Genomic DNA, 71154 nt, shown 5'->3' on the forward strand with positions numbered 1-71154 from the left:
ACGGCCCTTATCGATAAAATGGGCTTAGTTTTCAGAAAAAAAATCCCGTTAAACAAACAAGAACTTGATATCTTATATTGTTGTGGTGATATTATGGGGCATATTTTTTCAGAGGACGCTTGGGTCAACAACGTGCCAAGACTGAACAGCCTCTAAATTTAGATCTCACGCCCACAAAGGTGTGAAATGAAGGAGGGTCTTGCCCTTTTATTGCGGAACTTCTTGAAAAAGATAATTAACTTCCAATTTTACTGTTATCGAGTGAGCTTGGATATGTTAGACAAGAAACTCTATCAACTGAGAAATATTAAAAAAAAAACTAATCTCATTTTGTTGGAGGTTTTTTCAAAGAATCAGTTTTCATTATTTGCTGAAAATGTGATTGTGATGATGCATAGATAGGGTATATATGAAATAAAGAATACATAGAAATAAAAGCCCTGTCTGCGCAGACTACTGAAGCAGTTGCCAATTAAGCCTCGAAAACCTATATATCCATGCCTCAACGAAATCATAATTTTCACTTTAATCTGACCTGTCCATACAAACGTTCTCTTATATTCCTCCATTTTTATTTCTGTGCATAAATTTTATTTAACGTCAAGTTTGTCTTAAAAGTTTTCGTACCAAGTACTTCGTATGAAAAATTCAACGGAATCTTCTCAATTCATTACTCCAAATTTTCTTTTTGGATATCAAGAGCACTTGCTAAGTTCTTCTTTTCCCGCTTATTTTTAAACAGCGCAAAAATATCCCTGTATTAGTAGGCACCACCCATAGGAAACCCGAGTAATCCAAGATGCGCAGAGCGTATGCGCAGTAACAATCGTAGGCAACGTCCTAGTTAGTAACTGTCATTTTCCTTGGGCATCTGAAGGAAATCATTTGGTGACCATACTGGTTTTGCAGATATTTTACTCAACTGTGGTAAATCGAGTTTCAAGGCTGGGTTTTCGAACAGAGACTGAATAACATTTAGTAGTTACATATAGCAGTTGGTAGAAACTTTGACTTTTCCTTAATACAAAGTAAAGTTGCCCACTGCAAAACAGAGGAGGAACTTTAAACGGTTAATAGTGTTTACGCGGAAACCGAAAGGCATTGTTTGATGCAATGATACGAAGCACACAAACGTCATTGCCGCTAGCGAGCCGGACATTATGCTGCTTGTATAGAGAGCTAAACGCTGGTATACAGGGCAATTAAGACTCGCCTCAGCTCTGCTCACAGGAAGTGATTTCCTCCACTTTGTTTCTCTTGATTCTACATGGAAAGTACGCAGGTCAATCATCTAAAATTGGACCTTGCGTTATTTTATGCTCATGAAAAGTTCGGCGTCTGAACTGGGCCTAACGCTACCGAATTTTTGATCCAAAGATTTTTCTACTGCGAATGAAAAATGCTTCCTTTTAAAAATGTCGCTTCATTTTTTCCTAATAAGAAAAACTATTTGTACCCGTGACAGTCTGTCACGCCATCTTTTTTGCGCTTCGATCGCCAAATCTCAAGAAAATGCTGATAAATCTGAAGCCTAGCGGGTCATTTATTTTCATTTACCCAGAGCTTTGTTTTTGTAATAACAGACGCTTTCGATAAACATTTAAGAATAAAAATCAACGATAAAAGTTTTGAATGACGTTTCGATGACTCGCTCATCATTTTCAAATTCTAAAAAGTCAGATTGTTAAAAGTTCTTTATATATTAAGAATGCGTGTGAAGTCTCGTTGCACGTGATTAAAAACTACAATGTGGAATGTAGCGATTGTTTTTATATTATGATAAATGGTTATACAGTGAAGCCATAGAAAATCATTATAGGGAAATCTAAGTTATCGCCCATGGGTAAAATTGGCAATGTTTTAGTGCTAAAATGTGGTTGTTGAAAATTTGCCTTTATAGCATGTTCTTCTAAACCTATTTCGGACGTAAAAGTAACTTAGGTTTTAAATTTTTTTCCCGTGAAACAGAAGAGGAAGACCTAATAAAGCAATAAATGTCATTTGAAGGTTAGTAACAGTCTGCGGATTGATACGCGAGCCGTCGAAAGTTAAGGAAAATTCCATCCCGTCGAAAGCGGACTTTGAGCTCAACTGAGACAAAATCGTTTTTCGCATATTTACTCGAAAGGAAGCGGTATTTTGAAAAACTAACTACAGCTCAGTTTGTTTCTCACTAGGGACTACCTATGAGCAAAATATGAACGAAATCGATTTTTTTGACTTGTGCCACCACTTGGTCGATATTTGTGGAAAGCCGCTCTTAATAGCTCTCGAAGAAATCTAAAATGCTAAAAAAAGGATCAAAAGACAAATAGCAATGATCAGAGACACAACATCTTGCCAGAAAAACAAACGGCCGGGCCCGGCAATGCAAAAACTGTAAGATAAAGATGTAATTACACAGTTCAAATCCTAACAAAGATAACGACAATAGCGGTCGCTTTCGGAGGTTAAAGATTATCACACGGTTCAAATCCTAACTAGAAGCTGTACTGTCACCGGACCGCGAACTGAAACGAGCCAAACTAAACCTAAATACTAGTAAAATGAAATGGCATAAAAAGGACAGTCGTTAAACAGAAACAAAAAGAGGTGAAATATTAACAGGTGCTAAACGCAGACCTCAAAACCCAGAAATGTCCTTTGAGATCAAAATACAAAACATGCTACAGTTAAGCAAATAGCTTTGTTCTGAATTATTATCATACAAATCCTTCAAATCGTCATGAAAACCCGCTATAAACATACAAGAAGCTAAATTGAGCAAAAGACTTAGATAGAAGCGCTAAACATGCGAATAGGAGTTGTGTAGGAGCGTAGGCCTTCCATTCCTATCAGTTTTACGTGCTTGGTCGTCGCGTCAATCACGTCTACAGCCGGGGTTGTAGTTAAATACTGAATAGTCTAAATTATAGCTTTGCTCGGATTCGGAGTGAGTCATTCGGCTTTTGTGCTAAAATATCGGCCAGAAATCCAAACAGCTCGCGAAGAATTCACCCCGTCTCACTGTTGTGTTGTTGTGTGCTTGTTATCGAGATCGATACCGGGCTGACGTCACAACTCATTAGTGCCAGTCCTCTAATGGCGCGGTTTTAACTTCAGAAGTTGTGATTTCGATCGCGTTTAAAAAAATCGAGACAAACTTCAAATATCATTAATTTGCTTGCTTGGGCTTACTTTCTACGTCTACTTTTGAGTATAAAAGGAATTGGGTAAGGTTGAAAGGCACTTTAATAATCCATATGCATTAATTTTATTAACCAATATTTTCGCGCTAATGAAAATTTATTTCCTGATAACGAAGGGCAAAAGGTGTATTACTCAAAAGCAATAGCTAAAGCGTTAACAAAACATTTATAATCATCAAAGTTTTATAAGCTAGGACAGAGCTAAACAGATAAACTTTGCAAATCATAAGATCAAAAGAAATTTACCTTTTACGGCTGATTGTGGAGCAAAAGTGTTGTAATCGTCACAGATAACCTGTACTTATCGTTGAAAAGACAAACACAAACTTTTGTTTACCACGGTAAAGATCTTTGAACCCTTCTGATCACACCATACAGTCACGCCACTGACTCGCTTACGTCATCCGTGCGCGGAATGCTAATTGCTGCCCACACAAGGCAGGTTCCGCTTCCTTATTCTATTCTGAAGCTCGACCTTGAGGTCGAAACCTTCTGGCATGCATTGTTTGTATTACGTCTTCTGTGTTAGAGTCATGTGTCAAGATAACAACAAGCTTAAACAACAATTACGATAGAATTCAACTTCAAACTTGCTTATTTGTATATCATTAATTTACTCTCTTTTTCCAACGATCTCGAACACCATGTATTATCTTCATGTTTCACTCACACTCCGGACACAAGCATCCCAAATGAATATATCATTTACTGTACCAAGCTCTTCATCTTTCTTCGTGGGGCAGAACTTCACTTCCAATATGGAACCCCTAATACATACATAGTGTAAATACTTAAACTGAAACAAATTGCTCACTAATACACATTGACCGTTTTTATACAGGACGAACTATCTTCCGTTTTGCGACTTGAACGATGTACAACGGAAGATTGTTCCTCTAGACGAATAATGCGTCTTGTGTCCGTCTTTATAATTATACTAGTAATAGTTATCACTACAGCTGCTTCCGTGATGTAAAGAGCGTGATTATTTTCATTTGCCAGTGGTTATAGTTGAAACCACATGTGTTGAGTGCTGTTATGTTGTAGTGTTATTTCAATGGAGATGTAGAAAAGGGAAAAAAGGTAATGGGCTTAAGAAGAAAGGGTAGCTAAAAGCGGGTCAACTGTAGTTTTGTACAAACAGGGAAAGCGTAAAGTCGCAGTCAATGATTTGTAAGAGGACCTGCCATTTGTTCATTTTTTGTGCGGAATCAGAATGTTTGTAGAAGTCAATATATCCAAGGAAGCAAACTACAGTTTGTCGTCTTTGTTTCAGCTTCATGGCTTGTGTTTAGAATGGGTACAATTTGGAATGAGCAGAGTATAGTAAATTGATGAAGTTACAAATTGTTTCTAAAAATCCTTTGAAATCACGAGTATGATTTCAGACCAAACTGCACTCCACAAAGTTCAATTACGACTTTATTACACCTATTTTGAAATCACAGAGTATCATTGTCAATATTAGTATTCTATGTTTGTTACTTCATTTCCATTTTGATGGACTACAGAAAGGATGCGATTTAGAGCAAAAAATGGTGCAATCTGGGAATAAATCGCACTGTTGAGAGCCAATCAAATTGCAGGGATCACCAGTGATTACAAAATGGGTGTAATAAAACTGAAAAATCCTTTAAAATATTCAGTACAACCAACAGAACGGGGCTACTATTTAATTGAATGTACAGCAAAAGATTTCGTTAGAAGAGGTATAAGCGCAGCTTATAAGAAATTAGTATAAATACTGTCTTGCGGAGACATTACTCAAAGTCTTGGAAACCAGTTCGATGTTTGAATTTCACGATCTTTACAAGGAAAAATTAATCATGCAGATAAAGTTTAGAGAATGTGATAGTTCTCGCGTTGGAAAACATCGAAAAAACCTTGTTGAAAACATTGTGATCGCATGCGTTTCTCGAGCGCAGCAAAATTTCCTTCGAATGTCATGTTTTCCTTGTGTATACCGTCAGGAGAAAGCAATAGAAAACATGGCACAAACACCGCGTTTACCCTCTTAGGAAAACATCTGAAAACATTTTGGAAAATAAAATGTTCACAGGAGTTTTTCCAGCGCAGCAAAATTGCCGGCGAACGTCATGTCTTCCTTGTGTTAACCGTCAGTATAAATACAAAGAAAACGTGACACAAACCGACCGTGCTTACCCTCTTGGGAAAACATCTGAACACATTTTGGAAAAAAAAGTGTTCACAGAAGTTTTTCGATCGCAACAAAATTGACGGTAAATGTCATGTTTACCTTGTGTTAGCCGCAAACCAGATACAGCTAGAAAGCCTGCGATAAACGCCGCGTTCACTCAGGCGGGAAAATGTAAAGAAAACGGTCCTGAATACAGCGCGTTTATTGACTGGCGGTTTTCCGCGTGATTGAAAACATATCATAAACTTTACATTTTGCCCGCGTTCACAAAAGAAAAACGACTTATTCACAGAACGTTTTCCAAAATCGGAATACTAAATTTTCCTAGGATTCTCCGTTTGGTAAAATCACTGGTGATTGACTCATACTGATCAATATCTGAATTTTCATTCTAATCATCATCTACAACATAAAGGAGCTGTAGTTAACACTCTACTACTTCGAGCTCTGACCTTGGTGCCTGAAGAAGTTCGGTAGATCCAAACGAAATATCCCACTTTTAAGTTTTATTTTCGCTCTGAGTACAGAATTTTTATATTTTAAAACTGGTGAATGAGGGTTTTCTTGCCGTGTTAAGGTACTACCTGCTACATGAGAAAACAACACTCGATCACACATCAAACTTCCTACATTTTTACTAAAAAGAATAAATCTGCTGATAAGCCCAAATGACTGTACCAACTACTACGTTTGATGTTCACTTGTTTGTTTAGCAAAACTTTCTTGTTTGTAGATTAAGTTTTTCAATCCTCCAAAGTGCCGATTTGTGTCTGACAAAACGCTTCCAGTCACGCGTGACTGACAAGTTCTTCGAGTTATTCGCTTACCAAGCGTCTCTCGATCCTAAATTTCGGATAAACATGAACCTTATGCTTTCGTAGTCAGATTAATAATAGTGCTTTCTCCAAGAACTACACCGAAACGATGCGATCAATAGTTCAGTTTTTCTTACCTTAAGATCAGCTTCTCCCCAGAATGACAACTGCAAAAACACACGACGTGACGCGACTCACACAAACATAAAACCATGCGCTTCTTTTCATAATACTCTGCACCCCCAAATAAGGATTCTTGATTAACTGCTACCCCTGTTTTTTGTGATGTCACAATACACAAACTCCCTTTGGGAACTAATTAATTTTCTGTTTTACGTCATCCTAACAATCTCTTACTTGCGGGCAGTTTGAACAATAAAACGTCATCATTACCCAACGATTCCTCGCCACCCCTGTTCCAACCTTTTCTATGATTATGTGAACGAATGAAACACAAAGACTTCTAATGGCTCAAAATTGTACAAAAACGCGTTTTAACTCAGTGTAACGATAGACAATTAATAGCACGATTTAATGTTTCCAACCCTTTCAATGGTATATATCTTATTCGATGGTTTTACATATAAAACGCCCGGATATTTTGCGAGTTGCGTAGTATTTGCCTAGTTTATTGCGTAGTAAATGTTATATTTACCTTAAAAAGTAACTTGACTTCCATTTCTTCCTCAAATTGCAAGGTTTAGAAATACCATACAAACTCTTAAGTAATTTATATGGAAATTCAGCAAATATTATGCTTGGGTGACAAAGTGGAAAGTCTTGAAACCGATTTATGTATTCTATTCGAAAAAGGCCTTCCAGTACGCGATCAGATTTCTGTTAAAATTCAATCGACGATGAACTGACACTTCACTGTCAAGCTAAGCTTCCTTCTTTTTTAAAGGGCCAATGCGACCGATTTGTAGTGCGCCTTTGAATAGCGAAAATACATAGTACTATCGATGGAAATGTTAAAATAATGGTTTTATACTGTTAACAATTACCCTAGGAGTATTTGTTATAAGCTAGTATTTGTTATCTTTTGCTGTGGATGGCTTGGATGGAAATGGATTACAGCTTGAAAAAATTGGCCAAAACTGAGCACTGAGATTGGTCTATAATTTATAAGTTGATCTTTATCACTCCCCTTATATTCAGGGGTGACAAGAGCTACTTTAAATTCTTCAGGTTTTTCTCCTGTAGTAATAGACAGATTGAATATGAATGTAATAGGTTTCACAATAAAATTCACAACATTTAACTATCTTTGGGGAGATATCATCATAACCACTTGACTTATTTGCATTTAATTGTTCAATTTCCTGGCTTACCAAATCCTCTGTAACTGGATCTAAACAGATGGAGTTAACATTTCTCTTCCTCAAGTACGACTTGTATCGATTTTGGTTGTTCGTTATGTTTGCAACTAGGTTTGGTCCTACATTTACAAAGTACTCCTTAAACTTTGATGCTATGCCATAAGGATCTGTAATTGTTTGATCATCAACTTTAAATTTATATACGTGACATACACTCATTAGACTTGCATCTATTAATAACGTCTTTTATTAATTTCCATGTGCGCTTTGGATTAGTTTGAGATTCATTAAATATTCTATCGCAATAATCTCTTTTTCCGCTCTTTTTTAATTTGTTAAATCTATTTCTGTAACGCTTGTAGGTGGTTTCATTTATTTTATTAGGTTGTCTTTGAAATTTTTTATAAAGCTTGTGTTTCACTTTTCTTGAGATAAGAATTCCTTTGGTAATCCATGTTTTTGAAGACTTACAACATGGGTACTTTTTCTATTTACTAAAGGTATGCATTTATCATAGGCTTTCATTAAATTCATGTGGAAGAGGTTATGTGCATCTTGAACATTTGTGCAAGTATAAATATCGCTAACATCTGTTTCATCTAGTTTTTGGCAAAGGCTGCTTATTGCTTGGTCAGTAACTCTACGTATTTTCTTATTGTTCCTAGATTCATTTTCAATTTGATGTTTAATATTTGTCACTTGAAAAATGGGAAGATGATCGGAAAAGTTTGTAAACAATGGCCCCGTCCTGAATCTGGTATCACAACTGTTGTCAAATATGTTACCTATTAGAGTTGCTGTTGATTTGGTTATACGTGTTGGCTTTGATGTAATAGGATAAAAAGATGATTAGAACATCAGGTCCATAAAATTGTTGGTATTATCATTTTTTTCTTTTTACTTCAGCAAGTCAATATTGAAGTCTCCCATTTAGTAGCATCTCTCATTCTCTCTATTTATGGATTGCAGAATTTCTAATAATTTATCTTCGAATATATCATAGTTTTCATTTGGAGGTCTATATATGTAGCGAATGCTGTTTATTGTTGTGATTGCGTGACCGTCAATACCTCTTTGTTTTATGTGACATATCGATTAGTTTTCGGCATTAGCTTTCCTTCGGACACGTGGAGTTATAAGCGCATGTAAGAAGCAGATTGATGGAAGGATCGTCCAATATACAATTGTAATAGAACGGGGAAAGAGGTATGTTACGTCGTTTATCCTTTTGTCTAGACACCGAAATGTATAACACTTAATTGATAGCAGATTCGTTACGCTTAAGATTACTTGTGTTGTTTAGATTTATGTATGTGCACTCGAGTTGGGGGCGTTTCGATTAGTGTAGATTTATAGTAATAGCTTTATCCTGCTCGTTGTATTTCAGTTTTTACGAGCTTTCAAGTTTAATAAATCAGTTGTGAAAGATAGATGCTTGGAAGTTCCGTTATTATAAAGCATTTCTCCGATGCGGCGCTGTTAAGAAATTCAAGGACTGGAAGGATCGATTGATATCAGCGTCCGCCCCGTTACAATATATGATTCCCATGAATATTTTTGAGGGTTGTAAATTCAGCTCTATAAATTCAGCTTCTATTGCATTCTCTAAATTAATTAATAGATCTGGTCTTTCAATGAACTGGTATGATTGATATATATACAGCCCAGCTTCACCGCCTTGTTTGTTATTCCTTGTTTGTCCAATGAATTTATACCTGGGAATCGGGAAGTCGTTGAGATTATCCTTCACTCAGGGTAGCCAAATCCATAATTTAGGGATGCTAAGAAGCTCACAAAGTCATCAAATTTGTTCATAATGCTTCTTACATTCTGATGGATAACCGAAAAATTCATCTGAGAAAAATTTACTGTTGTAGACGAATTTTTCAAATCTTGGACTGGGATGCTCCACCATAAAAATCACAATCCTCAACCTTCTGTATCATTTGTCAAAAATAAAAATCATCAAGATCAAAAGTAATGTATTCTTTTTCTCTACTAGAGGATGAGAAAGGGTTAAAAGTCTACTCGTTAATCGTTCGAGTTACTCTTTGTTTCAAAGAGGTGTAATTATCCGGACTAAATTGCAAATCGTTCGATTGTCCAATCACTCAAATGAAATCATCTTCTTGTTAACGATTAAAATGAAAGAATTCACCTATTGTATTAGACATTAACATCAGTCATCTATGCTTTACTTACAGTAAACGGTACCATTCCATCTAATGTTCATTTGGACTCCGGAGATCTTTCACACTGTCATCGCCATAGTGCTTGTAACGCAGTTTCCCGTTTACAAGCCAGGCCGCTTCTACATTATAATCATCTTTAAGCTCCTTAAGTTCTTGCTTTATGGCTGTTATTTTGACATCAATTTTCGTCTCTAATTAATCTACCTCAGTTCTTGCTAACTATTCATTCAAATCTCGGTGCCATTTCTTCAAATTTCTTATCCATCATCTGTTGCATTCGTAGCAAGATCTCCAGAACAGCTTCTTCAGCCTCACTATTAATAACTCCATCTTTTCCCTGTTTCGGTTTCTTTCTTTGGGGACTACTTTTGTTGCGTCCAGGTGTACTAATAACATTACTTTAGCTCCTTTTACCTTGGAGCTTTACATGACTTAGCCTGCGTTGCAGACAGTCTGTTATATATCGAGTTCTCTATGGGTCTTGAGTGACAAGTCCCGCTGCAACGTAGGCTACACATGACTATGCCACCCGCCATCTTTGCCGCCATTTTTAAGATCCACAGTGACATGATAAAGCTAGTTTTTTTCTTTCTCAATTCCACGTGTATAAATTTGGGAGTAGGCTTTTTAAGAACAATGGATCATTCTTTTTTAAAAACCTTCAGTACTTTTGAATTTGTCTGTGAAGAACGAGGTTAAGAGTCAATCGAACATGTCGGTCGATTGACATGTTCGAAATACTGCATCAAAAGGTCGGCTTTTCTTACCTGGAAATCGAAATATTTTGAAAAATAACACACGCAACCGCTTTCCAGAAGTTGTGCGGTTTTTCCTCTCTTACTACCAGACCAATTTCAGCTAATAAACAATTTTAAATAATAAAAATATCAACTGAACAAGCTTATATTTACGCCACGAAAATACAATCTTAAGAGCTGTTTCCTCATCGGTCCGCATGCTGTCTCGAAGTAAAATTTTTGATGTGGTGGTTTCGTTGACAAAAGTTAAGCCTCCATTTCATAGAAAAATCTTGCTTATTTACACTTTCCTCAACCCCAAATAAATATTCTTTAATTAACACCGAAATGTTTCAAATATAGCAAGCTCCCGCAACGCAAACCTAAGAGCGGAGCGAGGCAAGGCGATGAAAAAACGAAGCCGTATTAACTAAACAGGCTTAAGCCTTCAATTTCACGCTTTGAATAGCTCTCGAAGAAATCTACAATGCTAAAGAAAGGATCAACTCAAAACCCAGAAATGTCCTTTAAGATCAAAATACAAAACATGCTACAGTTAAGCACATGGCTTTGTTCAATGATTATCATACAAATACTTCAAATCGTCATGCCAACCCGCAGTAAACTGATATAGAAGCGTTAAACATGCGAGTAGGAGTTGTGTAGGCCTTCCATTCCTATTTTACGTGCTTGATCGTCACGTCACGTAGTCACGTAGCCGGGGTTGTAGTTAAATTCTGAATCATCTGAGTTTTAGCTTTGCTCGGATTCGGAGTCAGTGTGCGGCTTTTGGGATAAAAAGTCGGCCAGAAACCCAAACAGCTCGCGTATAATTCAGTTCGACTCACTGCTGTTTTGTTCTGTGCTTGTTGTCGAGATACCGGGCTGACGTCACAACTCACTAGCGCCAGTCCTCTAATGGCGCGGTTTAAACTTCGGAAATTGTAATTTCGATCACGTTTTGAAAAGTCGAGAAAAACTTCAAATCTCATTATTTTGTTTGATTTGGCTTACTTTCTACGTCTACTTTTGAGTATGAAAGGAATTGGGTAAGTTTGAAAGGCACTTTAATCATCCATATGCATTAATTTTATTGACCAATATTTTCGCGCTAATGAAAATTTATTTCCTGATAACGAAGGGTAAAAGCTGTATTACTTAAAAGCACTAGCTAAAGCGTTAACATAACATTTATAGTCATCAAAGTTTTACAAGCTAGGACAGAGCTAAACAGATAAACTTTGCAAATCATAAGATCAAAAGAAATTTACCTTTTACGGCTGATTGGGGAGCAAAAGTGTTGTAATCGCCACAGATAACCTGTAATTATCGTTGGAAAGTCAAACACAAACTTTTGTTTACCACGGCAAGGATCTTTGAACCCTTCTGATCACACCATACAGTCACGCCACTGACTCGCTTACGTCATCCGTGCGCGGAATGCTAATTGCTGCCCACACAAGGCAGCTTCCGCTTCCGTATTCTATTCTGAAGCTCGACCTTGAGGTCGAAACCTTCTGGCATGCATTGTTTGCATTACGTCTTCTTTGTTTGCGTTGATTAGAAACTAATGCCTTAAAAGAATAAGCAAGTTCGAAGTTACAAAAAGTCATGTGTCAAGATAACAACAAGCTTAAATAACAAATACAATAGAATTCAACTTCAAACTTGCTTGCTACATCATTAATTAATTAATTTACTCTCTTTTTCCAACGATCTCGAACACCGTGTATTATCTTCATGTTTCACTCGCACCCCGGACACAAGCAGCCCAAATGAATATATTATTTACTGTCTTTCTACGTGGGGGAGCAGTTCACTTCCGATTTGGAACTTCAAGTACGTACATAGTGTGAATGCTTAAACTGAAACAAATTGCTCCTGAACTTACACATTGGCCGTTTTATACAAGACGGACTATCTTTCGGTTTCCGTCTTGAGCGGCGTACAACGGAAGATTGCTCCTCTGGACGAATAATACCTCTTGTGCCCGCCCTTATACTAGAGACGCATAACCAGACGAACTACAAATGTTTGCCCAAGTTCGTCCATTCGGATAATGCGTCCTCTAGTATAAAAACGGCCATTGATTGATCGATTATTCATTATTCTTGCATCTCAGTTTAAGTCGAATTCTCTCCAACCTTTTCTATGAATATGTAAACGTATGAAAAACAGACTTCTAATGGCTCAAAAATACACGAAACGCGTTTTAACCCAGTGTAACGATAAACAGCGACATGATTTAATGTTTGCCAACCCTTTCAATGAATATGTAAGCGTATGAAACACAAAGAGTTTGAATGGTTCAAAACTGCACAAAAACGCGTGTTAACCCAATTTAAAGCCGCCGTTACACGTTGAACTTGTGTGCAACAGCGAACGAGACCAGTTTCACGAAGTGGTGTTGCACGGTGAAACTCTTGTTTTTTTTCATCACTGCGACCGTTGCGAGCCGTTGCAGAAGTAGAAAGCTGTTCTACTTTTCGTGAAACCTGTCTCGCAACGGAAGTTCGAAAAAGTTTCAGGAAACCGACCATGTTACACGGTGCAACGCCTGCTGAAACTTGTTTCGCAACACCGTTGCACACACGTTTCAGCTAAAAGTTTCAACGTGTAACGGCGGACAACAGCATAATGTAATGTTTTATTCTTCCACTATTACGTCATGATCATTTCGCCAAATAAGGTCAAGAAAACCTGCAAAATACAAGACCGTTATACACTGTAGTGTCCCGGTTTGACAGGTTTACAACAGAGCGAATACGGACAAAGACATTTCAATGGCTTTCTGTGTTGTTTACGTCATTCGCACGCGCCATATAGTGATGGACACATAATGCCGGGTGTAATTCAATACTCTCACCAGAAAGAGAAGCCAAAAAAACAATATTTCGTTGTAGAAAAATGAATCTCTTATCAAATGGTTTTACATATAATACGTAAAGCCATCGAATAAGATTTATATACATTTACTTTAAAAAGTAACTTGACTTTCATTTCTTCCTCAAATTGCAAGTTTTAGAAATACCATACAAACTCTTAAGTAATTTATATGCAAATTCAGCAAATATTATGCTTGGGTGACAAAGTGGAAAGTCTTGAAACTGATTTATGTATTATATTTAAAAAGGCCTTCCATTACCTATACCTACGAGATCAGATTTCTGTTAAAATTCAATCGACGATGAATACACTTCACTGTCAAGCTTCATTCCTTTTTGGTTAATAGGGCGGTACCACCGATTTGTGAAGCGCCTTTGAATAGCGAAAATACATAGTCGTATCGATGGAAATGTCAATATATTGGCTCGGTATCTTAACGATTACCCTACGAGTATGCATAAGCTGGTATTTGTTATCTTTTGCTGAGGACGGCTTGGATGGAAATGACTTACAACTTGAAAAAAATGGCCAATTTTTTCAAGTTCTTCCTATGTATTTTGGCCAAATTGCTAAAACTTTATTTATAAATTGTTTTTCATTGGACAGATCACTTAATATTGTCCCCCCAGTTCTGTACGAATAATTTCCTGTCAAACAAATTATTCTACGTTAAATATTTGTGTAGCTTTGATTAAACAGCAAACTCTCCGCGACAGAGGCTCTTTAAATTCATAATTCCCTAAATGAGTAAGGTTGGCCCGGAATCTTACACCTTTATATTGCATTTTTATTCATTCGGATTTCGTTATTCATTTATCATTTAGGTCAAACAATTATTGGATAATTATTAAACTTCTACATGCTCTTTAGAGCGTAATTCACGACCCCTGATTGCTCACGCCGAATATGTTGAAAGAGCGGTCATTAACTTCATGTATGCCAAATTTTTATCTCCATAGTGACGAGATGCACTGGCATTCGAGTGTATACGACAGATTCTTTTATTTGCTTGATCAAATGTTTATGTTGTTCTTGTATAAAAATCAAAAACAAAATTCCCTACCAATTTTTCTTCCACGCGTTTAAGACGTATAAAAGCGTCAAATTTCGCTTCCGGTTCGGTACCGCGAAAAACGGGAGACTGGGAATAGTAGGATTGTGACGTCAATACAGGAACGCTCAGCCTCCTCGCGGGTTTTTCCATTCCTCAGTTGTTTCATTCTAAGTATTCAACAATCTCATTCATATTTTCATCAACACAGTTTTTTCCTCTTCACACAAAAAACAACTGAGGAATAGAGAAATCGCAAGACTAGCATTCAAGTACTGACGTCACAGCCCTACTATCCCCAGTCTCCTGTCTGTTCCCGACTTGGAAGTGAAATTTGTAAAATAATAACACCGGCCTTTCAAGAAACCAAGGAAACCCGATACAAACTCCTACATTCTCTTATTCTGTATAAGTGTAAATTATATATTTTGCCTTGATTATTGCTAAATGTTTACAATAACGACGTTCCCAGGGTATCTCCTCTTCACGGTCAGGGAACTAGGTTAAATTTTTATTTCAATTACCGTCTGTTGTAAACACCCTTTTGAGAACACTTTTTTCATTTCAAATAATTTAACGTAACAAAGATCCCGTATCCCCAACAATCGAAAACGCAAAGGTTTTCCTAAAATTAAATCGTATGGTTTTAAACGCTTTTAAAACGCCTTGTCGCAACTAATGAATACAAACCCTGGGTAAATAAATGCCGGCAGTTTGGCGATTACATTAAAGGCTTTGAAATGTATAATTCATTAAAAAATTTAACCTTATCAGAATACACGAAAGAGTGAATGAAACGTCTTATATACTTCAATATCTACACAGAGAGTCATTTCAATTAACACTTTCAGATTATAGAGCCACGTTTCCTTAAAGGCATCACACGAAGCAAAAATTAACCGTCGCACGGATTCCAACCAATCAAGCTAGCCGCTTACTAAAAAATAACATTGTAAGATTTTTTCATTAGTTCAGTTTGCTTTATTAATAGCTACATACCTCTTATAGATGGTGTTTATTTTAAATGCTTTTTTTATACTCTCTTTTTTAAAACTATTTTTTCGACCCTTTATCGTGTCAGTACTCTAAATTAATGGCTCTTTTCTGTTCTCATTTTTAGTTCCAAATGCTCTCGGTGAGCGGGTCATTCAAAGAAAAAGTTCGCAAAAAATGTTCATTGAATTGAATGTTGTTTAGGTATGTACTATTTAAGAAAAAGTTAATTCGTTGCTACAATGTTAATTGCATTTAACAACTGTTTAAACACGCTCGATTTAGCGTCACCTCAGTTGCCAGTTTTTTAATTCGCAAGTGCCCTTTTTTAATTGAAAAAACCATTGCTACTTGATGGGATTCAAAATGAACTGCCGCGTAGTTTTACTCAGAAAATTTCTATTTATTGAGCTGTCGAACCTACTAATTATAAGCTGCATTTTTGAACTGCTTCTCGTTGAGATTTCGTTCCCACTAACTGGTTACACTGCATCATGTTCCTCGCATCTTTGATTTTGATTTCAGCAGCTTTTGCTCCATTTTCTCAAGGAGGTGAGTCCAAAAGAAGTTCTGATTCCGTAACAAGTAATCCTTTCAAAGGAAAAATTGCAACTTTAAAAGCGTAAAGGGTGTTGTCTTGTAAATAACTTTAAAAGTCTAAATGATTATCCTGAATTTAATTTGTGAAATGGCCTTTCTACGTTTCCACCTACATTTCTTCATTTAGCTCAAATTTGGAAACGTCAAATGTAATTCTATAAAACTTCAAATGAACGTTATGGAGCGCTATTTTCCTAAGTGCTAATATAAAGTTTTTACCGCAGTTTTGAGTACCAGGGTAACAATCTTCATGTGTTTCTAATCCTTGTGAGCTTTTGAACCGCAATACTTTCCTGCGTACTTTTTTTTATTAACTTGTGCAAGGTATTTCAAATTTTTGAATCTGAGAGGATGAAATTCCAAAAGTGTGACCGATGAAGTACTTTCCTGGCATAGCATTTTAATGTCAATGTTATAGAAGTGTGGCTACTCAATTGAAAGTTCGCGAGCTTAAGTTTCCTGCTGTTTAATGTGGTGTTCGATTGTGCACTCTCGTATGCCATGGTTTCACAGTTCAGCTTAGGGAAGAAGATTTAATAGTTTTCGTCTTTGTTATTGTAAACTATTTAACCACGTTTTTAATTAAATTCTTTACTTAGAATTGTTAGAGGATGACTTAAAGTTGCTGAAGGAATTTAACCCAAGGATAAAGCGAGAAGGTTGGTAAAAAATTACACATTTTTTCAAGATTGACAATAAAGCGCTTAAAAATTGTGCAAAACTCAAACTGCCATTAGTCACCCTCATTAACAAGGTGTTCTGCAAGCTGCTTCCTTCACAAACCTTTAAAAACTTCTAATTTAAATCAGTTGTCAACTTTACGCTGGATCAAAGTTGACGCACTTTAAATTTCATTGTTTCAATGTAAGTGTAGGTTTTAATTTCTGTGCCATAGAAATTCTTGGCTGAGTAGCAAGTTTTTAAAACCTTAAATTCAATTGATTTTCTCATATATTCTGACAGCAAAATGCTGTTCCATCTTGCAATCTTCAAATAATGTTTTTCCAAGGCATTTAAGTAACTTGCTTTTGCAATATGACCTGATATTTGCTAATTTTGTTTTTGCGTCGCAGTATATCATGTGACGTACTTTGACCAAACGCAGAGAAGCAGAAATATTTGATGGATTGTAAATACTTTCAGTCTGTATAAACAGAGAAGGAACAAATTTGGACACTTTTTTTTATCAGAATTCAAAGGTTCAGGGAACAATATATTTGGAAGTAATGTAGCCTTTTTTTTCTTTTTTCCCCATTTAGCTTGTGAGGATAAAGTCGAGTACTGTGATATATACAAGAGTTACTGCGAGGATGACGATTATAAAGATTACCTTAAGGAAAATTGCCAGCAGACTTGTGGATTCTGCGGTAAGGCCTTGCCCTTCTTAAGCGAATGCATGCTTTAAAATCAACTTGGGTGCTCTCTTTCGCCCCCAGATAGGGTAAATGCGTTATGCGTTACAATCTTGGACAAAAGTAGTTGAGAAAAGGTGAATTTGTGCGCGTAGATTTCAATCTGTCTTAAAGAAAGGAACGCTAGGAGAGTAGTAAACCTTGACTCCCCCTTCCCCCTCTCCCTCACTCAGATCTAGTGTTGCTTTGAGGGTAAGTCGATTACTCAGAATAGTAGAGGGGAGGCTGAATTGTTGATGTATCAATGTAGCTGTGAATTGAAAGGCCTACATAAAGTTTCTCAGAAGTTTTGTCAAAGATTGTAGCACGGTAAGTAGCACTTTTTCAGGGAAACGAAAATATGCAAACGGCAACTTTGCAGTCCACATAAAAAATGACCCAGTCGTGAGAAAACCGATTAACCAAGCTATCATGTCAAACTTCAATGATGTACACCTCTCATGACCAAAACGAACACAGTCACTTAGAAATACGTAACTTCTCTTTTTGTAAGAAATCTAAGAGAAAATAACCTGTGTAACGTTGAATAGTAGCCAGGTTCTAGAGTCAACTTTACAACTGATATTATTATTTTTATTTTTGCGATCCAGTTGAAGAATGTTGGGACAGCTTGGGAAACTGCGGCCAATACATGGCTTACTGTGACGACCCAAACTACGAAGCTTCAATGAGATATCACTGTTCGGAAACTTGCGGCTTCTGTAAAGGTAATATGGGTAGCAGTATAGCCTTAAACATTACCCAACAGCACTGCTCACCACACCCTTCTGGTCACTTGCTCCCCACTCCTCGTGCTCACCCCCAGGTGATTCCTCGTTGTAATTAACTTTAGCCTAAAAATTAGCAATCCCTTTCTGGAATGAATGAATTTTGGTTGGAGTGGAAGAGCTATATACAAGCACGATATGAATGCAACAAAACTGGGGGGCGACCTGCACCGTTTGCAACATCTTACATGGTTGGTCAAGCGGACAAAAGAACGAACAACAGAACAATGCTCCCAACCCTAAAAAACCATTTAGTTGTAGGTTATCAGAGTCCAGTGCTGAAAGAGCTTTTGAAAGCGGTTCAGGTCTACTGCAAGACTGGAGCAAGCAAGCGAAAAATAAAACCGGAAACGACTCCCCGCTAGCTCTTTGGCTGCTCGTTCGCAGCAGGCGTTGGTTCCTTCACTCTCCTACTTGAAAATACATCCTCTATTGACCTAGATTTATACTTGGTTCTCACTGCAAATTCAATTTTTGCTCATTCTATGGGCCTTGCCTAAAGCATACGGTCAATATTTTCCCAGAAGTTATTGCACACTAGAACATTAAGAGATAAGCCATCCTTGACATCTTTAGTCTTTCTATTTACCAAATTTATTCCTTTCCATTTGCAATTGTTCCAAGAAATGAATAACATGCCGTGTAAGTTTCATACGATAGTCACGTTTGTTTTTATATCTTTAGTCTCACTTTATTCTCATACCTTTTCGCACGTTAACATAGTTGACAATACTAGTTTTCCGTCAGCAGTTTATTATTACGTTTGAATTATTTTTAGTTCCCACGCCTCCCCAGCCTCCAATGATGATTCCTCGAACCGAGCAACCAATTGATCAAGGTGAGTGTAACATTCCGTGAGTTTAACATGACGTGAGTTTGACGCAGATATTGGAAATTAAAACGATACGCAATGCAAAATGACACACACAGTGTCACAGTTCTTTTTGTCTTCACGTCAATTACATACACTTTTGTTTTCTGATTTGTTAATTATTTCAATTTAAACAATTGTTCAAGTTAATCACAGATTTCTTGCTTTTAATGAAGGTTAAGCACAGAGGACCCACAAAAGTTGAGAAATAAAATTAAATTATCAGCTTACGCTTTTTGCTTCTTGTGGTTTTCTTTTCTGTGCATTTGCATCCAATAATAGATACACGTTAGCACTGTTTAATTTATAGCACTGTCTAAGTTTATTCATGTTTGTAATAATCATTAAGTTACGCAGCCCGCCTCGATTAACTCTGCTATGTGCGGGCTATGTATTCCTGTAAAATATATAAATATATTAAATAAGTTGTTGTTGTTGTTGTTGTTGTACTGTTGTCGTGTGCTGAACTGTTTTTTTTACGGGGGCAGATTCAGGGTGCTTTGCTAAATCTATTATATATAACTGTTTATGTTTACTTGAAAAGTTAGTACACGGATGTCAACAGTGCAAAACAATTCTGACCATTGGTGCCAATACAAAACTGGTCAACTTTACCAAGAAACTGAAAACAGCGAGCCGTACTACTGATATAGGGTAAAGAGGTCACGTGGTCATTTATGCTTTTGCCGTAAAGGTAATTCTAAATTACGAAACTTTGGGATGCAGGGGACCAAACGGCGCAAAATAAACTGTTCTGAATACATTTCTTTGCCGGACCTCTTGTGGTAGAAGTGCACGCAGACGGCGGCTTTATGTGCGGCAAAGGGCTTATTTATTTGGCCCTGAAGAAGACTAGTTGTACTAGTTGAAATATTGGCCCAAATAGATAAGCCCTTTGCCGTAGTATCAGCCCTGCAATCAGTTTGGTTTAATTCTAAATCTCTCTATACTTTATTGTTTTCAACAGGTAATATCGAGTGTGGAACTAAAGCTGTAGGCACCAGAATCGTTGGAGGCACAATTGCTAAACCTGGAGCTTGGCCATGGCAAGTGACTATGGACAACTTGAAGCAAGCCGACCAACCGCATTGGTGCGGAGGCTCAATTGTGAGCCCACAGTGGATTGTATCAGCGGCTCACTGTTTTTCTTCTGGTTCCGGTCCTAAGGATTATGCTATTACTGCAGGTAAACTATGTATTGCAATTGCGCAAGTTGCCGCGCAGCCCTTGTTTCAAGAGAGAACGAATTATTTGGTGAAAATAGTAGCAAGGATCCGTACAGGCGTACTAGCTAGCGATCATTAATTTTTTACTGAATTTCTGCCGTGGGTCGAATTTAAATAGCCACTGAGCTTATGCGCCTGTGCCCTTTGGAGGGAGGTAATGCTATACCCTATTTATCTGAATAAACGTCCCAGGTCTCCGATCATTACCGGGCTTTAAATTGATATTTATTCGCAGGTATTCATGAACAATCATCTTCCGTTTAAAAACTCATTTTCAAGAGTAAAAGTTATTCGTTCTCGCCTTTTATTTTAACACTTCCTCAGTTCAGCTCAGTTTTTGCACAGGTGTTTATTGGAGAAAATACGATGTGTTGTTTTTGTTTATTTTTGCACAACTTACAACCGTTATTTTCTTGTTTCAATAATTTTGCTACCCGACATCAAAATTAGACCACTTTTAGACGTTTAGTATGAGTGACCCGTTGAAGTCCTTCGTGTAGTAGTGAACGATAGTCACTCCAAGAAAATTCGTCTTCATCATCTAATGGCCGACTATTGTTACAGGTGAACATGACTTAAATGGAAGAGAAGGCTACGAACAGACAATTCCCATTGAGAAAATCATAGTGCACCCGGAATACAACGCTTGGAAAAACCATGACTACGATCTGGCGCTTATTAAGCTCCAGTCTCCCCTCGTCTTTAACAATCGCGTGAGGCCTGTGTGCTTACCCAAGTTCGACTTCGACGTGGATACCAAATGTTACGTCACAGGGTGGGGACACACGTCTGAATCAGGGGACATTCCACAGGTGAGGAGTCTAAAAAGGCTGTAGCTATTTGCGAGGCAAACAAGCCACTACTTATGTAATTTTTTTGAAAATAAACATGTATTGATTGATTGATTCACCGATAGATTGATCGATCGGCCGATCGATTGATTGATTGATCAATCGATCGATCGATCGATTGATTGATCGATTGATCGGTTGATTGATCGATCGATCGATCGATCGATTGATCGATTTATTGATTGATTGATCGATTGACTGATCGATTGATCGATTAATCGATCGATCGATTGATTGATTGAAAAAACAAACAAACAAACAAACAAATAAACAAACTAAACAAAAACGCACTTAGTAAACTAGTTGGAAACCAATTTGAGAGAGCCTAAAGTTTGGAGAGTCAACTGTCCATTTATATTCATTTGGTAGGTGCCCTACGCTGTTTTCTTCAGTTATCAACAGCCTACATTAAACCATAATGACACTTACAAAAGTTTATATTCAGGGCTTGTGCAACGCATAGAGAATATTTCAGCTAGCAAAACTACTCTTCTATTCTTCCCATGAATTCGAAGGGGATTTTTTCTGCTAGTAAGTTGAAATATTCTTTATCTGCTGTACTAACTTTGCATTTAACGTTCTTGTCTCCACATTGAGTGATGTCTAGTACAGTCCTCGCTTTGATTATTCCTGTTTTACAGTGATCCAGATAAGATAAGCTGTCACGGTTTATTCGGCTGCGTCACAACGTACCCACCCACGGAGACCCGAGGGTAGCTAGAGGGGGCGAGGAGAAAGTCGAACCGGGGGAGGAGAGGGGGATTAAATTCGCCCAAGAAAACTCGCTAATTTTAATCCACCCGTTTCGACCACGATACCTGCTCCCAAGTCTCCGAAGATGCAACGTTTCCGTCATGGAATCTCTTCTTTCACAATGAAAAAATAAATACATCGCTTTATTCAGGTGTCAGTGTATTTAACACAGAGCACTAATTTGTGACACTTTCCAGATCAAATTCAAATTTAGAAGTGTTAGTTCTGGAGTCACTGTAGTGGAAGATTGAATAATATTATGGGTGTAAAAGTCACTTGGGTGCCAACACGCGAATCCCTACGCCCTCCCACATTAAGCATAGTCTCTTATGTTAAATTTACAGCTTCTACAACAAGCCAAAATACCATTGATATCACGTGACACCTGTCAAGAGGCCTACGGCGACTTGGGCTACACCATCAGCTCACGCATGCGCTGTGCAGGATATGCTAAAGGGGGGATTGACGCATGCCAAGGAGACAGTGGAGGACCGATGGTCTGCTCTAAGAATGACAAGTGGTACTTGATGGGAGCGGTCAGCTGGGGAATCGGATGCGCGCGCAAAGGACGATACGGAGTGTACGCTGATATGCTGGATCTGAAGTACTGGGTCCAGGAGACTATCAACAATGAAAATTAACACAAGAGAAGTCTGAAAAGAATAAAGAATCAATAGTCATCGTGAAAACATCCTCGGTTGTTGTGTAATGTTTCTGTGGTAATAGACTTCTAGAGGGGTCCAAACAATTTAACTGTTCCGGATCGGAGGCTTGAAGCAATCCCGTTAATTCTTAGGCGCTCAATTGTTCTTGTACAGCAGCCGGCCCAGTTGTTCAAAGCCCGATTAAGCTAATCCTGGATTAATGTGAGCTTTGATTCGAGTTTAATTACTAATCGGTAAAGATTCTTCAAAAATATTTTTGGCCGTCAGTTTTGACTTTGACTTTTCTTTACATTTAGCTTGAAATTAGGCTTTAAAACCACTTTTAAAGATTAACTTTTAATCGTAGGTTAGCGTTAATCGCCTTTCGAACAACCCAGCCCAAACACAGGGTCTCGAAATAATAACAGTCCTTCAAAGGTCTTTTTAGGGGTTATTTTCGGGCCTGGGAGAGTGGGTGGAATGTTTCGGAGTAGGCGAGCTTATTATTGGAGGGAATCGTGTGTTTCAAAATCCATTGGGTTTAACAACAGCGTGAAACAATAATCTAACAAATTAAAACAGTGAAACCCGTGAGGACTGATCCGTCGGGGAAATTCCCTCCCTTTAACCTCAACTATTGAATTAAATCTAAGTTCATCATATATTACAATACAATGCAACCCAAAGCAATAAAATACAGTACAGTACAATGCAATACGATACGATACAATACAATACAATACAATACAATACAATACAATACAGTAAAAACCCGCATATAAGAACCAAGTGGTATAAGAACCTACAGGCTGAAATTTGGCGTTTAAATACCCAAAACTATAAGAACCTGTTCAGCTTGGCAAAAAAAAAAAAGGTTCTTATACAAATACAACCACTCCAATTTTGATGGTCAAAATTCTGGATTTTAATTGTGTGAGAAAGTTCTGACAAAAAGTTATTGTGTACCAAACAAGGCATTTTGTATTAGTAGTACAATATTTCTGCCAATTCAGTTACACTACGACAACCTCTGAAAGATAAGAACCTATTAAGAACCTAATCAGCCTGAATTGTGAAAACTACCCTAAAATATAAGAACCTGTTCAGGCTAACCTCGAAAATTCTAGGTTCGTATATGCTTGTTTTTACTGTACGATACGATACGATATGATACGATACGATACGAAACAATACAATAACATACCATCCGATCCCATCCAATACGATATGAACCTGATATAAATTAAAATACGGTATGTTATATTATAGTGCAATTTATAGGCTTCTATTCTCGAGCGATTCGCTAACAGACATATTAAGACAAATGATTGGTTTTATCAACACAGTCGATAAGGTAGGGCACCGCAATTCGAATGCTCGAATCAATCAGCACTCGAATCTCTTTACAGTGGCCAAATAACGTTATCAACTCTAGCCTCTTCCAGGCGTTCAGTTAGTTGGGGCGCAGCGCGAAAAACGGCGTGCGAAAAAATAAAGAAAGAGCGCGCGAGGGGAACGCCGTTTTTCGCGCTGCGCCCCAACTAACTGAACCCCTGAAAGAGGCTATATCAACTCCGATGTTAAAACCAATTGACTTGTTTCCAGTCCCCATCGACACAGCACCACACTTACCCGCTCGGCTGCCGGAGAACGCTTCGCTCGAACTGCATCACGGAGTTAAGCCATCGCGTTGTCAGAGTACTTGAGCAAGACGACAGGCCGTTCAGGAAGAGTTGTTAAAAGGCTAGATTAGCTGAAGGATAAATAATGAGAATTTGGGTACTCGGTTTTGGGGGAACTTTGTACATTGGACTTCATGTCTGAAATCTTGGAACTTTGGACAATTAGTTAAATTGTTTCCCACCATCTTATATTACTTCAAGTTTCTTTTCTTTTCTTTTTTGTTTGTTTTAGAGGGAAAGGGATATAACAATAGACATTGATGGAAGCTATCCTCGTTACAATATTGAGCATACGCAACTGAGAAACTTGTGTTTGATCAGTTGGCGCTTGACTGACTAACCACGTGATGTGTTTCGTCCAATGAAAGCACACGGAAACTGATCGCTTGGCCTTGAATAAATCTGGCACTTTTAGCTACAGACGCACTCTCAGTGACAATAACACCAGAGTCAATAATTGTGCGATAATTTACCGAGATAATTGTATAATTCTCAGCAGATTTTCAATCGGCTTCATACCCAGCTCTCAACGACCCCTGCTCCAATACGAGGCTGAATTTTCAAAGAAGGCGGAAAGTCACTGTTCCTCTCTTCCCTAGATAATAAAACCGAAATATATGTGCCGTCTTTTGAAAGCCGTTCTCGGTCTCCAACCTCGTCCCTAGTTCAGGTGGATAAAATTATTAGTTGGAGTACATTTTATTTTGAATTTCAAGCTGGGAAAAGTTTCCGCTCTTTGAACAACAGCGCTAGGTTCCAAGCCCCCATAGACAAGCTCGGTTACTTCGCTGAACGCGCCGGAGCTAGTCGATCTCGTGGCAATTCGCCTACCCAAAGCCGGAAAATGTGGACAGTTAAAAGACTAAGAACAAACAGCTATGGCATTTTTTCGCGTAATTTGTTGTCGTTACAGCGAGCAAATTTCGGTAACGAGAAGACAGAACGTGTTATGGCGATCAGGCGGGAAGACATTAACGTCTGGGAAAGACGAGCTCCGATCGGCCCTTCACATGTCGCAGAGCTCGTGAACAAGGGGATCAGAGTTCTTGTTCAGCCGTCTACAAGACGGGCATACACCATGGACGAATACGAACGAGCTGGAGCCGTTATTACGGAAGACTTATCCCCTGCGAGTTTGATCATTGGTGTGAAAGCTGTTCCCATTGATCTTCTTATTCCGAACAAGACGTACGCGTTTTTCTCACACACAATCAAGGCACAGGAAGCCAATATGCCGCTTTTGGATGCTATGCTGGAAAAGGTGACTTGACTTTTTATTGCCTTAAATAACGATACAGTCGAGAGATCGCTTGCTGTGCATTAACTTACGAGGAAGTTCACGATCGAGCGATGCCGTAGAGCGTAATATAAGCACGAGGGACGTGTAATTTTATAGGGCGATTTCGGTGATCGGTGCGAGTCATATAATGGCATTCTTACTTCTATAGTTCCGTATTTGTTACTGTTATAACTTGTGTTTTAGTATAAAATGTTTCTATATGAAGATGTAAAACGATTTATCCCGTCGAAAGTTTAATTCCGTCGGGCATGTGGGAGAGCATAGCTTACCGCCGTTTAGTAATATATGAGCAAAGCTGTAAAATTTGCGTAATTCATTGTCGCCTTGTATTGTTATGAAAATACATTTCACACTTTGCCTCAATACAATTATTTCTCTTTTTCATCTTTCAGAACATTCGAATAATCGACTATGAGAAAATGATAGACGCCAAAGGCCAAAGAGTTTGTGCATTCGGCAAGTTTGCCGGAGTTGGAGGTTGGTTCAGGAGTTTGTCAACATCGTAAAGCATTTAGGGGGTGTGTTCGGGGGTATGTCATAGGAGCGCTCGATCGGCGATCAAATTTCATTGTCTTCTATTCATTTTAAATTCCTCATGTCTGATTTTTATTATGATGAATATGTGTGAGGTGCACTATTATTTTCAAAAATGCATTTTATAATATTTTGAATTAAAGTTTACTTATGATTTTTCTCTGTAGGAATGATAAATATTCTCCATGGACTTGGATTAAGACTTCTAGCACTTGGTCATCATACACCTTTCATGGTATGTTTAGCAAACATTACACAGCTACGTACAGTATAGATATAATAGTCTTACACAGCTACGTACAGTATAAATATAATAGTCAAAACTGAGGGCAGACTAAGCCAATTATCTTTATATAACCCAGCAGTCAAAAATAAGGAAGTAAAGACAAATTGCAAAATGTGATAGTCTTAGACCCAGTTCAGATGTCGTACTTCACATGAGCTGAATCAAATTCGAATTTAGACCATCTCAAAGTAATTAATTCTGGCTGAATTGATTCAGACCCTCAACTTAATGCAGTCAAAATTAATTCACTGAAGCATACTATGACTGAACCTTTGAAAATTGCAGATTTGTAATAATAAATTTATTTATACATTTGATTCAGCTAATGTGAAGTATGGCGTCTGAATCAAAGCCAGTCCACAGCCGTTATTCCCTGCTGAGCTAGGCATGAAAAATGGCTGAGCTAATCCAAATTAGATCTGCCTTTCTGAATTAATTCAGATGCCGTACTTCACATGAACTTAATTCATTGAATTTGATTTGGCTCATGTGAAGTATGGCTTCTGATCTGCCGGGCCTTAATAAATCCCAAAAGAAATGTTCCCCCCCCCCCCCCCCCCCCACCACACCAAATAATAATAATGATGATGATGCTTTAAGTTTGGATTTAGCAATAACTTTGTGATAAAGAAATTAAATAAATATTTTTTTGAGATTCACTGTGTGTTTTTTTCCTGACCATATTGTTTCTGCATCACTATCCCTAAAGTAACCAAACTTTACAGCTGTACACTGTATAATTGATAAAATGATTTTTGTCGTAGCTGCTGCATGTTACTGAGAGATGTCCAAATACAACATGTCGATGCCTTGCAATAGCTGCCAACCTCTAACCTTTCACATTAATCCTTATTTATAAAATTTGACAGCACATGAATAAATTGTGATCTACACTCTGGTTATGTCATAGTACATACTTAGACAATTTATTCTGCATTTTGTTTATCTCATAGTATATGGGTGCAACTCATAACTACAAGAACAGTAGGGCAGCAAAGCTCGCCATCTATGAACTTGGGGAAGACATCAAGGCTGGAAAACTGCCAGCACATTTTGGACCTCTGTCATTTGTATTTACTGGTTCAGGAAATGTATCACAGGTAACTACATGTGTGCGCAGTGCTCCACGCTCCTTTTTTGTCCAAGGCGCTGCACTTTGGGACTTTGTTACTGTTAGAGTCTCAAAGTCAAAGTGTTAATATCATGGACTATTTAGAGTATGACACCTGTGCAGGCTGCAAATAAAAGTATATAATTTACAGCATGAAATTTCCCCCCAGTATGTGAAACATCATGGTGCACAAATCTTGACAAGAAAAGTCAAAGATGTTCTTACTACATAGACCTTAGTTTGTAAATTACATGTAAATCAATCAATCAATCAATCAATTATTGATACATAATATTTCTTCTTGGTGGCCATTATTTTCTTTTAACATTCACCAAAAGAGATAATGGTATATGGTTTTATCACAGGGTGCCCAGGAAATGTTCCAAGAACTTCCTCACATCTATGTTGAACCTCATGAATTAAAGAAAGCTATAGAGAGCACTGGTATGTCAGTTCTATAAAATGTATATTAAATACATACATTTAGAAACTGTTGGCTAATGATAGCTCACTGTTAATATTCATTCACTGTAGCTAGTGGTCAATGGCTTTGAATCCAATTCAAGTCCTGGTACTGCGCCAATATACACAGAATCATTGAATTTCTTTTAAGTTGACCTTGTTCAATTATCAGAGAGGGGTACTCAAGGTTGTATGTAAATTTAATTAATTTTTAATTTTGTTCCTTCATCCTAATTATGTCTGCAGACCATCGTAAAGTTATTGGTACAGTAGTGAGTCGTGAGGACTATCTTGTACCCAAAGCCGGTGGGCATTTTGATGCCGAAGAGTATGATGCCCATCCAGACCGATACAGATCTACATTTGCTGAAAAGGTATGCTACACACCTGTAGCAAATCAATCCTTGTTCTGTAAACCATCCCAGTAGTGAGAGTGATGTATTACTCAGAAAAAAATCCGAGTGCTCCTATCAGGAGTCAAACCTAAGACCTTCTGATAACTAGTTCGGATGCTCTACCACTGAGCTACAGAAGACTCGTGGGAGCTAAGGCCATTAAACTAGCTTCATGGGACCTAGTAGTATCATTAAAACAGTATACCAAATTTTCAATTCCAGTTCTGTTTGACTCCATGGATGCTCAAAGGAAAATATTCACAATCTTACCCAAGAGAAAGGAAGAAATTCGACTGGACATTGTCCAGTTGAATTAAGCTAGCTCAAATGAGAATTTATGGAAGCATTTTCAGGCTACAAGATGTTCCTTAATGTGTACAATACAGTTAACTTTAAACCTGCTAATCTGTCCTTTTTTTCGGGGGGGGGGGGGGGGGGGGTTGTAGAGTGATTGTAGAGCCTGTTGCTTGCGAGTTAAAACTCTGAAAATATCCTTGCAGGGAATTATTTAATTTTACAAGCTACATGATGCTTAAAGCGACAAAACAATACTATTATAATTAATTATTTCTTGTTAAGTACTGTACTTTAAGTCATGAGTCACCGTCAGGGTTATAATATCAGAGTTTGTTTGTCTACAGATTGCACCTTACATGAATGTCCTGATAAATGGCACTTACTGGGCCCCAAATGTTCCACGGCTGCTCACTTTTGATGATGCAAGGAATTTGCTGAAGCCGATGAAGAGGTCAAGTGCTTATGAAGGATGTCCGGGCCTCCCACACAGATTGCTGGCAATCTGCGACATCTCGGCCGACTGTGATGTAAGCACTGCTTTATGAAAAATCTACTTTACAGGGATGCTGTCAATTACATGCGCATGTAGTTTGTCAGATGCGTGATTGGAACAGGGTTTGTATGGGTCATGGAAAACCTGGAAAGTCATGGAATTTTAGAATTTCATTTTCCAGGCCTGGAAAGTCATGGGATTTAGGTGTGAGTCATGGAAAGTCATGGAAAATGATGTTTATTAAAAAGTACAAAATAAATAAATTTGGGGATTTTTGCAAAGAAAATAGTAAAACCATACCCAAAATGAAAGATGATTTCCAAGAAAATGGTCAAATTTAGGTCATGGAAAACTTGGAGAAGTCATGGAAAAGGTCATGGAAAGTCATGGAATTTCAAAAGCTCAAAAGAGTACGAACCCTGTTGGGAGTCAGGAGGGCTGATGGCTTAAGGCTTGGTTGGTTTCATCATTGTCATGTTATTTCCTTTCTTCCTTAATCTTCCCCATCTTCTTCCCTCTCTCCCTAATCAGGCTCTCCCCCTCCCCCTTCTGTCTTTGTCTCCCTCCCTTTCTCAATCTCTCCAACCCCCCCTCCTAACTCTTCCCTTTCAATCCCTTCCCCATTCTCGATCTATTAAATATCATTTCTCCCTCTTTTCCTTCCTTTCTCTATCTCCCTTTCCCCTCTCTACATGTCATATACATCCCTTTCTTTCTCCCATCATTTGTTTCTTCCTTTCTCCTTTTCTTGCCCTCCCCCATGTTCACTATCTCTTCCTCCCTCCCTTGCCCTCCCTTCCCTCTCCCCCTTCCTCTCCCTCCCCCTCCCCCTCCCCCTCCATCAACCCCTCTCTTCCCTTCTTCTGTTGCATCCTTCTTTCCTTTTTTCTTTTATATTGTTAAGTTCAATTTTGTTTATTTTATGTCATTGTAGGGCTCTTTGGAATTCATGACGGAGTGTACCACGATTGAATATCCATTCCATCTGCACAACATTAAGTCAGGCACCTCACAGATTGGGTAAACAAATATATTTAATTTTTTTATAATGATTCTTTGTAACAAATCAGTTGCAATTTAATCTGTATTTTTTTGCTGAACATTCTACTGATTGAGCACTTGCGCCTTATTATTAATTAAAAGCTCCGTTTATATTAGTTTCTGTTGTCTTCAATACTGAGTTGAAGACTCATTTCTGTGATTTTTCTTGTTACAGATAAATTCATTTTGTAGTGTTACCATTATTTAAATGCCATTGAAAGTAACTAGTAAATCCATAAGTATTAGAGAGTTTTAAAATACCCTTCAGTAAATTTGTTTGATTTTTTTGAGGGACCTGCATGGTTGGTTGCTTAATTAAGTAAATTATGTGATTGAATGCAATTTGAAGCTTGCCTGCATCTGCGTGAAATAAATTACCCCATTGTGCAATATTCTCAGAAGCCCTGACTTCAAGTTAGTGAAATATAAAATAAGCCTGATAGACTGTTATTTTAATTCACTTTAATCTCTGTTTTTCCCAGCATGGCAGGTGATGGAGTGTTAATTTGCTCCATAGACAATCTTCCTGCTCAGGTGCCAAGAGAAGCAACTGATTATTTTGGAAAACTGTTGGTGCCATGGCTTCAGGAAATGGTAAGTCAAGCTGCAAAATCAGATGCCTTTGTGCATGGCGGTAAATGCAGGAGTTTTGTTTGGGCTAGTATAGGTGACGTTTATTGAGGTGTAGTTGTTTGCTTTCATGTGTAGCTCTGTACTTTCACAAGAGCTAACATTAATATTGAATTTATTGAAAATTATTCAAATTCAATTTTAACAGCATATTAAAATTACAAATGTATGTACGTACAATATTGAGGCCTTATTATCAAAAGCACCAAAAGGAGTACATCATGCTTCCCATGTGGTCTCTGTGTAAAACAAAACCAGATGTGATCATAATTTGCAAGCACTAAATCTGATCCACCGACTGGATAGCTCAGTTGGTACTAGAGTACTGGACTACCCTGCGGGAAGTCATGGATTGAAACCCCAGCCGGACCAACACTCAGGGTTTTTAAATTAAGTAACTGAGGAGAAAGTGCTGTCTTTGTGATGACATCTGAAAATGGTTAGACTTTCTAGTCTTGGATAAGGCCGATAAACCGTAGGTCCTGTCTCACAACACTTATTCCTAATAATAATCTGTGGGACGTTAAAGAACCCTTGGCACTGCTCTAAAAGAGTAGGGCATGGAGTTCCTGGTGTCACGGTCTATCTGATTGGAGGGGTTGTTTATTGACCCTGAAAAGCCCCAAGGAAGAGTGGTCAATTACATATACACATACACACACATACATCCAGGGAATGGAGGACATATCATTTCAGAGAATATATTAAAAGTTAATATATATTATTATGTCCCAAGGGATTTTTTAATATTATTTTATGTTAAATATATATATTTTAAATAACATTTAGAAAAATCTTCTTTGACAGCCGTACCACCTGAACGTAAAATTTTTTAAATTGGTAATTTTGGTTTTGTGATCTTTAACAAAACCAAGTTTGTTTGAACGATTTACAAACTGCATGTTCATCTACTTAAATACTGATTTGCAGATTGATTCACATGCGACGGAACCATTTGAAGAGCAACATCACTTGTCAGACACAATTAGAAATGTAAGTGCTACATACAGCAGGTAACTTAATTTTTATATTGGCTCTTTGAACATTTCAGAGGACTTTGATGAAAGAGGGGCTTAAGTGATCGATTTGGCATTAAATCTATCAAATTGCTCATATTGAAACTTGTGCTGTTTCAGCTGGTATACTTTGGGGCAAAGTGAAGCATTTTTAGGTCTACATCGTCCCATACTGATATACACACCCAGAAAACTTCATATAAATGAACAGTACATTTGTCAGTGTTGTTCAGTGATGGGTTTTATCATTGATTGTAACTCTGTACCTTCTTTTTGATAGGCAATCATCACTTCTAATGGATCACTGACACCCAGCTACAAATACATAGCTGATTTGAGAAAAAGGTAAGCAGCGTGCCTTCAAAACCTTTAATAGACCATTTCCGAGTTGCTTTGAATCTCATTATGAAAGCGAGGCTAAGTGCAAAGTTTTTGTTGTGAAAATTAGTTTTCATTCATATGCAAACAAAACTAATTTTCATATGAAAAGTTTTGCACTTAGCCTCGCTTACATAGTGAGGTTCACAGCAACTCGGAAATGGCCTATTGTCTATATTCTGTGCAGCTGTAACACATGATCTACATTGGCTTTTAGACTTTTGAAGGCTTCCAAACATTGTCCATTGGACTCACTAAAAAGCTGACTGATGTCACACCCACAGACTGGATGGTTGGCTGGCTAGCTGACAGACTCACTGACTCACTGACTGGGTGGCTGGCTGGCTGGCTGGCTGACTGAATGACTGACTGACTGACTGACTGACTGACTGACTGACTGACTGATTGACTGGATGACTGACTGACTGACTGACTGACTGACTGGCTCACTAAGACTGACTGATTGACAGTCTGACTGACTGGCTGGCTGGCTGACTCGGACTGATGGACTAATTGATCGACTGACTGACTGACTGACTGACAGACTGACTGATTGACTAGATGACTGGATGACTGACTGACTGACTGACTGACTGACTGACTGACTGACTGACAGACTGGCTCACTAAGACTGACTGACTGATTGACTGGCTGACTGACTGACTGATTGTTTGATTGACTAACTGACCGACCGAACAGGTGAATGACTGACTGGCTGACTGGTTAATTTGATGCTTGCAATAAAATGCTTGAAAGTAGCCAAAATGTTATTTTAAATTTTCTAGTCAAGAAGAAGCTAAAGCAAGAGCGCTGGGACCAAATGTTTCAGTGCCAATCAAGCAAAGAGTCCTGTTACTAGGCTCTGGTTTCACGGTGGCACCATGCGTGGAATATCTGACCAGAGACAAGAGTGTGGCCGTCACAATTGGTGAGTATCATTCGATAGCTGTTAGGCATGGGCAACCAAACGTGAGGTGACCTGCATTGTGTGTAATGTCTTACATGGTTGGTCGATCGAGAGGACAAAAGAACGAACAATGTTCACAGCCCTAAAAAATCAATGCAGCTGCAGGTTACCAGGGTCCAGTGAAAATAGAGCTTTTGAAGGGCGAGTGTCTACTGCCAAACTCCCCCCCCCCCCCCCCCCCGCCATCAGTGGTCGCTTTGCGCACGTGATCTGATGGAAAAAAGTAGAACTGCTTCCAGTCTAAAAATTCCTTGAACTCCTCACAAATCATGTAGGTTTCGATTGCAATGAAAAAGGAGAGTTTTCTATAGGGAAATGACTTGTCTGAATTTCATCTAAAGCTTTTATAGCTTGACAAAATTGATCCCTTTTTTCTCGGATGGAATGAGCTGGGAATGAGTTTCAAACCCACGATTGCAAAACCATTGCGCTCCATGTGACGGTGTAACAATCATATTATTCGTTTCTCTCTCTCTCTCTCTTATACATTTCCCAAAATTTCATTTTGGCGCGTTTTGCTGCCTTCGATTGAATGAGACTTCACCAAATTTTAAAGATTGTTTTCATTTCGCCGAAGCGCTTGAATTACGCTTTTTGGGGTTTTTCCATAGTCTTTGATTCTTTTTTTCGCTGATTTTAAGTTTCGTTGGCTGTTCCTGTATTCCAAAAGGAACGTTCCTCTAGTATGGACTGTTCCTCGTTTTTGTGTTCCTATTGACTATAAGAGGACCAGATGTTTTACAAGGTAGGAACAAAACGTTCACTCTAGTGTAAAAGAGGAATATTTCGTTCCGAGTTCCCAATTGTAAATGGAACACATTGTTCTCAAATTGACAAATAAGGACTGTTTTGTTCCGAGTTGCTATCTGTAAATGGAACACATTGTTCCCAAATTGGTCATGTAAGACTTTTTTGTTCCGAGTTCCTATCTGTAAATTGAACACATTGTTCCCAAATTGGTCATTTAGGACTGTTTTGTTCCGAGTTCCTTTCTATTGATGGAACACATTGTTCCCAAATTGGTCATTTAGGACTGTTTTGTTCCGAGTTCCTATCTGTTAATGGAACACTTCGTTCCCAAATTGATAAATAAGAACTGTTTTGTTCCGAGTTCCTATCTATTGATGGAACACATTGTTCCGAAATTGATAAATAAGGACTGTTTTGTTCCGAGTTCCCAACTGTAAATGGAACATATTGTTCTCAAATTGATAACTTAGGACTGTTTTGTTCCGAGTTCCTATCTGTGCATGGAACACATTGTTTCGAAATTGATAAATAAGGACTGTTTTGTTCCGAGTTCCTATCTGTGCACGGAACACATTGTTCCCAAATTGATAAGTAAGGACTGTTTTGTTCCGAGTTCCTATCTGTTGATGGAACACATTGTTCCCAAATTGGTCATTTAGGGCTGTTTTGTTCCGAGTTCCTCTCTGTGAATAGAACATATTGTTCCCAAATTGGTCGTTTGAGAACAGATTTTGGACCATTTTTCTACGCATTCCCATTTTGTTCCCAAATTAAGGTTGCCTTTGGGAATGAGGCAAACAAGAAGGCGCGCTCAGACCTGCTTGGGCGAGTTTGGTGGCATGTCACTGTCATGAATTTTGCACAATAGTAATGAGGGCGGGCAAGTAAGGGCATGCTTTGGCAAATGCAAATATATATGCAGTTCCTTTGCTCGTCATCCGCTCCTCGGTTATGGTTCAGATTTAAAGGAGATCGTGTTGACTAGATGCGCTTAAAAGGCAAAATGAGCAAGAAGTATAAAGTCGATTGGTCGGATATCGATGGAGCGTCGCCCAAACCGAAACGGCTTCACTTGGAAAAAGATGAAACCAACAGCTTGTATCACTGCCCAATACAAGAGTGCGACCATGATGGATTTCAAAGTCAAAGAGGGTGCAGAAAACATGTTTATAACAAGCACAGTTGGTTCTTTTATTTTGATGAAAAGCCCAATTCGAAAGAAATCACAGATTCGCGAAATGTTCCGATGGTGAAACCAATTCAAGATCAAACAACTGAAACCACAAAGCATGCCGTAAAGATACTTCCTTCGTTTTCATTATCGTGTGACATTGCCGAGTTGTTCACAAAATGGTTGACTGGAAGTGGTGGCGGTTACAAGAAGGATCGCGCAGCGCAACAAATAGTTACAAGATGCTTTAAGTTTCTAAGATTTTGCTGTGAAGACGAGGAAGAGTTGACTTTTGACGTGGTGGACTTTAGTTTATGTTCTCCAAATTTGTTGTTCAAGTTTATCGACTACTTACAAGACGAATGCAAGCTCGGCCATGGTGGGCGTTTAGGCTACATAGACGCCATTTCTGAAATGATCGACTTCAGAAAACTTCATGGCGCATCAGAGGCAGTCTTTCAAAAGTTCTCTGCAACAGAGTTGTACCTCAAAAGAGCGCGAAAGACAGTTGCAAAGATGATGCGATTGCAGTGGACACAAGATTTAGACATTGAAACACTGGAAGCAAGAGGCCACTGGGCAACAATGGAGGAGCTGTTGGAGGTCGTGAAATTCCATCTGCCGCGCTACGAAAATACCGTGAAGATGTGTAAATCGAGTCCAGCTCAAGTTAACCCCTCGGACTTGACATTTGCCACGAAATTCGTAGCCATGTATCTGTTCATCAAAGTGAAGGGGTCACGTCCTATGACTTATCAATATTTGACGGTGGACATGATTGATGCAGCTAAGAAAAAGGGTGGATTCATTGATCAGAAAACGTTCAAGACTGCCGGAAAGTATGGATTTGATTGTTTGATTCTTTCCGACGCAAACATGCAAGTGCTCAATGGCTATATCTCGTACGTTAGACCTTTGCTTAAACCCAAGTGTGATTTCGTTCTCGTCAACAGAAATGGAGGCCAGCATGGTAAATTGGGCGAGATCATGAGCAAACTGGTGTTTGATGCAATTGGAAAGTACATCCATCCCACGCGTTATCGCCAAATTGTTGAAACGCAGAGCCTCAACCAGCTCACTAGCGAAGAGCAGAGGATTTTGTCGGAAGACCAAAAACACAGCTCTGCCGTTGCTAAAGTTCACTATCAAAAACAACGATCCCGAGAAGTTGCTTTGAAGGGTCACGAGTGCCTACAGAAACTACAAGGCGCCAAGGGGTCAGAAGTGGACGAGGACGTCAACGCAAGACTCGGCGATTCAACTTCCACCGCCGGGCCTTCTGTTGAACCAGTGGAAAATGTCAACACCTCCCCCAAAAAGGACGCCCTGCCTAAAAGAATCTTGCGCTCTCAGAGGAACATTCGTCATGTTTTGAAATTCACAGCAGAAGAGGACTATTTTCTACAGGAAGGAATAACTAAGCACGGATTTGGACAGTGGACAGCGATATTGAGAGATCTAGATTTCAGGTTTCAGGAGGGTAGAACTGCCGATTCTCTTAAGAAAAGGGCTGCCACGAAAATGCCGTTGAGCGAATAAAACAACAACAAAAACACTGCAAATGTAGTCAACGACGCAACCTTCATTTTAATTCTCTCTATGTCTCTCTTTTGTTTTTTTTTTTCAATGGCCATTTTCTATCACCATTCACAAACACACTGATCTATATAATGTAATAATAATTTTTTCAAGTCGACCTAGCTTAACCGTACATGTTCCAGTTCCAACCGTGTGTGTAATTACCCAAAAGCAAACTCTAGGTAATGTTGAACAAACTCGAGCATTCATTTTACATTTTCGCTGTGTTTCGGTGTTTCTCTATATCTAACTAATGGCTAAAATAGCTCAGAATTGTTTTGCGTGGCTTCTTGTTCCTGACTAGAGTTAGTTCTCCAGACGTGGGTCTTTTTCGCGAAGTACTGGTCCGCATGAGGTCCTCTGCAATGGGCAGGCACTGGAAGAGGCTGGTGACAAGATGCCTGTGTTCTTTCTTCAGCAGGCCCAGGGCAACACACGATCGCTTCCTCTGGTCCAAGGCCAACTGGCAACCGGCCGTTCCGTGATTCCGGTGGAATTGTCTCAGCTTGTCTTGCAGAACCTCGCGGTAGGCCTCCGTGGACGCCCTCCTCTCCCGACTCAGGGCTGATCCCTGTAGTGTCCTGGCGAGCTCGTGAAGTTCCTGCTCCGTCTGTTGTAACCAGGGTGTTTGAAATGCAGCAAGTGCTCTCTCTCGCCTTGTCTTCAAGTCTTCCCGAAGGGTCTGTTGCCTGAAGGCAGCCAAGTCCTCGCTGATTTGCGTGGGCATGGGTTCCAATGCATCCCTCGGAAGCAGCGCCACATGTTCGCTTGCGACGCCCATCGACAGGAGATTTCGCTGTCTGTGTCGGTACACCGTCTCCTCTGCCTGCCTCTGTCTTTCTCGCTGGTCGAGTCGCGCTTGCAGCATGACGGAAACTTGGCGGTGGCGGAGTGACCTCTGAGAGCTCTGCTCCATAATTCTCCTTAATGCACCGATGGTCTGGTCGTCTTGACTTGAGTCCAAGTCATCCTGAGTGTTTTCTATTCCACCGCTCTGTGCACCCGCCTCGACAGTTGGGCAATCGCGCTCATCTAGGACATTGTCCAAGCACAACGTGCGAAGCTCTTCCTTTTCCGTCGCTCCCAGCACACCATCGTCCGCGCTATCTTCGTCACTTAGCTCATCCTCGGTGGCTGATGCCACGCACCTACTGGCTTGTGCTGCTGCCCACACAATACACTCCATTGGGTGTCTTCTTAGCCATTTGGCGGCTCCTTTCTTTGGATGCGGGAGACTCTTGAAGTTGTAATTTCGAAGCCTGCGGTCCATTGCGGGTTGGTCTTCAGGCTTGAACTGCAATTTCGTTTGTGCCGTCAACAGCATGGGGCAGCGGTGGATAAAGGACTTTGCGGTCTGGTACTTAACGTCGCATGCGGTGTAGCCCCCTTGGGTCAAGATCTTCCAGTCGTCGATGTCCATGCTTGACGGCGAGGCCTCGTCAATGAAGACCACTTCGGTGGATTTTGTGATCATGGCCTTGTTGAATACCCTTTGCTTTGTGATAGTCGCTATGTTGGTGTGGTGCACAAGCCCGAGGATAGGATGGAAAAGGCTGGTTTTGCCGCTATTTGCATCACCAGTCAGGCACGGTACTCTATCCTTGTGGCCTTTCTTGTTAAAGTTTAGAAGCTTCAAGAAATCCTCACAAAATTCACTAATTTCCACTTCTGAGAGGCTGTTCTCTAGAATTTCTTTGAAGTATTTGGGGTCGGGCTCTTCACCTTGATCGTACTTCGTGAAAGCTCTCGGGGTGATGATGCCAATCTTTTCATCCGGAATCGGGTTCTGCACAAAACGCCTCTCCTTGATGGACCAGCAGTATCCGCCATTTACTTCGATCAGATTGTAATCGATGGAGATAGGACGCACCACCTCGCAGTCTGGGTCCGAAAGTATGTCAATTATTTTTCTCATGTCCTTAAGCAGTCTTGCTTTAAAGAACTCGTTTGCTGCCAGGCTATTTATGAATGCGCGGACTTCGCACTTGTAAGCGTAAGTGTACATGGCCGAGGGAAGTTTCTTGTAAACTTTTCCACAAAAGAGGGCGTATTCCATTTTCTTCATCGCGATTCCTATGTCATTTACGAGCACAGTCAATTTATCCGCCAGTCTTGCTTCTTCGTCTGCACTTTGCCTGCTGTCCTCTTGAAAACCAAACATATCAATTTCCAACTTTGCATCTTGAAGCTTTGTGATGGACAACCGCAACGTGGAGCTGAAAGTCGAATTTGTGAGCCAGACTCTGGTCACCTTCTCTGTTCCACAATCTTGCGAGTCCATCAAGTTCCCTTCACCCAGCACACTTTCCATCTCATTTCGGAAGCAATGTTCATACGAAGAGTTCACTAGTTCCTGGATCATGGGATTTTTGTGATCTTTTAAGACCCTGAATAGTTCTTTCATGACAGCCGACTCCTTGCCCTCATAACAGGGTACCTGCGAATAGAATTATTGCAAATCCATCAATTTGGTTTTATGGAACTGTTAGAAGATTAAGTGTGTTGACTGATTTTTCTGTTTGGAAATGTCTCGAAATATTGAATAGTGACTTTGAATGGTCCAACTCGATCATAACTCATTTCTAAACGATGGATTTTCGTGATTTTTTTTTGTTATGTCCAAATGGTATTCAGCAATACGCCATTAAAACGGACAGAAAACATGGCCTCAGTTCGAAATATACTACCCATCTCATCATACAGTGCTTTCAAGAAACGCTGTTAAAATAAACATTCACATACCTGTTGTGCCATAGTCTCCACGCCGCATTCCAAAAGTGCACGGTGAATGACAATAGGGTTTGCCGGGGCACCGTTTGGAGTAGTTAAGGCTATCCAGTAGTTGATGGATGGGCATAATTTGCCATTGATGATTGTTTGATGTTCAGAAATCCAATCTTGACTTGCAGCGCTTGCTGCTTGACTGGATGTCAATACTTCGTCATTGTTTTCATCGCTTGCATATTCCTCTGCAGTGGCTCCCTTTTTTCCTCGGCTTTTTCTGGGACCTTGGGCACCGATAGCGCCAAAGAAAAATGCGACGTTTTTCACTCCTGTTAAGAAAAAAACCGACCATTTTTAAGCAACAAGACCTTTTAAAATTCAAAGACAAGATGGTCATCAGATATGCAGATTCTTACCACAAATTGCCTTATCGCAAACATCTCTCGTCTTACACACGTTGTTCCAGGCTTTCTGTAGGCCTCCTTCGTCTATTTTACTAACACATTGAGCTTTCACTATGCTACACTTCCCAACGATGATGGGGCTAATGAAGCATAAAGCTGAGCTCTTTATGGCCTGGCTGTTGAGTTGTCTACAAGGATATTTTGTCTTGTTCATGTTCAGTGTAGTGATTTCTTCCCAGAGTAGGCTCCTATTTTATACGAAAATTTATTTGTGATAATCACGAGGAATATATTTAAAAGTCAAAGGAAACTGATAGAAGTGTTTGATTTGAGGTACAAATGAAAAATGCCACGTCCCTGTCGTGTTTAGTGTAATTATTTTCAGGTCTCGTTATATTGTCGCAACAAAGAAGCCTAATTACTGGCGAAAAACCTTCGAAGTATTCAAGGTCAAGGTCGAGCTTGTTTTCGTAGCTCTGATGTAGATCACATAACGCAAAACAAAACGATTGAAGAAACAGGTGTCGTTGTAGTTCGTTAGACTCCATGACACACTGCTTCCATTATTTTCACATGATAATACGTAGCAATTAGCAGTCGAACTCTATTGAAGCAGCCCAAGTTTAATTCCCCGTTTATTTCACATTGGTTACGGTCTTAACTATGCATCGCACATCAAGAAATAAATGTCTTGATTACTAGGTGCAGAAGTTGTTAATTGCACTTTTTCATGACAAAAGGGGTAACAATCATCTGGTACCGTCAGGGTCGTTGGTAGCGATGTTGTCACATTTCGAAAAAAAGTTGACAATGACAATTTGTCCATGAATCTAAAATCACTGGGTGAAGGTTGTTTTGTCCGCAAATACCGTGAAATCCGCCCTACCTACAGTTTTCTTCGAAGAGCAAGAACTCCCACTCTCTGACAATGTGCTAGTTTACAGCAGAATTTTTTTCATGGAACTGTTAGATAATTGTTGTTTATAGTCCTTTTGCTAACTGTAACTGTCTTCCAAATGAACATTATAAGACATCTAAAAGAGAGGTATTAGGCCATATTGCATCAGTCATATTACGCAAAATCCGTGAAATCCACCCTAACACCACAGTTTTCTTGCTGGTCTTTGAACTTCCAGTTTGAAGTGGCAGTTGACAGGCTGATATCTTTTTCTTAAAATACGGCGGAGTTTACGGATTTCACGGATGTTTAGAATAAGCATGATTTAAAACTTCCTTCTTTAACTGCAAGGATCTTACATATCTTATAATATATTAATATATTCTCTTCTTAGATACTTACAGTTTAAAAGAGGAGTATTAAATGACATTCGAATGTACGATTTCCGTAAAATCCGTGAAATCCACCCTAAATACAGTTTTCTTGCTGGTCTTTGAACTTCCAGTTTTGAGTGGCAGTTGACAGGCTGATATCTTTTTCTAAAATACGGCGGATTTGACGGATTTCACGGATATTTGGAATATACATAATTTAATACTTCCTTTTTTATCTGTAAGTATCTAATATATATTAAATATATATGATATATTAATATATTCTCTTTAAAGATCCTTACAGTTTAAAAAAGGAGTATTAATTGTTATTTGTATGTACAATTTCCGTAAAATCCATGAAATCCAACCTAACTAGAGTTTTCTTGCTGCCTTTGAACTTCCAGTTTGAAGTGGCAGTTGACAGGCTGATATCTTTTTAAAAATACGGCGGATTTTACGGATTTCACGGATATTTAGAATATATGCATTATTTAATACTTCCTTTTTCAACTGCAAGTATCTTATATGTATTGTAATATATTAACATATTCTCTTCTTAGATATTTGCAGTTTAAAAGAGGAGTATTAAATAACATTTGTATGCACATTTGTACGTACAGTTTTCTTGCTGGCCTTTGAAGTTGCAGTTGACCTGCTCACTTGTTTTCTTAAATACGGCGGATTTTACGTATTTGGCGGTTTTCTGAGAGTTCCCTTTCAAAAAGTGAACTTTAAACTAAGAGAGGACTGTTTCGGGCCTCTTTGTTCGTTCTCAGAGTTCCAAGGACATCTATGAAATTGGTGCTTTTAAAATCAGCAAGCAAACTCAACGGAAATCAAAAGCACTCCAGACGTAATGTTTGCCATCACTTCTGTCCAACTACACTGCTAGAAACAGATGAGAAACATTACGCCAAGATATTTTGCTCAAAAAATCACAGGGAACAGAAATTTTGGGAAACGATCTCTCTCTCTCTCTCTCTCTCTCTCTCTCTCTCTCTCTCTCTCTCTCTCTCTCTCTCTCTCTCTCTCTTTCACCGACTGGTGTTGTTGAAAAACATTACGATATTAAACTAACCAACATTCAGCAAATTATCCAGCGAAAAAGAAGTTCAGGTAATGTAATTTCCAACAAACATCGATCCGTAAAATGTGTTTTCTGCTAAAGATTGTGTGCGCGCGCGAAGAAAACGGCTCATGAAATACGTCTTTCAACAAGCCCAAGCGAGTTTTATTCTAGTGTTCTAAACTCCGACTTTTTAGTTAGAAAGAGTTAAAGGGGCAGTGTCATGGGAGATCGATGGGAGATATCATGATTTTTGGCCAAAATTCACTAAATTTAAACTTTGAACACTGTGTTAATTAATTTCTCAATCGCCAATTTAAAGAAATATTAATAGTGATTCTAAGACGAAAGGTTGAACCAAAATATAGTACAACCGGCGATTTTTAGTGTGTTACAACAGCGAAATTTGAAAACGTCCGCCAGACGTTTTCAAATTTGAACCCCCCTCTAGCTTGGTCATCTGCCGGTAAAAATATCCGTGGATAGTTTCTTTCCATTCTGATAGTCTTTTAATGGAATTTTGTCATTATATCTTGGCTGCTATCAACCGAATAGCGTCTTTCCGATTTTCAATGTGTTACTAAAAATAGCGTGATACTGTCCCTTTAAATGATCAGCTATGAAAACAAGATGACGCTGATGGCATTTTCGCGGGATGCTTAATGTGGCCTCACGTATATATTCCCATTGTGTGCTTCAGATTTTTAAAACTATCCTCCCTTAACATGTATTAGGTATCTTCAAAAATTAGTGGTTCTCCAACTATCCAAGAGTGCGCAGAACGTCTGCGCAGTAGGAAAGGGAGACACCGTGCTTAAATGAGGTTTGGCCTCAATAGCTTTATTTGTGTCAAAGTACTTCAGCATACCTGCTAATTGGAAACACAGTAATTACCAAATAAAACCAAGCCTAGTTCAGGCTTTGGTGGTTTTAAGAATTGGCCGGTAACGATTTATTTTCTTCTATTTTCCTTGTTGCAGCTTCGGATCAAATCAGTGAGGCAGAGATAGTTGCATCCAAGTATAAAAACACGACTCCAACACTTCTTGACGTCACACAGTCCGAGGAGAAGTTAAACAAATTGATCCAGCAACACGATGTCGTGATCAGGTGAGAAAGATGTTCCTGATTCGTTTCAATATTCAGTCCGTGAATCTTTTGATATGGTCTTACATGTTGAGTCTGCGACAGCTCTAATGTAAGCTATTGAGCAGTATTTCCCTGTAGTGCTGTTTATTATGCTGTCCACGGTGGTTCTAACGTTTGAGTCTGTGGATGAAATCCTAAAGTGTGACCATTCAAATGAAAGCTACTGAGCAGTATTTCCTGTGGTGCTGTTTATTATGCTGCACAAGGTGGTTCTAACGTTTGAGTCGTCCGTGGATAAAAGCCTAAAGTATGACCATTCAAATGAAAGCTACTGAACAGTACTTTCCTGTGGTGCTGTTTATTATGCTGTTCAAGGTGATTCTAACTTTCGAGTCTATGGATGGAATCCTGAATCAAATCAATCACGGTGATCTTTGTTGAGGATATTCAACGTCACTAGAAGTGACTTACAGAAGAGTCCTCTAAAAGACTAGATACTTGTAGATAACGTACAAAATGTAACCTACGTAATTACAAATCCTTAGTTCGGTAGTTCGTGCGTTCGTTAGTGCGTTCATTCATTCGTTCGTCCGTTCGTGCGTGTGTTCGTTAGTTTGTGCATTCATGCTTTCGTTAGTTCGTGCGTTCGTTCGTTCGTTCGTTCGTTAGTTCGTGCGTTCGTTCATTCATTTGTTTGTCCGTTCGTGCGTGCGTTCGTTAGTTCGTGCTTTCGGTAGTTCGTGCGTTCGTTCGTTCATTCGTTCGTTCGTTCGCTCGTCCGTTCGTGCGTGCGTGCGTTCGTTAGTTCGTGCATTCGTGCTTTCGGTAGTTCGTGCGTTCGTTCATTCATTCATTTACTTACATATAATTCTCATCCTGATTCCATTGCAGTTTACTTCCTTACTCGCTGCATCATCTTGTTGCCAAGAGTTGTATTGCTCATAAGAAGAATTTGTTAACTACAAGTTACGTTCTTCCTCCCATCCAAGAGCTACATCAAAGGTAGACACTTTATACATGTAGATGATGTTAAGCGCAGTATTATTTGTGTAATCACATCATGGTCTTATAACATTACCTCGGAACACTGAAGGGTCGGTGTTTCGAGGGTTTGGTTGGTCTCTTCGCTACTGTGCTGTTTCGTTAGACAAGAAACTTTGCGCCATAGGGTGCTTTAGCAACGGCGACTGCGACTGCAACGAGAACGTCAATAAGCAATAGGCTTAATTTAATTACCAACACGACAACTCTGCACGTGCATTACACTTTTTGGTACATTTCTTTGCCGTCACTGCACGACTAGGACGTGAAATTTCCTGAAGGGACGTTTACCGGGGACGTAAACACACGAGGACGAATTTTTCTTTCTCCTTCTAAACTTGGGTGCGGTCTCCAAAGAATTCAACTCAAGGAAATTTCACCTACATTTGGAATAATGGCTACACTGTACGACGCTTAAAAAAGCGCGAATTCATTTTAATACTGCTATTTCGCTGTCGTCGCTGTCCTCGTTGCTAAATTTCCCTGCTGTTTTGCACGGGACGGCGAATTAATGTACCAGAATTTAAAACGCACGTGCAGAGCGCTTGTTTTTCCTCATTAAACCTTGTGTTTTGTGGCGTTCTTGTTGCCGTTCCTCAAGTTTCCTTAAAGTTCTGTAAAGACTCAGGAGCGAGCGTATAAAGAAGAAATGAGACTCACGCGAGCCACACTTTTGTGAGTTGGCACTTTCAACGATTCGCGTCACTCTTCGCGAATTTCAAGACAAAATGCGACTACTAGTGTTGCGTAAATTCAGGTGCGCACGGCCGTTAATTTGGCTGCAATACCTAGTTGATAAAATTAGATGATGCGTAAGCCGACTACTAAACGTGAAATCATTAAACAGCGCTCAACTTTTTAAGTGTACGCAGACCTTTTACATATCGCCTATTATTTTATTTAAGTACTTACCAGTTAAAAGGGAAATTAGGCAGCGACGACTGCAACGCCAACGAAAACGTCACTTGAAAATATAACTCCACGCTATTCAACTGCGTTGCGGTTAATTCCAACTCGTTGAAATTGTACAATGTAGCCGAACAATCCAGGGACAAAATTGTTAGGAACGGTGTTCAAATTGAGAAAGAACTTAAATGAAAAACTTACGATCTTGTACTGAAATTTTTCCGCACAACCTTGGATTTCATCATTTCACGTTGTTGTTTTGCAGAAGACGGCAAAGAAATGTGCCAAAATGTAAAACGCACGTGCAGAACGATTGTTTTTGCTCATTAAACCCATTGTTTTGTAGCGTTGTCGTTGCCGTTGCCGTCGCCGTCGTCCTTGCTTAATTTCCCTAAATTTACGTTCTTACGGACGTAAAATTTACGTAACAGTGATATCTAGCCTTGCAGGAAGCAAATGAATTTTACTTTTTTTGTCAGTTAATACTGTTAACTGTACAACCTCGTTCCCAGGATCTCTACCCTGAGAACGAGGTTGTTTATTGTGTTTGTATTTTTTTGCGTTTAGTGCGGTTGATGCGGGAATAGCAATTGTGAATGAGGTAGGACTGGACCCTGGTATTGATCATTTGCTGGCCATGGAATGCTTTGATGACGCAAAAGCTGAGGGAGCAGTGGTAAGTGTGATTCCTTCGACCCTACCCCTCTGAGGAAGAGGGTACCGTGCGGGAGTGTGGGTAGGGTGGTACGGTGTGGTAGTTGATAACTTGAAATTTTGTTTGGTGACTATATAATAAAATCTCTTTTTACTAGTTTAAATATCTTTTTTGTTTTTGTTTTGTTTTTCTTGTTTAGATCAAATCTTTCCGTTCATATTGTGGGGGTCTTCCTGCTCCGGAACATGCTGACAATCCTCTGAGATACAAGTTCAGGTACACCCATCCGTGTTTTGATTTACTGTTATCGCCTGACTTTGTTTAAGGACGGTACTTACTGTTGTTACTGCGGATTCGTTCTGCGCATCCTGACATACTCGGGTTTCCTATAGGTGGTGCCTACTAACACAGGGATATTTTTGCGCGGTTTAAAACTATGTGGAGAAAGTAGAACTTAACTTAGCAAGTGCTCTTGGTATTTAAAAAGAAAATTGGGGATAACCATGTATTTTTCAGAGATAATAAAGCTTCAATTTGGTATTTTACTGCTTTTTAAAATAATTGTTGCTAAATTATCTCTAAAATGCGTGGTTACCCCTAATTTTCTTTTTGGGTTTCCATAGCCCTTACTAAGATCTGCTTTTCCCGCATAGTCATAAACTGCTCAAAAATTAATACTTTTTTATTGAGAGGCACCGTCCTTAAAACACAGTTTCAATCACATAATAGTAAACTTTTTGCCATAAATTTTGGATTGAATTTGAACTAAGGTTATTGGGCAATGTTATTTTTTTTTTTGTGGAGAGAGGAAAGCTGGGTAAGCTAGAGAGAAGCTCTGGGATCATGAAAAAAAACCATTAAATTCAACTGAAATTAAAAAAGAAATTATTATGAGCTGGGGGATTTAGGCGGGGTTGCATAAAGCAAAGATAAATGCGAGTTTTCTGCAGTCGTTCACTGTCTTTCGAAGGATTTTCTCACCCTCTCTTTGTGTTTTCCGTCTTCAGTAATCTGCCTTCAGCCGTCTGACCCAATATAGCGCTGGCCAGAATCCTTCTGAGTAATGTTTAAAAAACGAGCAGGAGTGTTTTATCGGGATTTAAAACCACGAGGCGCAGCAGAGTTTTTTGAACGACTTCAAAAACATTCCTGGAAAAGCGTGTGTCAAAAGAGTTCATAACAATCATGCTTTTGTGAACGTTGGAAATTAGCATACGAAAAAAATATTAAACACCGCATACTAATAAAGATGAGGTTTTATGGGGTTTTAAAACCACTGCACATGATGTTTTATCGACCATTTGATAGGTCAATGGGCTTATGAATTATTAATGAGTTTTTGAAGTAATATATCAAACACGAGACACAGTGTTTCATCAGATATCCAAACACCGAGAAGTAGGTTGAAAAAACGAGGCGCAGCCGGGTTTTTTTAAACGACTTCGAGGTGTGTGGATATCTAATGAAACACACTTTCGAGTGTTTGATATGGCTTCTCAAATGATCAATAATTCTTGAAGAAATTCAAGGCTAAAGTTGGCAACATTTTGTGTTTATTACGATCACATATCGAAACCACGGTCATGGTAGTGATTTTCTTTGTTTTCTCTTGATGAATTATTAATGACTTTGAGAAGTGTAGAGAATGGCTGCACAAAACTCTCACTATCTTAAAATACTTTCTGCAGCCCGGCCTAACCAGCCTGCATTGGTCAAAGGCGAGCGCTGTGACCATAACGCCCTCCCTGCTATTCAAGGTCTCAAACCTGGGAACTCTTGATGAATTTAACTTAGGACTTTAGTGTATCTCACCGTGTTGCTATACTTACATGTATATTTTCCTTAGTTGGAGTCCAAGAGCCGGTCTACTCACCATTATGAACAGTGCTAGGTACCTGTGGTATGGGAAGGTGAGTTTCTAATGTTCAGAAGTTAAGACACACCTTTTTGAAGTATTCCTGTGATCTGTAAGGAAATACAGTGTAAGATTGTTGTTTATCTTCGACACTAAGAACTCCTGTGTGAAGAAGTAAACTACGCCGCTATATTATGTAGGTTTTACCTTTGATATTCAGACATTTTCTTAAACGCGAAGATTTTCTTTGTAAAGAGTAAAAAGACGCCTTTGTATTTAGTAGTTTTTTGCTTTCAGTGCCCCTCACAAAGTTTTAGTAAGAGTTAGAAGTTTTATCCGTTCAGTGGTAAGCTGTGTTAAGGACGGTGCCTACTAATACAGAGGTATTTTTGTGCGGTTTATGACTATGCGGGAAAAACAGATCTTAGCAGGGGCTATTGGAATCCAAAAAGAAAATTGGGGGTAACCACGCATTTTTCAGAGATAATTAGGCAACAATATTTCTAAAAAGCGCCAAAATATAAAGCAATGTATGGTAGTTTTTCCTAAATTGAAGGTTAATTATCTCTGAAAAATGCATGGTTACCCACAGTTTTCTTTTGGGATACCAAGAGCACTTGCCATGTTCTGCTTTCTCCGCATAGTTTTAAACCGCGCAAAAATATCCCTGTATTAGTGAGCACTACCCATAGGAAACCCGAGTATCTCGAGATGCGCCGAACATATGCGCAGTAACAATAGTAGGCACCGTCCTTAAAGTCGTCTTATTTTGTTTGTTTCTATGGTAGTGGAAATAATTAGTATAAAACATAGGAAAAAAAAAGAAAATTGAACTACAACATGTACGCCCATAGGTTCTATCCTTTGAAACGCGATGTGAGTCTCTCTTTTTATTGATGGATCAGAGAGTTAACTGTAGTTTATAAGTTAAAGTGCAAAAGTGAACTGGCCATCATTCGTGTCCTTAGTGCTAGCGGCACAACATTCATTTGTACCCTTCACATTCACATTGCCGCAATAGGCTTCTTTCGATATATTAAAATTCAACTTCATAATTAACAATTATTCCACGAGCGCGCGTTGGATATGAGATGATAGATAGCCAACGAGGCGCGTCGCCGAGTTGGCTATAATCATCTCATATCCAACAAGCGCAAGTGGAATAATTGTTTTATTAAAAACAATCAAGAAATATTGCTAGATCTTACTGATTTCGCTGTGCAAAAATAACCAGCAGACAATTTAATGGCCGCCATTTCTCGGCCATGGTATAATGGCTCATATACCATGGCCGCTAAGCCAATCAAATCCCTCGAATTGCATTATACAATGATTCAGTTTTTAATAATGAAGCTTAGAGGACACAAACAAAGGAAACTGAATAATCTTGTCTGTGTCCTCTAGGCCTCGCATTCAAGCTGAATTTTAATATTTCGAAAGGACCCTTACAACCATAGTCACCCACGACTTGCTCCCTTCTGGCCTTGTAGCTCAGTCGGTAGAACAATGGACGATCAAATCCGGCGGTCGTGGGTTCGATTCACGCCGAGGTCGGAGATTGTTTTCTTTGCCTCGTGCGATCTCTCATTTCCTTACTAAGGCTAACGCTCAATTAGAAATTCAAGGCTTCACTTAAGGACGGTGCCTGCTATTGTTAGTGCACATACGTTAGAACTGCGTATCTTGAGATACTCGGGATTCCTATGGGTGGTGCCTACTAATAAAGGGAAATTTTTGCGCGGTTTAAAACTATACGGAGAAAGCAGAAATAAGCAAGTGCTCTTAGTATCCAAAAAGAAAATTGGGGGTAACCATGCATTTTCCAGAGATAATAAAGCTTCAATTTGGGAAAAAATGCCATTCATTGCTTTGTATTTTACTACTTTTTTGAATAATTGTGGCTTAGGTATCTCTAAAAAATCGGTGGTTACCCCCAATTTTCTTTTTGGATTTCAGTAACCTTTGCTGAGATCTACTTTTCCCACATAGTCATAAACTGCGCCAAAATACTTCGGTATTAGTAGGCACCGTCCTTAAGCGCTTTAACATACACTGCAGAGTTAATTGTCTGATCCAGTGTCTGATACATCATTTGTGCCCTTAGTGCCAAGCGGCACAACATTCATTTGTACCTTTTTATCTTGGTTTGTTTTAGACTGTAGAGGTTGCGGCTGGTGGCGCCTTACTTGAAGAAATCAAACCAACAGACATGTTCCCAGGCTACAGGCTGGAATGTTACCCCAATAGGGACTCCTTGATGTATGGCAACTTGTACAATATCACTACAGCTAACACGATACTGAGAGGAACTCTGCGCTACGAGGTGAGTGCGACATATGTCCACCAAGAATGGATCACGAATGATTGATGGGTGGTTAAAGGGAACCTCTGCTCCGAAAACAAATGGACGGTAAATTGTTGGAAATAGTGTCTAAATTCTAAATTTTAGTTTAAGAAGTAGAAACAACATTCAAGTGTGCTTAAAATTAGATATCATGTTCGCTTTCAAAAAAAAAAAAAAATGTTCGCTTTTAAATTTCCCGGGCGCCGCCATTTTGGATTATATGACGTCATTGCGTTGCCGCTATTGTTAGTGAACAGAAGTTCTTTTGTGTGAAACAATAGAACAACGCAATTACTATTACTATTACTATTATTATTGTTTTCAATATTTGCGTTTCCCATCCAAGATGCACTTCTTAAAGCCAAAATTTCTCTATTTTTTCTAGGGATATGCTACAGCCTGTTTAGCCCTATATCAGCTTGGCATGTACAGCCAAACCGAACGACCGGACCTGGCTTTGGCTCACGAACAACCCTGGGTAAGACAAGCACTTAATATCATACTAATACCGCCTGTTTTGTTTTGTTTCATGTGTCCTAAAACAAGACTGCGAAAAAGTCCGTATTTTTTGTGTTGTAATTCGAACCAACGCGCCGTTGTTGAAGGGAAAGTCTGGAGTAAAGAAGCTAAACGTACTTGGCTCGCGCGTGAGAATAATCTACGCTTTAGGCGTTTCGTGGCGCGCGAGTTCGCCCCCTTTCTGCGATTCGTTTGTCTCTCTGTGAATTTCAAGAGAAAACTGAAAAACCGGACTATTTTGTGTGCTACCTAAAACAGGCATGCAGTTATGCCTATACTAACTTTCTTATCCAATCTACAAGCGACTGATGAACAAGCGAGAAATGTTTCAGCGGCATGTTGTGGTTACGTGATGACATCAAGTGTTTCATCTTTTTCTTTGTTTCATTGTAGAAACAAGTGCTGGCCAAACTTGTGGGAAAACCCAACGCTGGTGATTCTGAGCTCCATTCAGCCGTGTTTGATTTAGTAGGCAAGGACCCGGCTCGCATGCAGGCTATTAAAGAGTAAGTATGAGAAAGCTGAGACTGAAAGTTCAAGAAATGAAACTTGCGGAGGAAATATATTACCGTTCAGTCTTTCTGTTACAATAGTGCTCAGAATCAAAACGGGAATTTTGCAATATTTTTGGAAGCAACTGCACCACATGAAAGTAATGCTCAGTAGCTTTCGAGTCAGTGGTCACACTTTACGATCTGACCCGTATACTCAAAAGTTAGAACCACCTTGTACAGGAAAGTCCTGCTTAATAGCTTTCATTTAAATGGTCTCACTTTAGGATTTTATACAGACTCAGAAGTTAGAATCACCTGGTACAGTATAATAAACAGCACCACAGTACTGCTCAGTAGCTTTCATTTGAATGGTCACACTTTAAGATCTTATACACTGACTAAAAAGTTAGAACCACCTTGTACAGCATAATTAACAACACCACAGGAAAGTACTGCTCAGTAGCTTTCATTTTATTGGTCACATTTTAGGATTTCGTCCATAGATTCAAACGTTTTAGCCATAATTCACACGTAGGGGATTAACTCTGCCAGCGAAGGATTAGTTTTGCTGATTTACTTAAATAGGTTGCAGTGCTTGTTTGCGCTGTAATCGATGCAGTTGCGCCGCTGTAGGAATACTCAGTATCGTAGTGTATTTGTGAATTGCGCGATATAACTACATGTATCCTTTGCACAGCCGCCCGATCTTCTCAGCTTTTTATACGCTAGGTTTAATAAACTTGTGCAGTCACTTTAACGTCCTTTTTCTGTTCTTCAACAGCCTTGGTGTGCTGTCTGACGAACCTATTTTACAACAGAAGACGCCTCTCGACACACTTTGCTTGTATTTGACAGACAAACTCGCCTACGGTTAGTACAAATTCTTTATTCTGGAACTCGAGATTTCGCTCTAATAGTGTCAGTTGGCTTGTTTTCTTTACTCTTCATAGCGGCTTGCAGTTGAGTTTCGGAAGTAATTTGCGGGATCACTCTTCATTTGCTATCCTACGCAAGATGATTCGTTTAAAAAACTCGTCCCACTTTAATAGTCAACCAATCAAAATTTAAACCAAAACCAATCGTGACTCGCTCACCCGCGTTTTCCCGCGCTTGGCGCCCGTTACATGTATTTGCTTCGAGTTCTGATTGGTTTATTGCGCTGTTGACGTTTGTTGTGATTGTTCAGAGTAATTACTTTGATTTTGAAAACCGCTCCTACTTTTAAAGAGTACACAACTGAATATTAAAGAAAAGGCCCAAACTTCCATTGATGATACACCATTTTAAAGTTGTGTGCTGTTCGTCAGTTTTCTCCCAATTTCACTTTTTTTTATAAAACCTGGAAGCGTCAAATTTGTTGTAATATGTCCCCTTACAGTAAGTGCATCGTCTTCTTTGAATCGGTGTTTGATATTTGCTTGCCTGTTTTTAACTGAAACCTTTTTTTTTCCATTGTAGGAGAAGGTGAGCGTGACATGGTGTTACTTCAACATGACATTGAATTGGAGATGCCCGACAAAACACAGGTGAACTTCAATATTCCCTTTGTACTTAGTCGCTGCTTTTCTTCAACCATGTATTCTCGCTGAGCGCGTTTTTACCTCTTATGATAAGAACCAAACATACGAAGGACCTTGTATCGGGGTGTTCATAAGGGGCTTGTCGCTGAGACTCCGGCGTTGCAGCCTTTGACCTGACAACAAGTCCTTTGAGCGAGAGTGCACATTATAGGCAATGACCTAATTGCTTGGGATTAGATTTTGCTTCCGTTTAGCCAGAAAGGATTTCTTCGAAGAAAGATGCACGTGTGGTTTGACAAGCAAAATTTCAGGTGACAATCCCGAGGGACCCGCCATTGCAAACATGTTTGAATTAACAGGAATGGGGAAATCGCGGAATATAGATTTTTGTCCTCATGACTAGATTTTTGGACGAAAATGGTGTCCCTTCACGTTGCCGATTTTTAGTTTACCATTTAACAAAGATTCCAACCAATCCATCATTGAGAATTAAGCTGCGCCTGATGTTTAATTTTAGCAAGATGGTTCAAAATTTGATTGGTGCATTGTGTTCACAGGTAAACCGTCGAATTGATATGATTTCCTATGGGGATCCGAAAGGTCATTCGGCCATGGCGCGCACCGTTGGTCTTCCTGTGGCGATTGCTACGAAGATGATACTGGACGGTGAGTGAACTCTAGAGAATACAAATAGTTGTTTGCTGCATTCCTGTTAGAGACAGAAAACCGTCTTGAGAAACTCGACTCAAGACGAAAACGTGGTCTAATATAAATGGAAGGACGTGTTTATAGAGTCTCAAATTTACCTGTTCATTTTTCCGTCTAGAACGACAGGAAACTCGACGGAGAACTCGCCTTATGAGAAAATCCGTGTCGAATTCAAATCGGGACGGACTTTTGGACTTAGTTTCGTTTAGCGATTTTGTGTCTTTTTAAAATTCGTAGTAGTCTTGATTTTAGGGGAGTTTCATTTGTACCGTCCATAAATTCATTTCGCAAACAACCACGGCGCCGGGCGACGCCAACGAAACGTTGTCTTAAAAATTCACGTTCTTCAGAATACGTGAATCCCTTGGAACAGCGATCAACTTAAGATCATTGCCTTTTCACTGGAAGCCAGCGACAATTAAAAGCGATAATATAATCCAAAGTTATCACATAAAAATATTTCGAAGTTTAACATCTCGTATCACGAAAATTTCGGAACTTAAAATTCGTCCAAAAGTTTGAGTGTTAATGTTAATCAAATATGCAGTGGAAACTGCTTGCAATGACGCTCAAAGGTAATGTACACGACAGAACCTTCATGGAGCGGACTAATGAGGTCAAGGACGTTCCACAGAAGTGGGCGGCCATGTAGCTCAAATGTCTGACCATAAGTTGACGTAAAGAACAACAGCTTTGATGCCCGGTAATCGAAAACAGATGAAGAGGGAGACCATCGAAGATGTAAAGAGGTCATGCAGATAGCTACGGTGGGAACGCATGACACATTAAGTAATAGAAGGATTAAGCCAGGATCAATGGACGGACGTACGGACGGACGGACTGGCGAATGGAGAAACTGACGAACAGACTAAGGAACGGACGGACTTGCGGACGGACGGACCGACGAGTCAACGGACGCACGAGCGAAGGAAAGAATGAATGAAGTGAATGAATGATGTTATACTTTGCCTTGCAGGAGACTTGAAAGCTACTGGTGTTGTGCGTCCTCTGAACCGTGAAATCTACAAACCTATGCTTAAACGACTCAAAGCTGAGGGAATCCAAAGCGAAACGACCACTACAGTTCTATGAGAGTGCGAATCACCAGCTCAGAGGCCAGGAATACAACAAAGGAGATAGCCTTGTTTGTTCCGATAGGCCCTAGATGCTTAAAATGAGGATATTTGACAAATGTTTTACAGTAGGCACCGTAGTCTACTTTACATGCAACTCTGTTCGCTTTGGCGGATAATTTGCACTTAAAATAGCTGGACTATAATTGAGATAGACGTTTAACGTAAAAAGAAACCCAAAATAGCAACAATTACCGTGCGATGAAAACTCCATATTCTTTCATATTGTAATCAAATGCGATAGGTATTATTCATCTACAATCTTGGGAGAATACTGCTACAACACTTTTGGTAGACTCAGTTGTAAATTTTACACTCTTAAGTTAAAATTCACTGATGCACAGCAATTCAATCCCCTGTAGCCCTTATCAATGTTATTGAGCCAGCAAATACTGATGAGGCCTAAGGGGTTGTCGTACCTTCAAAGAACATTGACTGAGGTAGAGGTGAAGGTTATTTCCATATCGTTTGACCTTTTTTTCAGGGGAATGAACTGAACTCAGTCCGCGTGTATTTTGTCTCAACTAATTTTGTCCAAGATTACTTGCACTGCATGTCAGACTTGGGCTCAGTCAATTCAGGAAGAAATTCACAATCTTAAAATTGTCCCTAAATAGCTGCTTTAAAAGGTGGCTTAATATCTTCGTAGAAGGTGAATTTTTCGGTAATTTACGCCATATTAGGCCTAGCTGTTGTTCATTTGGATTGAATTGTTATTTCTCACAAAACGTATTACAATCAAATATTGAGCTGCAATTTGCAGAAATACCTTCTTAAGCATATATCAATGGCATTGATTATTTGACCCCGCAAATTTCATTTCCAGAAGAAAAATGTTCAATATTGTTATTTATATCCCTAGCAATGCTGTTCATTTTACATCTATTTATAAAGGTTGGCTCTTGTTTTTGCATGAATTTCTTACCAAGGCAAAAAGTTCGAATTGCTTGAAATGTGAAAAAAAAAAAAATTCCTGGACTCACTTCTGTTGACCCTGGTGTTTGTAACCAAAGTCCTTTACGAACAAGTGAACTAATCACAACTCGATGAGAACGACGTAACCAGGAATAACCGATAATCTAACTGCATAATTGCTGAGGCGTTCGCGTCTTTGTTGGCTATAAAGAATTTCAGTGAGTGTCTCATTGCCATGAGAAAATTACGTCACTTTCCCGACCAAATCCAATCGTGACTTGGCCATACGCGTTTTCCCGCGCTCGGCGCTGGTTGTAAGTTTTTGCTTCGAATTATGATTGGTTCGTTGTATTTTGTTGTGAATGTGTAGTGAGTCATATGCTAGTCCTGAATTACGTCACAAAACGAAAACAGCAGGAACAACAATATAGACTGCATATAAAATAAAAACACACTTTACCCTAACTATCAAATTTCTGGCGTGCTCATTGGTTAATTTTTATCGTCAATTAAAGTACAGACAGACGAAAAGTCAAAAAGCTAAAGCCATCAGTGGAAGTTTTGTCGAACTTTTTAGCGACGCGTTCTTGATACAAGCAGAGTCTGGCCTGTAGCCAAACCATACATTTTACCGAGGCAGTAAGAAAAAAAAAAAGATAAAAATCACATTTCCTAGAGCGAATTTATCTTTTACCCGATATGGTATTCCTAAAAAACAAAGTGTTGCTTTTTAATAAAGCATACTAATGTGTACTTATGTGTTTTTACTTGTAGATGTCTGTATATGCTTTTTAAGATTATTTAACGAGGGAAAAGTAAAACCTTTTAAAGAGGTTCTTGTGACGTAATAGTGTTGTATTTGGAACTTTTAAGTTATCAAATGAGAATAAACTATTAGGGCGATTTGGTAATAACCTATCACATTCTTGTTTTCTTTGTTGGTCTGCATAATGATGGCTCTTGCTGGGGAAAACGATAAAACATACAGAAGACTTTCGCTGTCACAATCACTGAAAGCCACAGAACGATCGAAAAACGTGGGACTTAATTTTAGATTTGGGACCAAATAAACTGGAGATTGGACTGTATGTAATAATAGCGTATCTTTCACACACTATTTAGGCAAACACTCGCCATTTTGAATTTTGCGGCGATGCTGGGAACGAGGTAGCGCGAAAAGAACGCAAGAAAAAATCACGTGACCACAATTTTCCCGCCATTTTTACGTCCACCTTGTCTTTTGCCGTTTCAACGCGAGAAGGACTATCTTTTCGTTCGCGAACAACGCGAGTATTTATTTGGAGTTTTTAAATCGTTCTGCCAAACGTTATCGCTCCAAATCTAAGCGGGCTGTTTGTGATATTACAAACTATGTAAAATATCAGGATTTTTACCAGCTTGTACACAAGTAGAAGGCATTTTGGAAGTATGGAAAATCAACACGTGCAAAAATCCACTCAATCGCGCTGACGGCATGTACCTACCCCAAGAGCACAGGGCCTTGACTTTATTGGACAAACACTAACTCACCAACATATTCCGTTTTTACAAGCAACTACACGATCTTAAATAAACTTGTCACTTCGCTTGTATTTTATTACCCCTGAAGAAGGCTTATGCAAGTAGCCGAAACGTTGGGACATTAAGATCTTTTTAATACCTTTCAACCAGTGTAACATTTTTATATTTATTAAATAAATGACTATTTAAGTGTCGAAGTGTTTAGCGCTGTAGCGCTAATTGGGGACACTATAAACCAGTGAAATAAATATGAAACTGAACATAACATAAGATTGTTAAAAATCCCAATTGGTGGGAGGCAAATCAGTTGGCTATTTACAAAGCGTGGCCTTGGAGCGGGACTTGAACCAGGGGCCTCCAGACTACACGTCCGGCGTCCCTAACCTCTAGGCTACGCCGCCTCCGACTAAAGGAAGAGGAAGCGAACTGGTGTTCGCTTGGTTTCCAGAAGAAAAGTACTTTTAACCGATCACTGTTACTTGTTGAAACTTAAGAAGGTCTTTCCTCCTGCGTTTCACCTTTCATTGAGTTTCCGTGAACCTTACGAAGAAAACTTTACGTCTTCTACAGCAAATAGCTAGCGAAAGGTTTACTTTTGCCGTTAGTCTAACGAGATCCTTTGTTAAACTCGCTCTAATGTCTCGTTCTTCCTGATATATATTAAATCCTGGAAACGAATGCAAACAATTCAAGGTGCGCTTGACACAAACTATTTTATGCGATTACAGCGGTTACGTTTCTCGGCGATTTGCTTGCGATTTTGCAGCCGTTGGGAGCCGAGCGCGCGCATGCGTTGTGACCACAAAATCTCGTCAAATATCTCTTTTGCGATCGAGACAAAGGGCCCATGCGAGGCACCGCCCTGTTAAGTTAATACAAACTATTATAACATCAACTAAAACTTATAGCACAACTAAAAAAATATCAAGAATGAGATCTGTAGCATCTTACAAGTGTCCAAGTGCATGGTCTCTCGATATTAGAAGTTGACTCACTGAAAAAGGTCAGGAAAAAAATTGTTTGACAGAGTGTTGAAAGACTGCGAGCTAGAGAAACTGCTAGAAGGTGCTAAAGCTGTAAACTCATCTTTGTGTAAGCTAATATAGTTTGAACTGTTCGGATTCTTTAGCTGAAAATTCAAGTCGCAGAAAGTTTTAGGAACCGGGATCTTATTTCTCGAATTTCCGAGCTGTTGTTGGCTGTAGGAAAATGCTAGCTGACCTTACTTCGCAATTTTATCGAGATGTTTGTCCCCTCCGAAAACAAAAGGGATTAGCTTTCCAGTGTGTTTTTCAGCAGAAGAAAACTTTAGATTTTCTTCAAACATTAATCCAAATTTCTGAGGTGATTAAGGCCTCCATAACAGATAGAGCAATTTTCAATTGAGTGTCGAAAGTAATTTCGCGTTTGCTTCGGTTTTGCATTACTACGCTCTGTGATTGGTTAACAAAACTGGCGCCACTTTCTCAACCAATGGGAATCCAAACCAAACCCAATCGTGTTTTGGCCGCACGCGTTTTCCCGCGCTTGGCGCCAGTTACATGTATTTGCTTCGCATTTTGATTGGTTCGTTGTGTTGTTTACATCTGTTGCGATTGGCCAGAGTAATAGTTTGGTTTTGGTTTTACGATACTCGATTGGAAACCGCTCTATCCGCCGAAATGAACCGTTTGGTGCTCCTAGGAAATTGCCGGTAGTTTACAGTTTACACTTTGTTCGCAAAATTGCGTCAATGGTGGCCCGTATAAACTTTCGCGCGAAAATGCGACCGTACGGGAAGGAGAGAATGCCTGGGTACTAGCCGAGGTTTCGACTATCAATGCTGACCAAACAATTAATAGTTAAAAAGAAAACCACAATTGCGTTTAGACGTCTGAATAGATATTGGACCGGCTTTCTAGCAGTCGTTTTATGTTTTAAAAACCATGTCTGCAGATGACATGGTGTAGCTTTCTGTGAGCCATCGTGCAAACTTTATTCATGGAACTCGTGTAAACGCTGCATTAAATCAATAAATAGTGGTAGAATGAGTCCGTATACATCACGCGTACGGGGACATATACCGGCGTATAAGGACATCGGTGTGTAAGGACTTTCTAACAGAGGCCTTTCGATTCTTGGACGACTTCAAGTACGACTACGAGTTTTCCCAATAGACAAGGGAACGCGTGCGTGAACTAGTGTCATTTTGGCAGGAAAACGAGATAGACGTCGTCACTTGACCACGAGCCGTTTTTGTCAAGTTCGTCGCTCACAAAGAAACGAAACTTCTTGGGATATAATACTTCGCTAAAAACTTGACTGAAGTCAAATCTAGTGTTGTGGTCGTACTAGAATCTAAGGGCCAGTTATTTAAACAGAGTCTAACTTAGGCCCCGGTTTAGGACAATCAGTGGGCTCCAAATCTGTTTATAAGTGGTTTATTTTAAGTAGATAAATAGTTTTCTAGTCTGGGATGCAAGCCTTCTTGTTCTTGTAGACAATGTTGTTGGCAAAATTGAAAATGGCTTAGAACGTGGTTTTGTTAAACACCTCCAAACTGTCTTTTAATAACTGACCCTAATGGTCTCTAATACCCACTTTACATTTGATTCCATATACTTATGTAAACGGAATCCTTGTACAAGTGTATAAGATCCGTATATTTTCTTGTCATACCCGAAGGTATACTGATTATTATATGAACCTTATACGTCATTCCAGTCCTTACATTTTCCGTATACGACTTTGTGTACTAACATAACATAACATCTTATTCAGGAGGCTTCAACAGAAATACAAAAACATCCTGAATAGGGAAATCGTGAGGTTAACCCTGTATAAAAACAATTTCCCTAGCTAAAAAATTAAAAATTATTTTTAAAATTTCTAGAACTAGATAAAATTCGATGGCTACTGATTCAATAAATATTCAAGTAAGTATTCACTCTTAAAAACAGATAATGATTCCGCATGTACAATATATCCTGGCAAGTCATTTCATTTCCTTACAATACGAATAAAGAAAGAATATTTGCAGCAATTACAAACCGCTCTTCTCAAGTAAAGTTTGTAGTCGTGTTTAGCTCTTGTACGAGAACTTTTGGCAAACTCAAAAAAATCTGGGAAAGAGAGGTGATCAATACCAAAACTATCTTATTGATTGTGTATACGACCTGAGGAAGGAAGGGGCCATATACCGATAATTTCTTGCAATGAAGGTGGCGAAGATTGTATTTCAGTGTAAGGATGAGTCCTAAAAGCGAACGCTTTAGTCTTTGGCTGGTTTATTTATTGGTCACAGCAACTTTTCCTTCGAACATTTGTCACGAAGGGACGCGAAAATTGTACCACTGAACAAATTGTATAAACCAAATTAATGTTGTTCTTCTAGCTAAATTTTTTCACGAGAAATAAGTAACTCACAAGAAAGGGACTTTGTGCCTGTATAATCCCGAGGACAATCTCCTCTCCCCCGTGTGTATGGGCATTTTGGGCTTTCTCTCGCTGTCGCACACATTCATACTCCAGCAAGGTTTTATTTATATTTATCATATCTTTAAAGGCTCTTGTGAACGAAAAGCATAGCTTACAAACGGTCCATCTTGCAGCTTTCACGCTGGAAATAATTTTAACCTCCTTCCTTCGAACGAAAAGGTAACACGATGAAGGAGAACGAACCAAACTCTACAAAGCAGACACTGTGGCAAAGGGGTAATTTCAACAGCCAATATTTCAGCAACAATGAAACAAGAGTCTTCGTCAGAGCCAAGATTACAGGACGTAAAAGGACCTGTCTGCCTCTAGAAAGAGAGCAAAGTCTTCGCGAGCCCATTTAACGGCCTTCCAACGCCACAGTTTACCACGGGTTTCGTGCTGAATGAATCATGTAGGATTATTGCCACCCCCTTACACTAGGTGGGGCCTGGATGTGACGCTAGTCAGCCATCGTAGGGCTTCCTCCCCACCCAGTTTATACCGGTGGCTTTTGTTGTGTTTTGTTTACGGTTCGCAGCTGGCACCCATTGATACCCCTGGATACATGGTGAGATGTATTGCAAAGAAACGTTTCTTCTCATAAGGAATGACGCGATACTGTTTCCTGAGAGACCTGAAACAACCACTCTTCGGATCGGATGCCCTCTTAAGGCAGTTGATCACGCAAACTAACATAGCACTGAGCTTCCATTATTCTTGACTGGTTAACCGTTTCCCGGCGGGGTCACCACGTGCTTTCAGCTTGCATCCTGTGGATGTTTTTGCAAACATGGCGGAAACTTTAACAAAACTCATTTGGTTTTCTCAGCTGGTGTTAAATTAACTTTGAGTGGTTTGAGCCAAATTCCCTCTGCTTTTTATGTTGTTTTTGTACCTGACACATTAATATTTAGATAAATACAAAAGTACCTGAGTTTTAATTTGTTCACCACTGTCAACTGGCCAACTTTTTCATAAAACTGCAACTCGACGTCGTTAATTTCACCCCACAACAAAAGGGGGCGTATTTTAGGGTTATTGCTGGCCGTGGGAAACGAATGTAGACTCATTTCTAACGTATCTTGGAACATTTCCAGCTCTTTCAAATTCTCAAAACACACAAAAAATATATCATTTCGAATTAAAACGATCTCAAAACGAAGATTACCACAAAAAGTATTTTTCGTTTGTTTTCATTTGATTTGATTGTTCGCACTTTTAGGACTCAAAAATTTGTATACCTGACCTTGGCAGTGAAAACAGCGTAAACGACTTTCTTGTTATTAAATAAGTAAATTTTAATCTTATTGCGTCCACTGGAGTGTTGTGATTTCCATTGCTGGTCATTGATATTTCGATTTAGTTTCTAAACAATGCTCTTTTTCTGTAACTATACCACTGTGCTTTTCGCAGGTCCTATATTTGCTGTTTTCAGAAATTTTCAATAAGCTTTTCCTAACATCTAAAGAGCCGTGTGGTAGCTTTTAAACCAAGCCGTCGATCAGGTTTTGTAAACATGACTAAATTAATTACAAACTGCAGCTGCATGCTCTTATAAAAACGTAGGCTGCACATGTCAGCTTTCAGCTGGCGGAAAATCAAATGCAATCATGAAACAAGACAAAAGCAAACGTTTATAACATGTTATATTGCAAACAAAATTTGCCACTGAAAAATCGCGCTCAACTTAAAAGAAAGCTCTACGATTCGGTCAATCGTTGGTCATATTGCAAAGCTTAGTCATGTTGGAAAAATAGCCATACAGTTTTTTTATGTTTTAAGAAGCGCATAGGCGGCTGATATAACGATTTGAATCGCTTCGTATAACAGAGAATGCAAGCTTTATGAACAAACTATCGCTTAAACCTCCTCGAAAAGGACAGATCAACATTTTAGCCAGCGAAATCAAAACGCCGCCTTAGAAGTCATAATGTGAGACACATTTTTAATTGTTTTTAATTCCTATGCCAGCTTTGATAGATGTCTCGTTTTGTGCATTAAATTGTATATGGACAGTATTGTACAAAAGGTTAAATCGTTGTCCGGTCACAAAAAAAAAATATCTTGAACTACAAGGGTAAACTTGGCCGATATACGGGGAACATGTTCAGTTTTTGCAATCATAGGAAGAAAAATAAGGTATAAGCTAATTTTAATCACAAGATTGTTTAGATTTCGTATTGAATAATTAACGAAGGGTTTAATTTTGAGTGTGATACAGAAAAGGACGTTTGTTTTGGATGAAGCAGCCCTTTGGTCAAAATGGGAAAGTGGAGCAATTTCTGAGTAGATTTCTCCCGTTTTACAAAAATTTTTGAAGTAACCGCTTGTTCATCAAGAACATTTATTGGTTGATTTTGGTCAGCTCATTGTCGAACAATAGGTTTCTGTTGTCACACTTTCAAACTGGATCTTTACGAAATGAATCGTGCAAATATGGTCATTGCGTTGCTAAAATCTTTAGAGTTGATAAGCCTTTTTCAGTTAGTAGAGAGCTCTTAGAACGTAGCAAAAAGCGTTCTTTACGATACGCCAGTGCTTTGTAGGCCGTGGGAAAAGTTACTGTTTAATAAACAAAATTAAGCCTTATACGCTCGACCGCTGTCCGTACTGACGCGATTACAGGTCTCTTTCAAAGCGAAAGTAGAAAAAAAAAATACCAGCTTATCAGAATTGAGAACGTGCGGCACGTTCACCCTTATAAACAACCATATTAGTCGCTGATAAGGTGAAACACAACTTAAATGGTTGCATTTAAGGGCATTGTTTATTCCCTGGCTGTGCTTTACACTCATTTATCTTGCCTCCTGCTCTAATAGAATTGAGCATATTTCAATAGCGTACAATAGCCACGCGGGGGGTGGCGAATAGATAGTATAAACATTTAAACCTGAAAAGAGCTGGCGTGGCAAGTGAATCTAGCTTTCAACACACAAAAAAATACAGTTTTCGACGTCAAATTTTCTTGTTAACACTGCCCATTGCTGTATTACTATATTTTTTCCGGTTAGGAAATACTACGATTTTGTTTTCATACAGTACTGTCTCCTTATGTTAAATTTATATGTAAAGGTTGCATTATGATGCCTGCAAAAATATGCTTTAATTGCCTCATTTTTTAATGAAAATTTCTCGAAGTACTTTTTATCTCTTTATCTAACAATCAGCTTTTTATTTATTACTATTACTATATTTTGCACAGAATCTTGTCATATTTGCGTTAAAGGTCTCACCCTTAGGCTAACGACTTAATCATTTTGTTTGCTTTCTGTGTCTTGGTAAAGATAACACGTTTAGCCATCGAAAACTTTTTTGTATCTGTTAGTTATATGGAATAAGCATAAATCTTTAACAACTTGTGGTGGTTTTATCTCACTCTATAAGTCATTAAACTAAGCAGTTTTAAGGATTGGTTGTAAGTTATCTTCTTTGCCCTTTCCTTGACGCTCACAGAAACGTCAGGCAAAAATCATGCCAATCGTTCTCAACGCCATTGGCGCGGTTAAGATATTGACGTAGTTTCACCACATGAAGAACTCTTTGTTTCCAGACACTTTATGTATTTACTTTTCCATTGTTTCGTTCACCCCGGCTAATTAAACAAAAAGGCGATTGTTTTCCCAATACTCGCACCACGTGTAATTATGAGAAGATTTTTGAAAGGGTTTGTGGACATATACCGCGATTCTTTAAGCTGGTTATCTGTTTTCAACATAATATACTACTAAAAGATGGAACACAAGGTCACTTAAGGCTCAGTGTTTAATTGCCATTAACGCATGATGGGATAACATAAACAACAAAATGACTTCCGAATTTAGTCTTACATTAATAAACCCGCAAAGGCGGGATAATTTGCATTACAATGTCGCGGTATCGCAGAATAGATCGCCTCCGGTGTTTACTTGGCCTCATTCAAGCTCCCTCAATAGCTGATAAGAAAGGAACCTTTGTGTAGTTCGGTACTTCTGTCGCTGCCGTCATTGTGTTCTGAAGTCAATGTTGAGTAATTATTTGAAACAGCGATGTCAACAAAACCATTCATTTTGTAAACATATAAACATCCATCGCACCACGATGGAAACTGGCCCAAAATTGATTGAAAAGCAGTAGTTTTGGCGCGAAGGACTCGTGTTTAAGCACCGGACGTCTCGAAGACCACGTTGGGTTGTATGACTCGCGGTCATGATTTTCTCTGTTCTCGCCGCCTCACATCTATCTTAAGTCAACAATCACTTAAAAGGGACACCTTTGACACTTAAAAATGTGATAATGGATGGCCTTGTATGCGATAATCGGGGCTTGTTTAATACAACTTAAGTGCATGCTATTTTGGTGAAGTGCTGAAACTGTTATACAAATAATCGTCAACTGAATTGTCATGAAACAAGGTTGGATCTATATTGCAAACAAATTCCCATATAACGCTAAAACAGTCATCAAAATACCATAAAATACTGAATCTCTTGATATGAAACTTGTGATTTATTCACTTCCTGTGTCAAAAGAATAAACGTGATTAAATAACTACTAAGTGATATTGTGTTTTGTAGAGCTCAAAAATTGCTATTACACGGTGAATGAAAATACGATAGTGAATCATTGCGATGTTTCGATGTCTCATTTTGCCCTCTACCGCAGAATGACGTTTTGTGCGTATAAATCCTGAGTGAAATGACTGGTTTACTGAGCTGCTTAAACAAGACGGAATGGCGAATACAACACTTGGATTAAACTAACAAGCTAACTGTCTTCCAGAAGTTTAGTGTACTAGACAATTCTTGGACCTAATGCATGTTCGCCCTCCATTCCTGGCAGTTGCACTTGAAAGTCTTCAACAACTTGCATGGACCTCTTCTCGTCTTGTAATTACATATTGTGTCAAATTACTTAAGTTAGTCGACTTTGCTGCCACTAGTTTTGTAATTTGTTGAGGACTTTCCTTCCTAATGACTTTTTTCACAAAATGAAATGTTTCAGATACTTCATCAGCACCTAATGGTTCTTGTATTGAACCTCAAAGTAGTGTCTCTGATGTGATGCTCAATCCTAAGATCCTAAGCCCTCTATTTCTTAAACTACAACAGCTTCGTAATTAAAATGGACTACTGAATTCTGAACGTATTTTTACACATTTCTCACATTTGCAGTTGTTCTAGGCATAATTGATTCCCATGGCATTGTCTGACTGCGACACAGAAGACATATATAAATAAGGATGAAACGTGGATGACTGGAAGTGGGTGCCGTAATTCCTGAAGGCTGAGTTGTCTTGCCAGAAAAGTCCATACGGAGGCGGAGGTGTGGAGAATCCATGAAACTGGTTCAAAGGATAGCGGCTAGTGTCCTCGGCGCGAGAGTAGTAGTCGTATCTTGGAGGGCTGACTCCAAATGGACGAGGGAATGGTTCACTTGAAGGGTGCGGTTTGGTGAGGTCCAAACCAGCAGTGGGCTTGCGAGGATAAGGGAATAAGCTTGGAGATAACGGTAATCCGAGCATGCTTCGCTCAGTTGCGCATCCTATAGCATGGCTGCATCGTGGTCTTCTGGGTTTTCTTGGTCTTCGATAATTCCCTTTTGAGAATTCTGGTAAATCCTTGGGATGAATCATCCAGTAATGTCCCTTGCCGTTCTCAGCTCTGCTGGCCTTCACGAAGCAGTCATTACTGGAGAGATTGTGTCGCACACTATTCCTCCATCCAGGGCCTTTCTCTTTGTCGAAGTGAGGAAACCTTTTGGCGATGAAATTGTAGATGGAGCTGAGCGTCATTCGTTTTGATGGCACACTCAAGATGCCCTGTGCAATGACTGCCACAAACGTCTCAGTGAGATTGCGCGAGTCCTTACCGTCTTTATCGTTTTCTTCATTTTCATCTCCACTGCTGCTAATGCTCCGCAACTTCTCCCTGTCTGCCTGTTCCTCTTTCAAAGAATCAACTTTCATGTCTGTGGACATCGTTCTGTTCAACACTTTTGTCTGTGTTTCCAGTTGAGAACGCGGCAACTGGCTGAAATTGCGCTGATCTTGACTGTGCGAAAATCTGAAGACATTCGCGTCGAGAATGTTTCCCTCTTGGCGACTGTGGTGAATCCCAAACATGGTGGAGGTGGAGATGGCTCTTTACTGCCCTTGTGATATGGTGCTGAAGCTAACAATATTGAGGTCCTTACTCGTGGGACTGTTGTTAACAAATTGCGGAGTGTGTATGTGCCCAGGGCTATAAGGTTTAGTCTTCTTTCTTATTAGCCTACACCGCATTGACTGACATAGCGGGGGGCTAGGAAACACCGAGCGAACAGATGCGATGTTAATTTGTATATGAAATAGCCGACTTAAATTTAACTTTGTACCTCGCGGCGTTCAAATTTGGCGGAGGGGTTTTCCTGTAGAGTTAATACATCCTAAATGATACATTCCACAACAAGTCAGCATCTTACACTCCTTCGGGAGCTAATTGGCAGCATGCTGGCTGGGATTTATTCATAATTTCACCGACCAACCGTAAACCAAGCGAGTCGTTATTAAGAAGTGTTTGTGATACTCTGACAGCTGGGCCCAGCGTCACGGCTGAAAGATCGTATCAGACGACGCATCGTGAAAAGGCGTAACAGAGAATAGGAAATTAGAAAAGATAAAACCGTTAATGCTTTAATCAGTGTTAAGTAAATAGCAGAAAAACAGGAAATGTCAGTGCGAAGATTTATTTGTTTAAGCTGCAATGGAGTCTGTAGTCAGGCGAGCAGGGGAGTGGGAGGGGACGTTGATTTCTTTCCAATTGTCGCCTTGCGAATGTTCTCGTTGTGTTTAAGTGTTCTTTCGAACTTCAGTGACCACATCGGTTCATTTGTTTGATGACCTTTCCCGCGCTGAAACTAAAACAACTTCTAACGTAAACAGTGACGGGTCTGTGGTTTTGGACGCAGTTTGTCAGTGTTACATCTATATTACCAGGTGTGTGATGGCAGCCATTGTGTACTGGAACATAATTGTTTTCAGTTTATTTCCAAATCAAAAATCTTTAATTTAGGAGTTACCAACTTAAACAGATTTAGCCATTTCACTACCAACAGCTGTCAAAACTCGCAATTAAATAGAAGTCCCTGAATGTCATTTTCCTGATAATTAAGCACAAGTCTGTTCCTCCCGCATGTTTCATGTAAATGGCCTATGGTCACAAATTAAGGTTGCCCCAACTGACTCGAAACTGCAAAGCTAGCGGCATATTCACGAGCCAAGGTTTTAGTGTACGAGACAATTGAAGGGTTAAAGGTATATGGAGTGTTTTGGCCATGTTATTATCTCCAAGACAATGTTTAACAGCGAGCTTTTTTTAAATAATAATTTTTATTGATTTTTCCAGATTCCCTCAATTGACATGTTTCAATGACCATCAATGTAACGGTACGCTATAAATAACTTGCTTCAAAAGTTTCCCACGAGAATGTGAACTAAACCATGGAGTCTATAAACTTGTAAACAAAATTTGCCTAAGTGTTAATGTCGTTAATGTCGTTGTTTAGATCAAAGAAGTGGCGTGATCACAACGCATTTTCAAACATATCGCAACAACCGCAATTGTCTCAATTGCAAAAATATAATTGCAAATATTTATTGAACAATGCTATGATATGCCTGATGCTAAAACCTTAATACATTAAGGGGTGAGGGGGGGGGGGGGGGGTGGGGGTGAGGACTACGCTTAGAGCTCATTTAAACATAGTGTTGCATTGTTACATATTCTTTGATTTTGGAGCAATCCGAACATTTATATGATTTCTCAAAACATGGATTTCTAAAACGTTTTGGTCATGAAAGAGAAGGACTTCTGAAGAAGATTGAGAAGAAGGAAACGAAAAGGGCCAAGGAATTTTAGAACACAGACAAATTGAGTTTTAAAAGTGTTGGAAAGTTAGATGCTAATGGTTAATAGATGAACAGCACTTGAAAAGTGTTCCCTTATGAATGAGAATAGTGGCCTGCATCGGTATGTCATGACATTTTTCCAAAATTTATTTATTTAATAATAAATACTAAACACCTTTATAATTAAGCAACTTTGTTTATTGAGAGTAACACATAGCAGTAAAGAATACTAAAAATCTTAGATATTTCAAAATATTTACAGGATCAAGTTATTCAGACCCCCCTCCCTCCCCCTCCCCTCCCCCAACGCATTAAAATCACTCTAGCCAGTTCCAAAGTACAGATAAACATCCCGGTCAAGAAAAGAACGAGACACCAAGAAATCGCAGAACAAACGATTAACGAGAGAAAACAGGGTAGGGTCTACTTTATCGTTGCAGTATTTGGTCCTTCTGCTCACACGAAAGCGTAAATTTAACACTGTATTGACGAAGCTGCTAGAGTTGATTTTGAAACGTTTGTCAAATAAACAGCACCACAGAAAAGTGTTGCTAAGCAGTCCTCATTTGAATTGTCACACTTTAGAATTTATTCCCGACTTTAATAAATGTTAGAACCGCCTGTGCAGCATTGTAAACAGCACAATAATTCTTGATAGTCACACGTGAAGGGCCAGAGTTTATCCTCAGGCTCCACCGAAAGTGTAAATTTAACACTGTATTGACGAAACTGCTAGAGTTGATTTTGAAACGTTTGTCAAATAAACAGCACCACAGGAAAGTGTTGCTATTAAAGGAGTCCTCATTTGAATTGTCACACTTAAGTTTTATTCCTGACTTTAATAAATGTTAGAACCGTCTGTACAGCATTGTAAACAGCACAATAATTCTTGATAGTCACACGTGAAGGGCCAAAGTTTATCCTCAGGCTCAACCGTGGGAATCTTTTTGAACAACATGTTAAACTGTTAGGACCGTTAGAATTTCATCCAAAGACTCAAAAGTTAGAATCATCTTGCGCAGCACAATAAACAGAACCACAGGAAAGTACTGCTCTCATCATAGCTTTCTTATGAACGGTCACACTTTGGGATTTCATCAGTCTACAGAGTCAAAAGTTAGAACCACCTTGTACAGCATAATAAACACCACCACAGGAAAGTACTGCTCAATAGCTTTCATTTGAATGGTTACACTTTAGAATTTCATTCACAGACTCAAAAGTTAGAAAATACCGTGTACAGCATAATAAACAGCGGAACGGGAAAGTACTTGCTCAATAGCTTTCATTTGAATGGTCACAGTCTGAAATTTTGCCCACAGATTTAATGACTTACAAACACGTTAATGACTCAAGGTCAACTCTGGGAGATAAAGGCTGTTGCTGAAAAACAGGATTCAGCGACAAAGGAAAGTAAAGACGGCACACGGTGAAGGGAAGGATGTTTGTCCGCAACGTCAATAAACTGCCAGGGAGGAAAACACTTCTTTTGACGCCCACATCAAGAGTGCAACCGCGTGCGTTTTGCATTGCATTAAGTTAATTCGTTAAACGTCCATTAAGAACGAAACGTTTTCAGACGCTAGTTTACTGTTTACCTTAAGCAAATGGTTAAAATTTATTTTAGGCAACTGCGTGTTTGAAGAAGAAAGCTCGGGAGAATGTATACTCGAGAGCGATTTATGGACCATAAATATCCTGAATATCCAACCGTTCGTTTTGGAGGGTTATTTGTCAGGAAGACCTTGATCACCTCAGAAATTCTTACTAAATTGTGATGAAAAACTTAAACTTTGTTTTGCAAAATATCACCTCAAATTTTCAAAGCACTGCCAAATTATTTCTTTTGTTTTCGGGGGTAAAAAATACGGCTTAAGCTTGAAACAAGGTCAGTTAACATTTCGGAAAGCCGACAAAAGGTCGGAAACTTGAGGGATGAGATTCCTTGCTCCAAGACTTTCTGCGACTTAAGTTTTGAGCTGAAGAATCCAAACAGATCGAGCTGTTTTAGCAGACACAAACATGCATTTAAAATGTCCTAAACGTTCTGGAAACACAGGAAGAAACAATTTAAGTTTTTTGCATAAATGTTCTCCTTCGGTACCTCTGAAAAATGTCTCGAGACGCTAACACTTAAATGGTGTAATCTTGGAGAATCAGCAAAGAATAGGTTGCAACCCGCACAGGCCGTTTTAAATACTAGCGGACTTCTTATCCTTCTGGACGAACTTGGGCAAACATTTGTTGTTCGTCTGGTTATGCGTTTCTAGTACAAAGAAGGATGCAAGACGCATTATGCGTCTGGACGAATTATCTTCCGTTGTGCGTCGTTCAAGACCCACAAAGGAAGATAGTTCATCCAGACGGATAATGCGTCCTCTGGACGTAAAAGCCTTAATAATATGTCGCGATCTGTATTATCGATAGTTTCGGGCAATTTCCTTTGAAGTTAGTAGTATATAACTGAACTATATTCAACAATAAAGACCACTCTGTCTGCATGCATGAGGTAATATTCCCTCGTGCATCAGTATTGTAAAAAGCTAGACATTATCCTTAACAAATCTGCATCAAGTTTTGGATTACGTCCTGTAGGTATATTCATCGTCTTGTGCCAAAACGGCAAAATTTTTGAGGTGTAAATTCAAAATGCCAGTTTCAGTGACTCCTTGAGAAAATTATTGGTGTATAGGAATAACAATAGTGCTTCTGCAAATTAAGAACAACAGATGGGAGCCAAATGCAATTAGGAGACAAATTTGAAATAAGGAAGGTACGGTATGGCACGTCTAGACAATCATTACCTTCTTCGTCATCTTTGTCATCATCATCAGCACCAGTAGCAGCAGCATCATTGTCATTATTATTTTAAAGAAAGATCAATTTCAACAAACAGTTTATGAAATAAACGATGCAAGAAGACGCATCATGAATGGTCGTTCCTTGCTCTTCTCTTGGAGATTTAGGGCCGTCGATCAGTTTCTTCCAAGACGTTTTCTCCTTGGTTACAGCCTTTGCTTTCCTCCATATTCGCAACCCCAAGCGTGTTTTTATATTCTTGCTCGACTGTTCTCCGCCATGTCTCTCTTGGTTGCTCTCTCTTACTCTTGCCTT

The 71154-nt window shown here is 39.2% G+C and overlaps 6 protein-coding genes across 8 annotated transcripts in view; 3 read left to right on the forward strand and 3 right to left on the reverse strand.

The window, feature by feature from the left end:
* LOC146451364 (uncharacterized) overlaps window positions 1-249 on the reverse strand; it is a 15186-nt gene extending 14937 nt beyond the window's left edge. For both annotated transcript variants that reach the window (XR_014860043.1, XM_085099184.1), the window contains exon 1: window positions 1-249. This exon is cut by the window's left edge and continues 894 nt beyond it. The gene's annotated coding sequence lies outside the window, so the exon portion shown is untranslated.
* Window positions 250-16431: 16182 nt separating this feature from the next.
* Window positions 16432-22503, forward strand: LOC146451365 (trypsin-like). Of its 2 annotated transcripts, none has more exons than XM_085099211.1 (7): window positions 16432-16598; window positions 17199-17306; window positions 17942-18058; window positions 18897-18956; window positions 19957-20175; window positions 20780-21027; window positions 22164-22503. In XM_085099211.1, the coding sequence occupies exons 3-7, from the start codon at window positions 17983-17985 to the stop codon at window positions 22458-22460; spliced, it is 900 nt and encodes a 299-aa protein (XP_084955337.1). In that variant the 5' UTR covers window positions 16432-16598; window positions 17199-17306; window positions 17942-17982; the 3' UTR covers window positions 22461-22503. The 2 variants fall into 2 exon arrangements, with proteins under 2 accessions (XP_084955337.1, XP_084955336.1); XM_085099210.1 differs by having other exon boundaries at window positions 17948-18058.
* Window positions 22504-24926: 2423 nt separating this feature from the next.
* On the forward strand, window positions 24927-56117 carry LOC146451366 (alpha-aminoadipic semialdehyde synthase, mitochondrial-like). Its single transcript, XM_085099166.1, has 24 exons — window positions 24927-25406; window positions 25838-25922; window positions 26147-26214; window positions 27219-27365; window positions 27742-27820; window positions 28085-28212; window positions 28875-29057; window positions 29958-30043; window positions 30547-30658; window positions 31625-31687; window positions 31991-32055; window positions 32874-33016; window positions 43001-43130; window positions 44001-44111; window positions 45624-45732; window positions 45911-45987; window positions 47558-47621; window positions 49722-49889; window positions 50296-50388; window positions 50823-50935; window positions 51705-51793; window positions 52382-52449; window positions 53001-53109; window positions 54128-56117. Exons 1-24 carry the CDS (start codon window positions 24990-24992, stop codon window positions 54241-54243), a joined length of 2823 nt encoding a protein of 940 aa, XP_084955292.1. The 5' UTR covers window positions 24927-24989; the 3' UTR covers window positions 54244-56117.
* On the forward strand, window positions 33995-36761 carry LOC146451367 (uncharacterized). Its single transcript, XM_085099170.1, has one exon. It carries the CDS (start codon window positions 34791-34793, stop codon window positions 36513-36515), a length of 1725 nt encoding a protein of 574 aa, XP_084955296.1. The 5' UTR covers window positions 33995-34790; the 3' UTR covers window positions 36516-36761.
* Window positions 36805-39896, reverse strand: LOC146451368 (uncharacterized). Its single transcript, XM_085099216.1, has 3 exons — window positions 39695-39896; window positions 39297-39607; window positions 36805-38991 (listed from the first exon to the last, which is right to left on the reverse strand). Exons 1-3 carry the CDS (start codon window positions 39894-39896, stop codon window positions 36805-36807), a joined length of 2700 nt encoding a protein of 899 aa, XP_084955342.1.
* A 7803-nt stretch (window positions 56118-63920) lies between the features above and the next one.
* On the reverse strand, window positions 63921-67563 carry LOC146451369 (uncharacterized). The gene has a single exon (XM_085099199.1). The coding sequence runs from the start codon at window positions 66274-66276 to the stop codon at window positions 65332-65334; it is 945 nt and encodes a 314-aa protein (XP_084955325.1). The 5' UTR covers window positions 66277-67563; the 3' UTR covers window positions 63921-65331.
* Window positions 67564-71154: the final 3591 nt, after the last annotated feature.

Source organism: Pavona decussata, unplaced genomic scaffold (genome assembly GCF_977016875.1).
Source record: "Pavona decussata unplaced genomic scaffold, jaPavDecu1.1 SCAFFOLD_390, whole genome shotgun sequence".
In the NCBI taxonomy this organism is placed as follows: Eukaryota; Metazoa; Cnidaria; class Anthozoa; order Scleractinia; family Agariciidae; genus Pavona; species Pavona decussata.

Bases quoted from the DNA above. Each gene is read 5' to 3' on its own strand.
- LOC146451369 (XM_085099199.1), bottom strand. From the start codon at position 66,276: ATGTTTGGGATTCACCACAGTCGCCAAGAGGGAAACATTCTCGACGCG.
- LOC146451366 (XM_085099166.1), top strand. From the start codon at position 24,990: ATGTGGACAGTTAAAAGACTAAGAACAAACAGCTATGGCATTTTTTCG. The intron at 26,215-27,218 runs GTATGTTTAGCA...TTTATCTCATAG, and splicing joins GTCATCATACACCTTTCATG to TATATGGGTGCAACTCATAA. The intron at 51,794-52,381 runs GTTAGTACAAAT...TTTCCATTGTAG, and splicing joins GACAGACAAACTCGCCTACG to GAGAAGGTGAGCGTGACATG.
- LOC146451367 (XM_085099170.1), top strand. From the start codon at position 34,791: ATGCGCTTAAAAGGCAAAATGAGCAAGAAGTATAAAGTCGATTGGTCG.
- LOC146451368 (XM_085099216.1), bottom strand. From the start codon at position 39,896: ATGAACAAGACAAAATATCCTTGTAGACAACTCAACAGCCAGGCCATA. The intron at 39,608-39,694 runs GTAAGAATCTGC...TTTTCTTAACAG, and splicing joins TTGCGATAAGGCAATTTGTG to GAGTGAAAAACGTCGCATTT. The intron at 38,992-39,296 runs GTATGTGAATGT...TTCTATTCGCAG, and splicing joins TGGAGACTATGGCACAACAG to GTACCCTGTTATGAGGGCAA.
- LOC146451365 (XM_085099211.1), top strand. From the start codon at position 17,983: ATGGCTTACTGTGACGACCCAAACTACGAAGCTTCAATGAGATATCAC. The intron at 18,059-18,896 runs GTAATATGGGTA...AATTATTTTTAG, and splicing joins AACTTGCGGCTTCTGTAAAG to TTCCCACGCCTCCCCAGCCT. The intron at 20,176-20,779 runs GTAAACTATGTA...CTATTGTTACAG, and splicing joins GGATTATGCTATTACTGCAG to GTGAACATGACTTAAATGGA.